At 38.7% G+C, this 72,089-nt stretch overlaps 1 protein-coding gene and 1 pseudogene across 1 annotated transcript; one reads left to right on the top strand and one right to left on the bottom strand.

The window, feature by feature from the left end:
• Positions 1-37,309: 37,309 nt before the first annotated feature.
• On the top strand, positions 37,310-71,511 carry CHST15 (carbohydrate sulfotransferase 15). Its single transcript, XM_078391194.1, is given in 8 exon segments — positions 37,310-37,561; positions 37,564-37,991; positions 39,450-39,789; positions 49,777-49,923; positions 57,430-57,586; positions 69,141-69,297; positions 69,842-69,989; positions 70,958-71,511. Coding segments are annotated over 8 exon segments (1,680 nt in total). The 5' UTR covers positions 37,310-37,449; the 3' UTR covers positions 71,149-71,511.
• LOC140706173 (U1 spliceosomal RNA) lies at positions 52,318-52,470 on the bottom strand (annotated as a pseudogene).
• Positions 71,512-72,089: the final 578 nt, after the last annotated feature.

Genomic DNA, 72,089 nt, shown 5'->3' with positions numbered 1-72,089 from the left:
ACATATGTATCATCAACATTATTAAATAAAATTATTGATATCTAAATATTGATATCAATAATTTAACAAGTACTTGTGTTTCAAGTTTCATATTCTTTCTGTGTCCTTGGATCAGCCTTATGAGAATAGTATTTATAATTCTCAGTTTAGAGAAATGGCTTTGTTAGATACCTTTGGACACAACTTGCTTATTTCTCCTTTTACCAACTGCCACCAGTGGATCTTATTCACACTTTATCAATAATGTTGCATAGACACGTGTTATCAAATATAACTGATTATTTATTATTTGGTTGTTGAATCACAAAAGTAGGTTCATAGATGTTTTGTTATGTTGCACTTATTCAACGGATATTAAATACGTTTCTTTATTTGTATTACTTCACATTAATCACTGGAATAAGATCTGATGACTATTTTATTATACTTTTATCCTTTAATATTTATTTATTTATTTATTTAACTGTTCTTTAACACATCAACCAACTGCACCAACTTTCCAATCTCTCTCATCAACCTTCAAAACCTCCTCTCTCCTTCTCTCTCTGTCTCTAACTCTCTCTGACTCCGCCCTCCTGTCCTCTCATAGGCTCCAGCTCTAGAGCTCCACATGACAGACAGGTGGGACATGGGCCCACATACCTTGCCCCTTGGAAAGTTTGTTTCATGGGGTAAAACTTATGGTAGTTTACCCTCATGAACAACATATGATTTTACTTACCAATATTTCTAACAATTTTTTCAATGCAATTTCCGTTTACACTTTTACATTATATATTTACTCTATACTTACTCTTTTACTTAGTTTAAAGCATATTATTCTTATTACTTTACATTTAAATGACATTAATCAACATGGTGTCAACATTCAGGCTGCCCTTTGCTGTGTAAAGCTTGACATCCTTTTTCTTGCTAGCAGCGCAGACAAGGTATTGTGCAGTAATATTGGGCCATTTCCTGCCTTTTTGAATCATGGGTATGGAAGCACAATAGTCCATATTCATAAATGGGATGTTTTGAATAATTGAATTGTTTATATATCTTTGATCTTGTTGGCTATAGATCTGAGTTCCTGTTTTACTCTCCTATAGCAAACTATTTCTACATCATAATTTGAAACACACTTCCATTCTCAGGATGCTTTTTCCATACCGCTTCCATTTCTCCAACATTTCACTACACAAAATTTCCAAACCCTGACATGTGCCTCAGTGGTAGGACTTGTAGAGCAACCCTTTTATTTACCTGAGTAATCACAAAAAGAAGCACTACTAAATGTAAGATATAAAGGCCAGGAGAATGTGCTTAGATAAACAGACATATTTTGTCACCTGAAGAAGCAGCACTTCCAATATGTGCTAAGGGTATTGTCTAATTTGACCCTCAGATACCATTTATTTCAATTTGTAAGTATGTGTGTTTACGTCTATAGTGTAAACAGACATTGTTCATATCTCCATATTTTATATATTTGTATAATCCTTTCCTTTGGAGGACTTTTACTGGATGACTAAGCAAAAGTCATCCCTCTCTCTAACAGTTAGCATTCAGTGACAGAAATAATGAAATCTATAGAATGTGTATACAGATGTTGTGTGCAGAATTCATCCATGCACAGATGAAACACAGCGTGTTTAAAAATGTTATAGACTAAGTAGTGGCTTGTGAGTTGTGGCAGCAAATAGTAAGTGCTTGTTATCCCTAAATGACTGACACATGGCGGGGGGACCCTTGGACTCATTCCAGTGAGTATTTGTTGAAAACTGCTGATTCAGAAGAAAGGGCTTGTGCAGCATTGAACAAGAGCACTGGTAGTTAATTGTCAGCTGTACTCTGAATAGATATGGGCCAGTGACCTTGATTATAGGGATACTCAAGGATTTTGTTCAGTCTGCATTTTTCCAGACTAATGTCCCGGTCAGAATATATGTGTTTATCCTTTTGATTATGCATTCTCTAAATTTTATGATACAATTTTCAGCTCAAAATGTCTATGAAAAATCCATATTATAGGTGAAAATGGATATGAAATATGTAGTCAGTGAAAATGTTGTGTTTAAATGCATATTTTCATGCAGGTTTTTTTAAATGAATGGGGCAGTGCAGAAATTAGATGGAACTGATTTATGAATGAATAGCAAGAAGTCAGTTGACCCATCCCTACTTTGTCAGCAGTATGGCTGAAAGGATGCTGCAGGAGCAGTTACTTGCTGTGGCAACTTTCAAAATATGTCTGTCCTGTACTAAGATTGTAGTTGTAGTTGTCATTTTCTCTCAGTTACACTCAGAAGTGATTGCTGTTTACCACTTCCTGGCCTGCCATGCTGGCTGATGCTACATAAACGTAATTTTCAACTTTACCAGCAAAGTAATAAAAACATTAGAACAGTCTCTTGTAACTGTCTAGTACTTTTTAGGGTTCTTGATTTTTATGAGTAGCTTTTAGCTTAATATTACTGCAATTCAGTTTTGTTAAATCAAATTTCAGTAATTTTGTGATTAAATTACTCTCCATAAATGTCTCTTTTGTACCTACCAACTACTCAACCCAGTTTTAGCACATCAAAGTGTTCTTGCTAAATAATGAATACAGTGGACCCTCTACTTAAGGAATTAATCCGTATTGGAACGGTGGCTGTAAGTCGAAAAGTCTGTAGGTCGAATCTCCATTGACCTACAATGCATTGAAAACTGATTAATCCCACAACTAGCAGTTTTTATTCTGTTTTTGTTCCATTTTGGTTTTTTTCTGGTCTGTAAGTCGATTCTCCGGCTGCAAGTCGAATCTAAATTTTGCAGCCAGAGAAGTCTGTAACTCGAAAAGTCTGTAAGTTGAGCCGTCTGTAAGTCGAGGGTCCACTGTACTGGTTTTTTGGGGAGCAGAATATCTGAAGTCACAATTTTGTACATCACACTTTGATACTGTACAATCCCATGCATAAAAAGTTTCTGCTAGGCTTTAATAGTTATTTAATGGTACTCTTTTAGTGTGCATAATAATATCTCCAATCTTTTGAGCTGTTATCCTCTTGTGCTGGAATGCTGTAGTATAAATGACAATAATATTTTGTGTTCTTTATGTGTGCTCCGGCTCAAAGAGGTTTGATTTTATCCTTTGTATTTTAAAGATTTTTATAGAGGGAGGAGGGTAAATGCAAGGCACAGACATGGCAGGTCATTGTATGCATCACCTGGAGGTATCTTCATAATATGCAATCAATACTATGTGTTTCTGTTAAGTAGACAACATTATTTTTAAAATACAGATAGTTATATCATTAAAATATATATATTTAAAAACAGCCATATCTCTATAATCAGGTAATATTAATATCCTTTGCCTACATGTTAACACATTAACATGAAACTGAATGTGGCATTTCCAATCTCTGATACCAACATGAATTGCAACCACATAAACCTCACACAGAAGAAATAAGACTAAATCAAATCCTTCCCTTTTCAAGGATTTTCTTTCTCTCTATCTAGCAACCAGTTCAATACAATAAACACTTTGCTTTAGTGCTTTATCACTACATATCTCCTTGAAGAAGATGCAGTCTTCTTTTTGTGGTGCGAGATTTATCCTACCTAACCTTAGTTTACCGTTGAGATTTCTTCTTGAGTTCTGTTAAACTTTCAGCTAGATCAGTTTTTTCAGATTCACCATGTTGGGTCATTTTGGTCTAAGGTACCTTTTTAGATGGATGGTGTTTAGAGTCAAAAGACATTGCAATATATTTTATTCTCTGTGTGGTTCACACAATTATATATCTATGGTCTACTATCTTACAAAAGTTACCATTTTGTGAATACTACAGTTTAGCTACGTGCTGTGTGATGAACTACTGTTCTGAATCTTCTGCCCTCTATTGGCCATTCAGTGAGTTCATGAGAAGGAAGTCACAAATCTCTTGTTCATCGTAGCCTAATGTCTTCACCACTAGGAAGCAGTAGTTTCCAACTTTTGCTGTACTATTACTTGGGGCTAGCTTTGGTTTTTACATCTAGTGCAGTTCTTTTCATCCTAGCAGTGAGCAAAGGAAAGAATTACGTATGTTCCATTGTTTAATTTCAGATGGAAAGATGTTGTCTTTTCTTCAGGAAGCAGTAACATCAGGAATATTGTATGGTGCTGCTGTTCTGTGTATTTTTATTGAAGCTGTTTTTGCACAGTATGCATAATATTTTCATCAGTGTTGCAGGCAATAAGCTGTAGAAGGAGAATGTGTAATGTTCTCATTTACCCAGGAATCTGAACTCAAAATTGGACTCAAACCATGTAAAACCAGAACATGTATTTAGAAACCATAAATATATTTGCGCTTTTAAAACCTTTCTTGAAAACATTGGCTGAAATCCAATAGTAAGTCACAGCTGGAGTAGACCTACTGAATCAGTGGAACTTATGGAGGAAGTAACTCACCATATCTCCACTGATTCAGTGAGCCTATTCTAGTTTCAAGTTACTTTAATATTTTATTTAAAAAACTCTATCTCTGTTTTATAATATTTTAAAAGTTATATTTGTAATCATTATATCTGTACATCCAAATTCTCATTGATTTGATATTTAGGTGGTAATACTCTTGTATTTCTTACTAGAAAGAGTATTTTTGTAGTACTTTTTATAAACAGCAACTTATTTATTGGTAAAATCTTGGAATTACAATGTTTAAAAAACTCTGATAATTAAAAATATTTTACTTTAGCTCCTGGTTTTAATTTGTTATTTCATAGGGTTAGTTTGCTTTCAAGAGTGGAATTAATGGGCAAAGAAATTCCCAAAATGTTCACATGTTGTTTGTAAAATATTGCGCTAATGATATCAGCATTAAACGTACAGCTTCTCTGCCCATAGAAAGGTTTTCATTTCCTAAGTAGCTGCCCTAAGAATAAGCGAGGGAGCAGCAAACTTTGGGTTGGGAACTGGAGTCATGGGACAGCGGCGGGACATGGGGCTGGGCCCTGCTCTTGCTTTGAATGGCATGGTTGAGCCGTCCTGAGTTCTCAGAGATCTGATGCAGTGTTTTGGAACACATCACAGATCTGGTGCACCTCCTTCCTGTAGTTCTACAATAGTTGTTAGTGGTGCAACTCAGCATCTGACTTCCTTGAGTTGCTGCATAGTTGCCTCACGTTTCTGGATTCTTTTCCTCCTCGTCATGGTATGCCTCATCCCAAATATCTCTCAAATCCCAAATATGGGAGATGCTGTGATGGTCATGGGATATGGCTGCATCTATCAGATGCTGCTCTGCATGAAGCTGATCCAGTTTCTTCTTAATGACAAAGGTAGTCATAAGTATTACTACTTCACCATTGAATGGCGAACACAGTCACCTGCCATGTTTATGGTCATATAAGCTCAGCATTAGGGTTCTACTTCTCCTCATCCCAGCTCAGCTACCATTGCTGAGCTCCACCACTCGGCCCTAGACATTGTCATTGTCATTGACCTGCTCGATCTGCATGGTAAGGATGAGAGAGAGAATAAAGCATAGCAGGGCACTGGAAGCCATCTCAACATCATCTGGACATTCATTCACTCACACATACATGCATACATACACACAGCAGGTTGGCCATCCCAACCTGTGGACAGCCTTACTAAGAATAGATGTTCTAAATGAAGCCCACCTCTGACCAGCATTTCTGAGTTGTTTATTAGCTCAGCTGCATGAAAGTCCTGGGTACTTAGGCCCAGTTGTACCAGTGAGACACAACTGGCTGTTACAAAATGTGACCTTACAGCACTTCTTGTATTTTGCCATCACTCTGAACATTGGTTTCTCATTCTCCAGCTGGTCCGAAGAGTTGATAAAGCAGTAGCTGCTCTCTCCCAAAATGCACTGCATGCATAAACAGCCTCCTGAACTGTGTTTCCAGATTGGGCACAACCAATCCTGATGGAGCATTATATTTAACTATGTATCTTACCTCCCAAACTGTAGGCAGTTTCCCAATTTATGGACTCCTATCAAATTGCACAATTTAGACAATGGTACAACAGTACATTCTTACGTTTGCATTGTTTTCCAATGGATGTACCATTAACGTCTCCCAGTGCATGGTGTTTAAGAGCAAATCTGTCCCATCAAGCCAAAGTAACTCAGGGGTAAAATTGTGTTGTTGTAAGTGAGTTAGAATCTTGACAGTGGTAGCTTGCAAAAAAGTTTAGGGGGCTGTCTGCTTAAATAAATGCAATGACCTGCATTACCTTAAAATCCTGTGGAGCACTATAGTTACTTTCAAATCTTGTGGAGCACTTATGTCATTCATAAGAACCCATTACAGCCCCATAAACTTAATAATAATAATAATAATAATAATAATAATAATAATAATAATAATAATAATAATAATAATAATAATAATAATAATAATAATAATAATAATAATAATAGTCGTCGTCGTCGTAGTAGTAGTAGTAGTAGTTGTCGTCATTGTGAAAGGAGCACAGGGGTGAATGTACTATTCAGTAGATGTGCTAACGTAAATGTATTAAAATGTTTAGTGATTTTATTATATTCTATAATGTCCCATTGTGTTGGCTATATATACTATGGTGTTTCTTTTTTTAATATACAGTGGGGTCTCTACTTAAGAACTTAATCCGTATTGGAAGGTGGTTCTCAAGTTGAAAAGTTCTTATGTTGAATCTGCATTTTCCATAGGAATGCATTGAAAACCATTTAATCCGTATCTGCTCTTTTCCGTCCATAGAAACTACAGTGGAACCTCTACTTAAGAACTTAATCCGTTTTGGAATGGCGTTCTTAAGTTGAAACGTTCTTAAATTGAAGCAAAATTTCCCATAGGAATGGACTGAAAACCAATTAATCCATTCTGGCTGTTTTTTTTGTTATGTAGAGGTGTATTCGTACATTGAAGCATTAGTTCCCATAGGAACTAATGCAAAGCTGGTTAATACATACTCTACCACTAGGGGGAGAATTTTTTTTTTAACCTAAGATGACCTAAGGTTAAAAAAAGAGCAGGAAAGGTTTTTTTTCCTGTTCTTATCTTGGATTTCTGTTCTCAAGTAGAAGCGAAATTTAGCAAATGGAGCTGTTCTTAAGTTGGATTGTTCTTAAGTAGAGACGTTCTTAAGTAGAGACCCCACTGTAGGAACAAAACAGTAACTTTGGAATTTGTGTTCTTCCACTCCTCGTGTCAACTTGCTGATAATAGGCAAAATCCTGTTGTTTACTAGAGTAGGCCCATTAATGAGAAATTGATGAATAATTTTTTCTGTAAGTTCCATTGATTCAAACTCTGACTGCATCTTACTATTTATTTATTTATTTATTTATTTATTTATTTATTTATTTATTTATTTATTTATTTATTTATTGGACTTATATACCGCCCCATAGTGCTACAAGCACTCTCCAGGCGGTTTACAATTTTTAATTATACAGGCTACACAGTGCCCCCCCCAACAAGCTGGGTACTCATTTTACCGACCTCGGAAGGATGGAAGGCTGAGTCAACCTTGAGCCGGCTACCTGGGATTTGAACCCCAGGTCGTGAGCACAGTTTTAGCTGCAGTACAGCGTTTTAACCACTGCGCCACGAGGCTCCTTTACAAAGGAGTTGAGTGACTAAATCCTCATTGATCTAATGGGCCTACTTTTGTGTGATTTACTACACTACCCAACAGGATTTTGACCTATGCATTGCAGCAATGAATTGGCCCCTGAATAAGATACCAGAGTGGTACACAGTAGCTAAACCCATTAGTACGTTGTAACTAGTGTAAGCCCATTGAATCAGTGGTGGTTTGGTAAGTCAGTTCCTCTGTAAGTTCTATTGATTCAGTGGGCCTACTCTAGCTAAGATTGACTACTGAATTTCAGCTAGTGTTTTCTGCCCAGAGGGCTGTATCTGAGGCACATACGCACAAAACTATTTTACAGTCTACAACATTAATCAAACAATTCAGTAATGGTCTATGTATGGCAAATTGACATACACTAATGATCTTTTAAATACATATGGGAAAGAAGTCATTGAAAGATAACATACTTGTTTACTGGTTTGGAGCCGATTTCTCCGATTATCTTTACATTTTTTTTTACACATTTGGGGCTGTTGGTCACCCTTGGTTGAAGTTACTGTTTTATAAATCAGATTTTCAGAATGCTTCATTCCAGGTTTCCTAACTTATCACTTTTGATTTTTCAGTGTTGTCCAGATATCATTTTGCCTTTAATAATTTTCCTTGTCAGCCTCTAACCTTTTGTGTCCTGATGTGGCAACCGTGTACGGTAGAAAATGTGCACATAATTTAGACCTAGCTATGACAGTGTCAAGGAATGATGCATGAATTTATAGACACTACTTCATAAATTGGTAAAATATTTTTCATATTTAGGGTATGGGGAAAAATCCTCATCAATCCACTTTAGCTAAGACTGGGAGAAGAGTGGGAAATTGTTGGAAGAGATTAGATGACTTGAAACAAAGATTTGTGTGTGCTAATCACAAAAAAGCATGGTCGAATGCAACATACGGAGGTGAGAAAAAACATGTGCTATGATAAACAGTTTTCTTTCAACACTTGAGGGAGTGCCATTTTTAAAGAAATACTTAGCGTACCACTTGGTTTGCTACTGAGGTCTGAAACAGTAAAAACTGAAGGAGCACCTCTCCCCAGAAAAAAAACTGAACTCAAATGGAAATGAATGTTTCTGCCACATGCACATTCCTACCTGCCTATCAGGAGGCCTATCTGAAGAAATAATCTACTAATGTAACCATAGACTAGGTGCATGTTTAGGCTGGGACGAGGAATATATTACTGTCTGGAGGTTGTTCAGTTGCAACTCCCAGCTGATTTAAGTCAGTTTTAAGTCCTGCGGAAGTCTTTTTCCAAAGTAAATTTGTTGTTTAAAATGTCTTTGCTTTTGCCTGAGCATCCTGATGCCTTTGATATAGTGGGATTACACTCAAAGGTACCTTTCATTTTAAGAAGTACTCCTAATGTGATTTTCTGATTCTTGCTCAGCTTTGAACAATTTTGCCTGGTTTTGAAATGGTGTTTAAAGGAAAGAACAGGGAATACAACTGTGATACATTACTTAGATTACTTTGATACCATCTCGTTGATGATCAGGGAGGGACTTCGGTGTACGAAACTACTCCTACATATTTTGGCAGTTAGATGAGAGATTTTGAGGGATGTGGTTTATGTTGTGAAGGTCTGGCCTGATAAACAGAGTTGCACTTTCAATGGGTATAGTCTCCCTTTTCATCCTAAAGGTTTTAAGGTAATCTGAGTTGCACCAGTGGGATATCCTAGGTATTTATATCTGTTAAGTAGAGATGGGCATGAACTGCTGAACCTGAAGTTTGCACTGGTTCATCTTTCAGCCAGATGGTTGTTAGGCGCTTCCCAGCTGTGCTTCCTTCAGCAGGTGTCCACTCAAAGGCAGTGCCTCGGCTACCCTGCCCTGCTCCTCCATGCACTGCCTCTGAGTGAGTGCTCGCCAGAGGGGTCAAGGCTGGGAAGCGCCGAACACTTGTTCAGTTAAAAACCGAACTGGCCCAATCTGCCCTTTCAGTTGCTTGTGCCCATCTCTAGTATTAAGTCTTCTTGGCATGTTCAACTTGGATAGATTATAATTACTCATTCACGTACTATACTGCCTTTGGTAGCTAATATGTTATGCTGTGTTTGCTTGTTAAAGTTGTGCTTTCTTTCATACCAGCTCTTTGTGTCTATGCCTTCATTCTTTTCTCCTGGCAAAGTGATTTCTAAGGAGTTATAATCATGATAGGAGTCCTTTTTTCTTCATGCTGTTGCCATTGTCCTATCTCTCCATATAATCAGCACTATCAGTCTTTTGAATATAGCCATGCATCCTTGTCGCTCTAGCATTCAAATATTTCAATAGATAACTGATACAAAACAAGCTATAAACGGCAAAACATTTTGATGAAGATATCTCTCAAAAGGGTAATGTTTGCAGGGTCCTGAAGGGTGTGTATAGGATCAACACAACACATATTTCTAGATGTCCAAATGAATATGACTTTTTGTTTTTGTTTTGTTAGGAAGTGATTGGTAGAATGAACTACCTGGTTATTGACCCTTCTATTTCATTGCACCAGTCCAAGTCACATCTGGAATCTTTCACCCCCCCCCCCCCCGCCCATTATCAGTATTTAGTGGCTAAACATAATTTGTTGTTCTAGGCCTCAGGAATGGAACCAATGAGAAAGTGGAGTGGTGATTCTTTGTCCTTTTGTCTGTAGTGAAGATTAGTGGAGATTTCTTCCAGTACACAGAGAAGTATCAGCAGAAGAATTTTCTTTAGCAATAGAGAAGAAATGGCATAAACTCCTCATGTCTACTTGCTGATAATAATCACTCCTCTCTGGCTGTTACTCTGAACTACAAGCACACTGAACATCACATCTTCTTTGGGTCTTGCCAGTTCTGTTCCAAAAAAAGTACACTATTTGGCCCTAAATTTCTGATATACAGGCCAAAATCCTGTTATGTAGCTATGCAAATAGCACATGTTTTGGCAGTGAATTGCACCAAATAAGAAATTTCTATAGACGTTACTTGCTGTATGCTGAGTTACACAACTCAGCATGCAACTCATAATGTCTATGGATATTTCTTAATGAGGCAATTTACTTCCACAGATTACATGGTTTGTGTTATACCAGCATAACTAAACAAGAAATTTGGGCTACAATCTATAGTTATGTCCACTATTTGAAAAAGTATCCTTCTCAGAAGATGGTAACTATCAACATACTTCATTGACCTGTTGAGCAGTGCAATAGACTGTATCAGAAGGGGGTAGATTCTCCTTCATTGGAGGCTCTTAAAGAGAAATTGAATGGCCATCTGTCAGGTACATGCTGGCACAGATTTTCTGCCACAGCAGGAGGCTGGACTAGGTGATCCTTGAGTATATTCCCAATTTTATAATTCTGTTACTGAGACTTTTACTCCGGAGAAATGATTCAATTAATTCTTCAGCAGTGGTTCCATTACAGTTGATTTGTTTCCATCACCACCACCACATTCTGATTTTTGCCTAAACCAGATGCCAGAATTGCTGCACTGTAATCATAGTGGCCAGTCCTTGTAAGAAAATCAATTATAGTCTCAAACAACAATTTGGAAGCAGGAAAACTAAAATTAAATTCCCCTCCTGAACTGTTCATCATCCTATAAATAATTATCTGACAAGCTATGTTTGTGGAGCCAGATGGAGGCAATAAGTGCTAATTAATTCCCCAGGAAAAACTGATGACAATTCAGGATGGCACTGTCAATCACTTGTTTTCCTTTTCTTTTTCCTTTTAATTTTGGATTGTTTTTCCATTTCAGCAACTGGTCATTTGATTCGGTGATTATGCTGGTGATCCTGTTTTGGAAGAACTGCCCTGTAATTTTGCCTTTGATATACAGTACGTACATTTCAAATTGGAGAACTGAGGAGTGTGAATAGGTTTTCAGTTGGCAAGTGTAAATAAAATGGGCATGGGAATTATTTGATGAATTAGATTTTTACTTGATAAATAGTTTGGCAAATGAAATAAACATGGCAACCCATGCAAGATAACCATCTACATACAAAGGATAGCTTGAGAATATTTGGGCTATTTCTTCTGTAATCACTGGTATGTGATCAATGTCAGCATGGAGGGTCAATGCACATAGATCACCAGATATTGTTACCTATATTCTCTGTCTAGGGTTTAGTAACCTGCCCTTAAAATCTGATGAGTAAACATTAAGAGGCATAGGAATTCTATGAAATTGCCAAATCTACATCTGGCATCAGCAGATATATAATGGTAAAGACTAGCATTTGTGCTTCAAATCACACACGATGAGGGTGTGATTTAAAGCACAAGAGAAGTGCAAAAATTAAGGTACTGAATCACTCCCCTACACCTATTGCTTAGATGTATAAACATACAGGTTGAAATCCTGTTGTATAGCTCCACATGCAGAGTGGGGATTATGTCAAATTGTCATTGATTTAAGGTTTCCTTTGGAGATTTTGATGCAAGTGTGACTTTATCCCATTGTGTTGGAGTTGCATTAGGAGTGATTCGCCACTGCTGATGACATCATCCACATTGCACGTCTGGAGCTACAAAACATGATTTCAGCCAGTGTATTTTCTAATCTGCACAACCAAATCAACCTGGCTTCTAATGCTAGAAGTGGATATGGTCAACAGAAGTATGGTTGAAGGGGAAGCTCCTTTCTTCTCTTCCCCCTCTCTTTTTGTTTATTTATAGAGTATCACAACCTCCCTCAAAATACAATTTCAGAAGCAAACAGTTTTCTGATATGAGCCTTTAGAAGAAGCAACACTGGAGGTTTTTCTTTTAAAGGGTAGCAACCAATGTATATACATTTCAGTTGTCTTGTAAATTCCTGGAAGAAGATGGATTAGAAAAAAAAAACAATCACTTGTGTATCCCATTTAAAATAAGTCTTTATGAATAGAGCAGTATGTGGGTGTAAGGTTTTATAGAGAAAGATATCTAAATTCATTTCCTCTCAAAAGTGAAGGAATCATAAAATGTGTCAAACCCATCATTCCATATTCTTTCTTAGTGACAAATGGAAAAAAAACCTTTAGAGGCTCAAGAAATGTAGTTATAGGAATTTTTTCAAAAATTGTACTTTTGATGAGGTTTTAAAGATAATCTGCGTCAGGTTACAAGAATTCATTTTGTATAAAGCAGCATTACAGAGCAAGCTTGCTTACTTCACCCATCTTCACCCTGTCTCACCAGATCGTCTCAATGGTGGAGACTGTGGGGAGAAATGTAATGTGGTAGTTCATGAGCAGTTCACAAAATGCAAGCAATCTCTCTTGTACTTTTGGGGAATAATACTTAATGGACACTTATGTGTGTTTGTGTAGTTAGGAGGCATTGCATGGGGAAAATGGACATGTGTACACATATTAATCATCCTGTAACATGAAACAAAACGTCGATATCTTTTTCTTAAAGGGCACTTATGTTCACAGGAATTTCTGAACAAGCAGTGCTGTCATCTTTAGCATGCCTGCCTTAATATTTGCAGTTTTAGTTCATTGTTGTGTTACAACTGCAGAATCTTTTTGCATACTGTTGCAAAATGTGCCAGATTAACCACAGGACTTCTTTTGTTTTTGTTTAGTGAAGACATTACTGTATTTTTCCATTTATAAGATAACCAATGTATAAAACAACCCCCCCCCTTTCCTAATCCCAAATTAGAAAAAGCAGGGATCAAAGGGATCCCTTTTTGCTAAGCCCCATGCCTTGGCAAAAGGCAAGGAAAGTGACTGTCAAAATGACTGCTGCTTTTCCTTGTCTTTTGACAAGGTATGGAGCTTAGCAAAAAGGATGAGAACAACGCCTCCCATTCCTGTTTGCTAAGCCCTGTGCCTTCGCAAAAGGCAGTGGTAAAGTGATCACTTCCGTGTATAAAACGACCCTCATTTTTTCCTGAAATTATTTAAAGAAAAAGTGAAGTTTTATACACACAAAAATACAGTACTTTCAAAGAGAGATGGTATTGGTGTAGTAAATTCTGCAAGTTAAAGGTAGCATTGAAAATTTTTGATTTGTCATCAGTGGGCAGTGGGCAGCAGTGATTCATGGATGTCTCTTCATAGATGAAATCCTATGTTTTAAAACACATAACCCTTCCCTACTAGGGACTATTAACCCTATAAACCCTTCCCTGAGCTTAGATGTTTTCAGAGATGTTAGGTCTAGTCACTCTAGTGAACATTACTGGATTTGTTTATTTATTCCAGGATTTGTGGTCTATTTAGAAGAAAGTGCCTACTAAAACAAGCAATTTAAAATAAACAAAAAGAGCATTTCAGACCAAGCTAATAGCAAGTTTGTCATTAAGAGGTCAACAGTGATAGAGGCCTGTGAATTCCATTGGTTATTGTAAAACTAGCAATTCTAGTGCGTTATGGTGGAACTTGTCTTTTCATCCAAAAGAGGAAACCAGATGCTTTCTAGCTCATCAAAAACTGTATAGAAATAGTTGAGCTTTCCCTCAGTTTTCTTTTCGACTCTACTAAATGTGGAGAGCTCATAGGTGTTTACTGTTGTTATTTTTAATTTAATACTCAGTGTTCATTTATATCATTTTGTTTATGTTTTGTATCATGGTATGTTTATACTTAATTTGTAGTATTCTGTATGGGAAAATGCATTTAATTACATACATGAATATAACATAACTTAGGCAGAGGATTTACATATATTAGATAGAACAGTGAGTCTTAAAAGAGCTTTGTTGAGAGGCCTTCTCAGTGTTCTGAGAATTGCATTAACTGATATTTTGGGCTATAATTACATTAGCAAATTACATTGTTTGATCGGCCTCTTGAGAACTGGTATTTGTTGCATCAGGATAACACTGGTTGTCAAACTTGGGAACAAACAAAAACAGAATTATATCCTGAATGTGTATAAAACTTTTTACAATAATATGGCAGCATCCAAAGCATGTACCATAATATACAAATGTTGTGTGTTTTGTGTCCTTGCCTTTTAAACCTTCCCTGACTGGGTAAGTATGTTATGGAGAATTATGTCATAAATATAATACCGTATTTTACTGTGACACATCAGTCTTTAAACATGATTTTGCTTTGTTCAGATTCCTACATATTCCCTGTCTTTGTTTAAAATGGAAGTATGGCCGCTTTTTCATATTTGACAAGGTGTGATGACCTGGAACTGGATTCATTCTAATGTCTTAGTGTACAGAGGATATGCTGCATAGGTTAGTTTGGAAAGCCCTGTGCAGCAATTGGTCAAACGTCTGACAAAAAATTATCCCTCTTGGACCTTGCAGGTGCAGTGCAAAGATGTAAGGCTTAAGACTGAGTACAGTGGGGTCTTGACTTAAGAACGGCTCGAGTTAAGAACATTTTGACTTAAGAACCGCTCTCATAGGAAAATATTGACTTGACTTACATACTTAGATTTGAGTTAAGAACTGAAAAAAACCCACGTGGAAGGCAGGGAAAGTGCAAAAAGTGAACTTTCAGTTAACTGTTGGCCAGTGAAAAGGGTGCCTGTCTGCTTCCTCACTCCTCCCAGCGTTTAGAGAGTGGATTGGGAGACAGTCTTCGGACTGCCTGGTACTGTACTGCCTGGACTGTATTTTCCCTGCCTTCCCTGAACCTTTCTTGACCTAAGAAAAAAAGAAACAAAATATCTACCTCTAGTGGTCGAAGGCAGAATAGCAGCTTCCCATTAGTTTCTATGGACGGAAAAGAGCAGATACGGATTAAATGGTTTTCAATGCATTCCTATGGGAAATGCAGATTTGACCTGAGAACATTTTGACTTGAGAACCGCCTTCCAATACGGATTAAGTTCTCAAGTCAAGACCCCACTGTATAGAATTGGCCTGGAGCTATAGATCAGTGGTAGGCTACATGATTTACACATTGGCAGCTTGTGGTCTTATCTGACCGTTTCAGATTGGACCAAGAGCTGCTCCTGGCTTTATGTGCAGAAGGTAAGGTTGAGGAAGAACTCAGCTTAAATTTTTAGAGAACTGCTGCTAGTCAGGGTAGTAGTGCTAAGGTAAATGGTAACTCAGTACAAGGGATGCTTCATGCATTGCAGTTGACTTCTGATCATTTCCAGCTTTGTTTTTTAAGAACTGGGAGATCAAAAATTGTGTACTGGGCGGTTGGAGCTTGCTGACCCTAATCTACAATATTAAATTAACCTATTGATGTACCTTTTTTGATCACTGAAAAGATTTTGTAGCAGATTTATAAATTCAAGAAGATCTCTAAGTGGGTCCTATCCTTAGAGATGCATGCATTAAATAAATAATAGCATTAACAACAACGACAATGACAAGGACAAACAGCAGCAGCAGCAGAGGACCACATATGTTTCCTTTAATCCCCAACAGTACTGATCCATAAAAGCAGTCTCAAAGGGCCTGCCCAGACTGGCTGAGTTGAGTGTGGGGTGGATCAGGCTACAAAGGGGATCTGTTGAGCTCAGGTGGAGAAGCTATGTGCCTTTTTGTGTGTTCCACACATCTGAAGAGTGAACAATCAATTGTAGCCCAATCAGCTGTCAATTAAGAGCTTCCCCTTATCAATTGCAGAGGGTCAGGGGAAGTGAACATTAATTTTTTACATTGCTTCTCTCTCCCTCTGTCAGTGTAATTCTGTTTTTTTCCCTTTTCCCACTCTCTGCTTCCTTCCCTTGTTTTCCCCATTCATTCTCCCTTCAATTATAGCTATGATTGCAGTTGAAAGCTGAGGCTGCTATCTCCTGGCTAAACAATGAATGTGCCAAAAAGAATACATGCCCTACCACTGGGCCATAAAGATGTGTGACAGCTCTTAAAGAAGGATGGATCATTCTAAGTAGAAACACTTGTGGAAGAGGTCTTTTGAAAGATCCAAACCATGCCATCAGCTATACAGTGGAGTCTCGACTTACGGTCAGCTCCACTTACGACCTTTTTGAGATTATTTATTTTATTTATTTATTTTAGTTATATCCCACCTATCTGGTCGGGTCAGGACCACTCTAGGCGACTTCTCCGGCCACAAATTTTCACTTCGACTTGTGGCTGGAGAATCAACCTATGGACCAGAAGAATTCAAATTTGGCGCTTTCTCCGCCTCCCCCTTCCAGTCCATAGGCCACGGATCTGCCTCCGGATGCCTTCCAGGGATTCGCCGCCATGGGAGGCATCTCGGAGGTTCCCCACCACCACCGATAGAAGCACTGTCGGTGGTGGGAAGGACCTCTGAGATGCCTCCCATGGCGGCGGAGAAGCCCTGGAAGGCATCCGGAGGTCTCCCTCAGCCACCGCTGCTGGGAGCCGTGCCACGCCGGGCGATCTCCAGATGCCTTCCATGGTGGCGGAGAAGCCCTGGAAGGCATCCAGAGTTTCCCCACCACCACCGCTGCTGGGAGCCTTACCTCGCCGGGCGATCCCAGCCATGCTCGGACTCCCAAGGCGGAGAAGCACTGGAAGGCATCCGGAGGTCCCCCCCAGCCTCCGCCACTGCTGGGAGCCTTCGGAGGTCTCAAAGGGCTTTCCCCCCCCCCCGACATTGGAGGAAGCTGTTTGAGACCTCTGAAGGCAAAAAGGCAGGGAGAAAGGGCAGGAAATTCGACTATGAGGGCTACTCCATTTCTTCTACGGGTTTCTTGCCCACAATAGTAGATATGATAATCATCTGAACTGAATTTGCTCATTCCCGTCCATTTTAGTTCACTGATGCCCAGGATGTTGATATTTATTCTTGCCATCTCCTGTTTGACCACATCCAGTTTACCAAGGTTCATAGGTCTTGCATTCCAGGTTCCTATGCAGTATTTTTCTTTGCAGCATCAGACTTTCCTTTCACTTCCACACATGTCCACGGCTGAGCGTCCTTTCGGCTTTGGCCCAAACACTTAATTAGCTCTGGAGCTACTTGTACTTGTCCTCCGCTCTTCCTCAGTAGCGTGTTGGACACCTTCCGACCTGAGGGGCTCATCTTCCAGTGTCATACATATCTTTTAGCCTTTTGTTTCTGTCCATGGGTTTTTCTTGGCAAAGATACTGGAGTGGCTTGCCAGTTCCTGCTCCAGGTGGATCGCGTTTAGTCAGAACTGTCCACTATGACCTGTCCGTCTTGGGTGTCCCTGTACGGCATAGCCCATAGCTTCTCTGAATTACTCAAGCCTCTTCGCCATGACAAGGCAGCAATCTGTGAAGGGATCAATGCTACTGTCAAGCAATTGATAATCAGAAATCATTGGCAATCTACTGCAAATTATCCAGAGATCTACTCATAAATTCTCTTAAACCTGCTGATCATCTGTAATCTAAAATCAGCAAGGAATGAAAGGTGAATTCTCAGGAGACTCTTATCCGAATAGTGACAGTACTGTACTAACCAATCCAAGAAAATCTGAGATTAGAACTAATTTGTGAAAATTGTAAAATGAGTTTACATTGCAACAAAGTGTTTTTAATACATTTTAAAAAATCTACTGCAGTTTTTCTTCAAATTATATCGACATAGCTAGAGGTTGAACCTTATCTGGATTACTCTTATCGTACAGACGGTGGCACGTCAAATTGAGTTCTCTGGTTTTGTGTATTTATCTTTTTCAAGACAGTTTGACTGTGACCAAGATCCAACAGGATCTGCTGATGCAACTACTTCTGTCAGTGTAGTTCAGGAGGGGGCAGTCTCACCAATCCCATATTGCACCCCCAAATTCTTCTCTGGAGAGCTGAGAATATCTCAGGTACCAATTTTTGAAGGGAGCAGGAGGATAAGTTTTGCTGCAGTGGCATTGCAGTGTCAGTATGTTCCTGGATTCCTGCCCATGCACTTCACCCTAAATCACTGAAGTCAGTGCAGGTTTAGTATTGAGTTTTAGTATATATGGAGTTAGGTCCAAAGAATATTTGCTCTCAGACATGTTTATAGAAATGCAAGCAAAGGATCCTTCATGGAGTTGTTAAACTGAAAGAAGATTGAATTAGTATCAGGTCTGCTGACTTATGACTGTGACTTTTAAACTTTCATGGCTGGTGATATGGAAGTTACTTTTGCCACAAGAATGCAAATTCTAAATGATAAATGCATCTGAGTAATCCATTAGAGTTTTTATTTTAGACTAATCAGTGGTGTTGGCTTTGAGGCACTAAAAGAGTCTGCCATTATTCATTGTCTCCCTTCTGTCAGTAGCAGCATGAGGAAAATGAGGCATTTCCTTTAACTTTATATCCAAAGGCAGCATATCAGGGAGACACTGCTATAGTTTGCTGTCGTATGCATAGGATCAACTCAAAAAGAAATTGGGTATGACACAGAAAACAACAGGCCTTTTATTTTGTTACAGGATAACTGTGGCACTTTGCATTTATTTACCTTAGTTAAAGGTATGGAAGTGCTTAATGTTTTCCTTGTGTGCTGCTTGTACACTAAAAGTACAATGGAGGGCTTAATACTAGGGAAGTACACTGTTTTTGGATAAAATGTGCAAAATGAACCAAATCCAGAGTATTTGTAACTTTTTAAGTTAATGACAAGATGGAAGAAAACACCCTCAATCGCTTTTCAGACAGGCTGGGCTCCCTGACTGATCATGGAAATATGTTCTGGCAGAAGTGGGACTAAAGCAGTAGTACAAGCACGAAACAATATAGGATAGTGAAGCGGATAGCTGAACCATCGTTAAAGCCCTAGAACTCTCCAAAACATTCCAATTACTGAGATCCTGGGGATGGCTTAGACTGATGTCACCAATGTCTATGCTTGCCCCTACTTGGAAAAGTGTGTGACTTCTGAAATGTTCTGGAATGTTTTGCTGCTCCATAGCTCTGATGATGCTTTCTATTTCTCAGGCACTGTGGTTGTGCAAATGTGTCTCATGTTACAACCCCCCCCCCAAATCTCCACATTTTACCAGGAATAAAAAAATATTTATGACACCCACTTTGTATCTCATGTTGACAATATGTCTATGATGTAACCTCTCAACTTTTTTTGGAATTTTTTAGTTGGCTAGAAATGTCAAGAACATTGGGTTTTTTTCCTGGCCCAAATTCAGCTATAGATCAAATGGAAGGACTCTTTGTTCGCATAAAAGGCTGAGAATAAGCACATAATCTTTCATACCAAGTGAGTGAAGTAAGGAAAAAAGTTGGATATCTTTTATGCTGGATTTCATAAAATATTTCTTTTAAAATATCTTTAGGAATACCGTGCAGGGATTTGAGAAGTGAATAGAAAATGGAAGATTTGTCACTACAAAAAGGAGCAGTAATACTTAAAATGCATAATGGATTATTATGTAAGTGGTGGGAATGTATAACCAAATTTGGTTTTTCTTATTTGGGGATGTTATGAATAATTTTGTTCAGACCAAGAATTGGGGACATAAGGCAGGCATATTTAGATATTTTGTTTAAAAAGAAAGAAACTGAAAAAATAGGGAATCGTGGATTTGGTTGCCCTTTGAAACACAGGCCTGATCATGCCTAGGATGAGCAGGCCAGAAGAAAGAAGAGAAAATGGCCATTAATAATTGCCTTATCTGTATAAGAAAGGAAGCTCCAAGCCAGAGCTTACTCCTTGGAACCAAGTTAATTAGCTGAAGAGAAATGAGATGGAGAAAAGTTACTCATTTCTTTGAGAAACTTCAGGGTGATTTGACACCTCACTGGTGAATCCCCTAGAACAGCAGTCCCCAACCTTTTTGGAACCGCGGACCGGTTGGGATGTGTGGGCTCTGTTTGTGGGGGGACGGAGGCACCCTTGTGCACATGGGTGGGCATGTCGCGCTCGTAGGTGGGTGTGTTGCACGCGGGCGCATGCACGCAAGCATGTTATGCCCTCCAACACATGCACGCAAGTGCGACATGTCCACTGAGTGTAACACACCCATCTGCAAGCACGACAGCGCCCGCTGTGCGTGCGTGGGGGGCAGAGATCTGTCTCCACAGCCCAGTCCTGGGAAGCCCATGGATCAGCACCAGGCCACGGACCGGGGGTTGGGGACCCCTGCCCTAGAAGAGTCTAGGAAGTGAAATGATGTGTTGAAAAGTGAGAGGGAAGTTACTTAGTATCTCTAAGCCTAGTATATATTAAGAAGACTGCTATGCTCATCTGCTACCCTTTTAATCTGATTTATACTCTGTGTGCTGTGGAACTATGCTGAAGTTCCATCAATATGTATTAACTTAGGATAGCTAGCTTTCTTGTTTTCTTGTGGACTTTTTTTTAGAAGTGTTCTTGCCTCAAACTTTTTTGAATGCTTATTTGTTTCACAGCTTTTTGACTGTTTCTGAGACATTTGAAACTGTTTGGAAACATTACTCTTTTTGAATTTTTCTGTCTGCATCTTTAGTAAAAAAAATAAAATTTTACAGCAGTTTGGTTATTTTGGGAATAAGAACATGGTTGGTACTAAAGGTAGACCTTGACTTGATCACCTACTGGTTGCCTGTTTATTTTGTGGGTATTTTGATATTCCTAACTTCCAGGGTTGATGTGAGAGCCAAAAACGCCTTATGGATTTTTGGTGACTTCCTAGAACACTGAGCACTCAGAGTGACTGAAAGTGTTGGGGAAAGTACTGGACAGGAAGATTTCTCCCACCCATCAACCCATCTGGCCCTCTGGGAACTTACTCACACCAGGAAAGTATGGACAGTGTGGCTGAGTGGTTAGTGTGGACCTCTGACTGGGTATCATTGTGTACTTTTTTTGAATAATATTAAACAACATCCAGAAGTACTTTACACTTAGGCAATTACTTTATCATACTTTAACATCATTAGGTTTTCAGACTTCGAGAACTTTAAAAAAATCATGGTGGAATTTGCTGAAATTTGTAAATAGTTGCCTTGTAAGTTTCAGAAGAACATAGGCAGAGAGTTTTATATAACACCAGTGTTATAGTTTGGAAAAGGTGACAAAATGCGTAGCATATCCCACCTTTTTGTGGATAATTGCTGTGAAAATGAGAGAAAATAAAGATCACTTCATTGTGAAACTGCAAAACCTTGGAAGGATAAGTGCAGTGTCTTTGTGTAAAAAGGAACTATTCAGAATATGTGTGAGGGGAAATAATGTATGGATTTTAATTTTAATTTTTTTGGCATTTCTATGAAATTGAAGGTAGCACAGTAGTGTCCGTATGTGACCTCCTTCTCTCATAGCATCTCAGAAAGATGTTGGCATTAGGAGACCATAGTGAATGCAAAATAATTAAGTTAATTAGTTTTACTAGTTGGCACTAATACTGTAGGTTAGAAAGTGCAGAGGACAGGGTGGATAGTGGATTTTGAGCATGCAGTGGTAGGTTGAATATCAAGCAATTCTGAAGCAAGCATCCAGTGTTACACCCTGCCAGGTCTTATCAACTCCACCATCTTTTGCATTTCTGATTGGTGGGGGGGTAGCTCAGTGAAAGTTTGGTGGTTAGTGAGACTACCCTCTCCATTGTGCACTAGGGTGATTTCCAGCAATGGGTCTGAGAGATCATTCTCTTCTCTCTAAACAATCCATATGGAATTAAGCGGACAATGGTAGTAGAGAGACATCTTTTTTTTGCCTTCTTCCTTTTCCCAGTCCAAGCAGTATCCCCATGGGATTTTAAGCCACTTCTGTGATAGGAAATGCTAGTATTCTCAAAATTCTATTCCTAGCTACAGCCTTCTCCTCATATACATAGCAGATGTCAGTGACTTTTAATAAAATATTGCACTTTTAAGTTGTTGTTGTTGCAATGGATCAGTTGTGTCATTTTTACCCATTTCAGTTTAATTTGGGTTTTGATACATTCAGTTATGTTACAGAGGAATAATAAGATAGCTTTGCCTAAAGAACCCTCAGCTGTAACAAAACTATGAATATTAAAGTCACCGTGGTATAATTTGTATTATAATTTGTTTACAGTTGGTATCCAGACATTTTCTGTCTGTTGTTCACAGTCAGCTGAATAGTTCAACAAATAGGGAATGAAAATTAATTGCCATAAACAGCATATTAAAACATCTAAGTCTGTGGTGAATTTCATCCTGATTGATGAGGTACTCAAATGTCACAAGCTTTCAGTACTGTATAAACAGACACAAAGTTTGTCTTCTGAAAATTATAATTTGTTATGGATATGATTTTATTTATTAGATTCGAATGTGATTTAATCCTTCTTAGCTGTTTTCTTAGGTTCACTGTAGGATGTTTTGGAAGTTAATGTGCATACAAGGTTAGGTAAACTATAGATGTATGTTCAAAGAAATCTTTTTGAGCAGTTTCATACATACATACCATTCTTGTATGTATCATTGCTCTTAGTAAAATACTGTATATGTTGAAATAGGTTGTGTAAAAGATTAATATTCACTGCAAGTATGTTTAAAATGTTTTTTAAAAAAACAGACAACTGTATCTTTGATTTTAAAAATAGTATTGTTGTGTTACGCTTTGGTATTGTGTAATGGCTTCATAATTTGTCACCCTATTGTGAGAAACACATGTTACATGAATTCACCCTTACTCGGAAACAGATCTGGCAGCAGCAGAAGGTTGTGTCATTGATGCTCTGGGGGTATAGTATTCTGTAGTAAAAGTAGCTCTATAATCATATGGAGGGCTCTGAACAATGCTTTCTAAAAGGGTCTTGTTCTGTTACTCACTATTTTGGATCATTGGAAGATTTTGGTTATTTTTAATCTATCTGAAAAAGTGAGTTGCTCTGTTGCTCTTTACCAATGTTTTATTGTTCTTCTGGCTTCTGCCAATTTTAATTTAGTAGTGAAAAACATTCCTCTGGAAGCCAACGATGGCTATAGCCATTTCTCAGCTCTGTTTCCCTCCATGCTTCCTCTTCTTTTCTTTCTTGAAACGCAACCTCTTTTTTTCCTTCTGGTTTAAACCCAAACCCAAGCCTTGTGGTTCCCCCAACAAGCTGGGGAAGCCTCCTGATTTCATAATGTTCTGAGAAAGCCTAGATCTATAAAATTTGATTCTGTAAATGTTGTCTTAGAGTTATAATATACAGTGCTCCAAAGTGGAATTATAACAGCCAGTGTGGTATAATGAATAAAATGTTAGGCTGGGACTGAAAAGATTTGAATTTAAATCCCTGCTTGGCCATGGAAGTTTAAGAGGATCGGGAGGTGATTTTCACATTGAAAATAGATGTAGAGGAACAGGTAGGAATAAAATGAGGAAAGAAAATGTGCCAGAGTTCTCAGTAGGGAAAATGGACATTGTGCAAGTTGCTCTCCAAGAGAAGAACTTAGAAACAGGCATCCAGAGAAGCTCATTTAAAGAGCTGTATCTCCCACTGATATCTTTGAAGCTAGGCTGGCTTACCTTTTCCCTCTAAATGTAGCAGTGATGAATTAGAATCAAATCTTTCAGGAAAAATACAACAGCTTGCAGAACAATCCATAGAAGTCATTTTAAAGTAAAAACTGCTGTCAGCAGCGAAAAAGGTTTTTTGGCTTTTCTAGAATCTTGACTGTGGGGGCAAGCTTATATCTGAACAACTGTTAGGCATGTTGTGTATATATTTTCTGACTGTTACCAAATGTTCTCTCCTTTTAAAACACTTTAAAAAAATCTAACATGCTGTTTGCTTTTGCCTTTGGGGAAATTGTTTGACAGATATGTTTAAACATTGTGTGGAGTTTTTTCCCCTGTAAACTTTGTTTTGCGAATTTTTATATTGGACAAAAGGAAGCAGTATTCTAGCCAGAGAAGGTTGCTGACCTGCATAGCACCATCATGTTGGCTTTCAAAACCATTACTCAAGTCTTCTAATGTTGGAGGTCACAGAGGGTAACAATTGCTCAGATAATTGATTTTCTTCTTTGGCAGACACTTTATTACTCAAAAGTAGATAGCTGCAAGTTCATGCAAAGTTTATTAACAAAACATTAATGAGAGAAATCCTGTGTTCTGCTAGATCTTATCCCATATGCAGCACTCTTTTTCTTCTTCATTGTACAGTGGTGCCTCACACAACGGGCACCTCGTAGAGTGATGAATTCGCTCTACAAGGCCGGTTTTGCGATTGCAAATGCGATCGCAAAACGGTGCCTGCATAGGGCGAAAATCGCAGAGTGAAGGTCGGCAAGCGGTTCGCTTACCGACCTTCGCTTTGCGACCCACCGATCAGCTGTTAGGTGGCTTCAAAATGGCCGCCGGAAGCCACAAAATGGCCACTCACAGTGTTTTCGCACCCTCGTTAAGCGAGGGGAGGGCGCGAAAATGGCTGCTGGCCATCGGAGAAACATCGCTGTACGGTGAGTAAAGCTGCTATTGGAACGCATTAAACTAAGTTTAATGCGTTCCAATGGCTTTTTTTGATCCGTACAGCGATGTTTTCACACAGCGAGGGTTAATCCAGAACTTATTAACCTTGTTGTGCAAGGCACCACTGTACATTTGTTATTGTTCAAGCAGTTTTCAAGTTACACAGAGCCTGGCAGACAAACTGTTTCAGACTAGGGTTCCTGCTTATAGCCTAGTAGGCACAGTACTGGAGAAAAAACCAGGTGTATCACTTTAAGCAGATTGACCAGGACTTGAGCATTTGTCATGGGATATAATAGATGTACCTTAGCTGGATCGGTATCTTGGAAGCTTTCTCAAATATTTAATTTCCATTATATGGAAATAATGAATTATAGCAGAATATGATGGTAGGTCTGTAAGCTTACAAGATCTCTATCATCATCTCATTCCTTGAGAATTTAGGGCCAATAACTGAAGGTTATTAACTGAAGAGGGTAAGTCCTTGTGATGCCAACATATTCTTTCAGGAGTTATCTGCCAAGAGTTATGTACCTTTGGTGGATGAGTTCAGAGCCAGAGCAGGTAAGCCCAGGTGTTTCCTGCTTGTTTCCATTATATTTGTTTTTCTGCTCTCACTACTGCTTCTGTTTCTTTTTCTTCCCTGCAAGCTACTATGGGAGGGAGAGATTGCTCTTGCCTGCATTGTCCACCTGCAGAGGGCTTTTGTAATTAGGCAGAAGGTTCCATGAAATCATGTTTAGGGTTACATAACTGTTGCCCACTCATGCTTTAATGCGTGTCTTTACATCTGCAAAGAAAAGACATACATTGAAGCATGAGTGATTAACCTTCAGGTGCAGATATTTTCCCCTCTTTACGCTATAAAACTTCATGCTACCATTTACAAGTGAAGAAGAAGAATGTCTCAATTTCAGGTCTCACCATCTCCCAATGTATAATATAGTTTGGTGATGAAAATTACACTAATGAAGCATACTTACATATTGGCATAATTGACATAATTTATTCTGATCACACAGTTCAAACTTTCTAGATTACAATTTATTATTCATATTCTAATATAGCTGTGAGAAGTCATTTGGCTTAGATGCTCACATTCTTTTTGTACATGCATTATTGCACTGAATTCACAGTAACGCTTGAGGATAAAATATTAATAAACAGGGAACAGTTGCTTCTCCAAGAGAGCAATTGATGTCTACAGTGTTACTTAAGAGACCTCTACACAGCAATCTGTGGCATTAACACTACAGACTGGAATCTTTAATTGCATAAAATTTTTCTCATTTGACATGCTAGGCAGCTAGGTAAGAATAAATTTTGCTTTCCTTGCATAACCGAGTTACAAAACTATTGATGAACATAGCACTTGAAATCAGGAGAAGTAAATCATTTGAGCTAAATTTGGAATGATAATATTTTTCTGAGAGCTGTTGGGAAGAAAGAGGAGTACAGGATCATCTCAGTATATGACATATTCATATAGTACATGTGTGGATAAGGGTTGTAGAAGTTATGTATTTCCCTTCCACAGTTAGCCAGGAAGGTTCTCATAGAGTAACTAATCAAACAGTAACATTATATTTTGAAGAGTGGTCAATATTTCTCCAATGTTCCCAATCAGGACATGAACAATGTTACACATTTCTTGTATCCGGTTCTCAAGGGTTATTTTTCCCCCCTGTTGCATAGAATTTATTTAGGTCTACAGCTAATAGTTATCAATAAAATCTATACATTCAATGAATTTTTTGATTCCTGGTTTTAAAAGGATTGGGCCATTTGTGTATCTTGTGATATAAAATCAGTTCTCTAAGATTATATGAACTATTATTTTCTGACTTGATGAGATTACTAATCTACTTCTTTAAATGACTGAAGCCTTGTTCAGGCATTCCTGAAAGGCTTTATGTAAAGCCATGAGCAGGGTGCCCCTGACACTGTATATGTGACGCCCTCTTCCCCAGAGCTCACATAGAGTTCAAATGTTTGAAGGGAAAATTATGTTGCAGATATGGTTGTATACATGTAGGTCTTAATATCAGTAAGAATCCCAGTAACACAATAATGATAATCCTTTGTTCCATGCAGTAATTCAGCAACATCCAAGTAAATTGCACATCACTTTAATCAAGTGCTCTCTGGTAAAGAGCTAAGACAAAATCACTAGCAGAAAAAATAATAATATTATAAATGATGTATATATTTTGGTCTGTCTTCTCATTTAATTTAATCCTGCCCCCCCTTCATACTTGTATGACATTTCAGATTTGGAAGAATGTGTGTAATATGGCCCTGTGTGGTAGTTCTAAGTGAAAGACATGACATGTGAGGTGTTTAATTCTAGGTTGGTTAGCCTGCTAAGTCAAAAGATATAGTATTGTGTATAATGACTAAGCCATAGAAATTGTTACATAAAACCAATTAAGTACTGCAGGATTTTGGAATGAACTACCTTAGATAATCTGCTGTCCTACTTTTAATATACTGGGAAATTTCCCAGTATGAGTGCCCTCGTGTACTCAGGTATATCTGGTGCTCAGATTGACCACTTACAGGACATCTGTAAGAAAAATTTATTTAGTAAATATTAGTAAAAATTGTTCGTTGCACAGTATGAACAACATCACACATAATTTAAGAATAATTGTCCAGTATTAAAAACTTAATCTTCTCTTGCTTCTGTGCCAACATGGCCATTACTGTATTCGCAAAGGCTTTCGCGGCCGGGATCTTAAGGTTGTTGTGGGTTTTTCGGGCTATTTGGCCATGAAGATGCTGGCCACAGAGACTGGCGAAACGTTAGGAAGAACAACCTTCAGAACATGGCCAAAGAGCCCGAAAAACCCACAACAACCATGGCCATTACTGTTTTTATTGTTAAATGATTCTGTTATGGCACATTTAGTTTCTGCTTGGCTTAAAGTACTTTTTTTTCTTTCATCAACAGGGATTTTCACCTGGACCTTTGAGAGTCATAAAATTATTACCTACTGATTAATATTTTTCCCCACACATTATGTTTAGAGATAGTATATTCTTTGGACAATATTGTGCTGCTAAATTAAATGCATAGCCAATCATGAAAATAATAGATCTGCAGTTGCTCATCTCACCATTAAGTCTCATTTCATCAGTGTATGCATTCAGATAGGATAATTCTTGCAACATTAACATGGTTGCAATCTTTTGTAGCAAAATATGAATATTGTTGGATGCATTATTTGGATCCGATTGATTGATTGAGTGATTGATTTGATTTGATTTTTATACCACTCAATGTGGCTGCCAAGGACACTCTGGACAGTTCACATCTAAATAAACAGATAAACTACAGTATGAAACAATGAAATACAATAATCAAAATTAAACATCAAATAAACACAAACTAGCAACATAACTAAAAACTAAAAATAATTAGGATAATTTAAAGGCAAGATAGCAGAATAGATAGTATAAAACACTGTGTTAGGATGTTAAATACTCCGGGAAAGGCTGCCTGAAAAGCCGTGTTTTCAGTGACTGTTTAAAAGTTCCCAGTGAAGGTGAATTCCAGACAAAAATCAGAGGATAATATATTTATTTGATCACTAAAATAGATGTTAAATATTCCTATATCAAGCAGAGTATTATAAAATTCCAAGTCCATTCAAAAGTTCTGAAGGATTCCAAAGATTCCTTTTTATAATATTTATAGTGGCCACTATTTCTGTTTATTGCTTTTCCATCTGCCATGGCTCCCAAATCAGTGTATAATGGATGTGTTAAAGTCACTAACAACGAATTAAAGGCAGATTTAAAAGATTCTTTAAAAGAAAATTTGAAACATTCCTTAACAGCCAATGTTAAAATTATTCTTAAAGATCCGATTCTTTTGTAATAATACTGTTCGGCTGCTGAGATGGAGCTAGCCTGACATTGGTGAGGAGGTTTTTATGCAGACAGGGTTTTGCTACAGTGAAATACCTGGCTTGGTGCTCACAAAACTACCCTGTCAGGGTGGTGGGACTTACACAAGTGCCTCTGTCAAGGGTCTCAATTTTTAGGCAGGCACATACAGGAGGAATGAATATTTTAAGCATCCTGGACCCAAGCCATGGAGGTCTTTGTAGATCAAAACTGGAAGCCTGAAATGAGTCTGGAAGTGAATTGAAAGTCAGTTGATTCAAGACTGATGTTACATGGTGTCTACAGCATATACTGTACAGCAGCCTGGCTGCCACTTTTGCATTAGCTGTAGTTTCTGAATATTTTTCAAGGACAGCAATATGTACAGACGATTACAGCAATCAGGAGGTAATTTTGGCAGGAATTGGTGCAGCTAAATCTACATTCTTAGGAAGGAGCAAAAGTGATGCACTAAGTGAAGCCGAATAAGGGCATCCTTGGCCAAGGCAGTTCTTGTGATTTTATCTAGCTCTCCAGGAGCAATGATGAGTCCAAAGGCATTCCCAAGCTACGAACCTAATCTTTCAGGAAAAGTACAGACCCGTCTTGAGCAGATTATTGTCCAAACCCCATCTTGGCTTTTATGTTGATCAAGAGAACCAGATAAGCTTTAATTTCTTTAGCTATATATCCAATCTCTCAGGGCATCCATACATTGATTCTTAACTTCCACAGCCTCCTAGCACCAGCAGAGAAAGAAAAATAAGAGTCCGGTAACATCAGTGGGATGTAGTGATGCTGCAGGCTAAACTGCAGAAGCCTGTGCTGCAGGGTCAGAAGACCAGCAGTCGTAAGATTGAATCCACGCAACAGAGTGAGTTCCTGTCGCTTTGTCCCAGCTCCTCGCCTTAGAAAACCTTTTAACAAGTTTTTAACAGCTGTGGGAGTCAACAGACTCATCCAGCAACTTTGTTCACAAGCTCTCTCAGAAAGTATGTGCCCGGTGGGAAGCTGTGGAACAAACCTCATGCTGCTTTGCACTGACTACGCCTCCCAGAATGCTGTGGATCTGATGCAAATATGACATGACAAGGTATGATTACCAGTTTCAAGACATAAAGCTGGAGAGAAGGCAGGAAGAGGGCTTATGCCACCACGTGTAAGGCAAAGGTTTTACATTTTATATTTTAACTGAAAATCTAATAGGGAAAAGCAAGGGGACATGGTGCTGCTGCAGGCTAAACCGCAAAAACCTTTGTGTGCTGCATGGTCAGAAGACCAGCAGTCGTAAGATCGAATCCACGCAATGGAGTGAGCTCCCGTTGCTTTGTCCCAGCTCCTTGCCAACCTAGCAGTTCGAAAGCATGTAAATGCAAGTAGATAAATAGGTAGTGCCTCGGTGAGAAGGTAAAATGGTGTTCCCTAGTCATGCTGGCCATGTGACAACGGAAACTGTCTTCGGACAAAATGCTGGCTCTATGGCTTGAAAAATGGGATGAGCACTGCCCCCTAGAGTCGGACATGACTGGACTAAAAATGTCAAGGGGAACCTTTACCTTTACCTTTAACATCAGCATATTGGTGGAATCCAAGCCCCAATTCATGTTATGTTTCTTTCTTTGCATACAAACAAGCTACAGAATGCAGATATCATCCATCATTGCTGCATTCCTTGCACATTCAAATGGCACAACTAGTCACACTTAAATACCTTTCAAAGCAATCCAATAAATTCTAATAGTGTTCTATAAATTTCTGTTCTTCTTATTTCCATATGAAATGTCCTAATAAATTTGGTTGTAGAGAGAGGGTTGTTGGAAGGACTTGGATGCCTTTGGCAATGTTTATAGCTCTACATTCGGTAATAAAGTTTTGACACCGCATTTTTGGAAAAATGAGAATTAATGTCAGCCACACAAGCTTTGTCAGGTTTCAGTACTATCACAATAATTCTCCTTTGTCTAAGCAAGGCTGTGAGCAGGTGGAAATATCAGGTCCTAATTCTTACATAGTCTTAACTCTAGTGTAAGACTAGTGTTGCTTAAATTCCAAAAACTGGTAGTAAGATTACTAACTGTAGGTGGTCATTGGATCACAATCCATTAGAAAATACACAGAACATACATGGTCTATTTCAGAGTGGGGGTCCTTAGTTTGTAAAGCCTTACATGGTCAGTTGGTTGGTTCTTTCCTTCCTATAATTTTCATCCTGCCTTTCCACTAATGGCTTCATGGATAACTACATGGCTCTCCATGTAATGAGCTCATGGCTCTCTTTCTCCCCACTGTAAGTGGCCCAGAATCACTCAGTGAGTTTCATGGCTAGGTTTAAACCCTGTACTTTGTCCTAACCCAGCACTACCTGAGGCTTCTGTATTCCAGTACCTTTGGAAGTAAGTTGAGGGCTGACAAAGAGCAAGGACTTTCTGTATTGGCATCCCCGTTATGGAAGACTATCCCTGAGATGCTATCCTGCATAGCCCCTGAGATCTTTTTGTTGCCAGATAAAGACTTCTTTGCCTGTCTAATGCTTTTACTGCAATTGTTTAGTTTTTCATGATCTTTATACAGTATTTTATGTGTTGTTATGCAACTGGACTGCTACTATATATAAATTCTGGTCTTTTAAAAACATATATATAAAACTAAAGCTTTCCCACAAATTCTCAGAGTGACAAAACAAAATACAAGCATTAGAAATAGTTAATACATATATATCTAGCAAAATCCAAAGAAACAAACCAAACCAAAAAAAAAAGACAAAAACGTGGCACCTTAAAGTCTAACTATTATATTTCAGTGTGAACTTTCGTGGCCAAGTGCACTTTGTCAGACACATGGAACAAAATGAAATGCTGGATGCAATACCAATATGCATGCAAAACATACTAAATATTCATTAGCTGTAAGAGTATTTTTTTCTGAATTGGGTATTTACATCTTGCATGCAGTGATTTATGGCCTGTGTTTGGTGTTAAATTGTAAACATTCCTTCAGGAGACAGAAAACAGATGACACTCATGAGCAAAAGGGAAGGGGGAGAAGAGGTTGGGGGTAAGGGCTGTTAAAAACTCAAGATGGGGGGAGAATATGTAAAAGTGAAATAAGATAGTAGAGGAACTACGTCTGTATTCATGACTTATCCACAAAAGCTCACATTAAAATATAATAGTCTTTAAAGTGCCACATGTTTTTGGCTTTTTTGTTTTATTTTGTTTCTTTTGATTTTGCCTGATATGCTTGCACAGACTAACGTGGTTACCAAGAGGTAAACATATATATCTATTTTAGAGAAAACACAGGTATGGGAACTAGGTTAACAACAAATGCCTGTGTGTTTGTAGTCCCTTATTTATTGAAGTCAATGGAAAGGCATGCTTTCACACATGGGGGGGGGGAGTCGAATAGCTGAAGCAAAACTTAAAACAACATGCAGTTCTGCTTGAATATACATTCCGTGCCCTTGCTGGTTGTATTGTTGGGATTGCTAATGAAGAAAGTTTCACAGCATTAGAAAGCAATCTGTCATAGTCGGAGGATTTCTATGACATTTCACATTTTCTCTGCAATCTACATTTGAACCTATAAGCAAGTTAAAGCATGTTTATATCTGGCCTCTCTCACCAGATTACTCATAAAGAAGTTCAAACATAGATTGCAGGAAAAAAATGACGTGTCATAGAAATCCTTCCCCTAGAACATAACCAACAGTAGAGGTTACAATTTGGATTTAAACTGTAGCAAAGCAGCTTGGGCATCTACTGACTAAAACCTTACTATTCTCAACGTACAGATGCCTACACCTTAAGGTAGTATGTAAGAGGTGGGGGATAGTAAGGTCTATGAGAAAAAAAGTTTCTATCAAGTACATACATCAACTATGTATGTACTTGATACATACATAGTAGTGTATGTATCAATTTAGTGGAGGAGGTGGGAGAAAATCATACTTGTATAGATATGTGGTTTTCTTAGAGCTTCAGTTTATTATTACAGTGGGTAGGTTAATATAGTCCATGCAGTTTTGTACAGTACTTGTTTGGCATTGGATAAATACAATTGAATTGTGTTCATTCATGCATTGTTAATGAAATTTCATGAAGAGCCATGCAGTGAGAAGTTATCAATCTAGCAGTAACCCAATGACATGTAACATAGCAAATTGGATTTCAAGATGTATTTCTTTACACTATTTGTATATAAAAATCCTGTTCTAATCTTTTAGACACGTAATTTTGTCAGCACTGGGATATTGGTTCTTTGAAGTTCACCCTGCTTCAGGAGTCAGTTTTTGAAGAGGTTCCATTTGTAGAATCGGTGCAATATTGATTGAAATCCTATCCTCTCTGGCATTATATTGCAGTCACATATTTCATTCATTGGCTGGATCTGGAAGAAATGGAAGGAAAGGAAATGGAATTGGTGGTAAAATTTTGATAGGTCACTTTCTCTGTCAGCAGCCCCGCAAACATCTTGTCAGGGTTTGAAGGACCTTCCTGAAAGAGTTTACCATTCTAGTCTATTTCAGTTTGTTGACAAATAAAAAGAAAACAGCAACTTAACTTTGATTTCTCTTTTCATTTCCTGCCATATAACTTCAATTCCTTGTAATTTCCTTTGTGTAACAGTTCTCTTTTCTACTTATTTGTGTCTGAAAAAGTGGATTTTGATTCACAAAAGGTCTTTAATGTGGCACATTATGCCACCATCCCCTTTAATTTTGTTATCTACCTGAATGATTGGACTTTTGTACAGGGTCTGAGCAGAAGAAAGATCACAAGGTATATCCTCTTGATTTTTTCAGTATTCAGTTTTGGGCATAATACTACTGAAACAGTTACTTTCGGGGCTTTATTTATTATTTGTATTTCATGTTTGTATAGTAGCACGTATAATTATAATTCTTTTTATCCTTATCCAGAATCTCATTTTAAAAGAAGAGAGAGAGAGAATATTTCCAACATTCCCTTTGCGATGTGCTAATTTTGTCTAGTGCAAATTTAGAAAACATTACTTTCTGTTATCTTCTGATTTAATAGCGGACTTTTTGTGAGCATACAAATACTGTGGCATAGACCTATTAAATATTGGCTAGTTTTATAAAGACTCTACATGTTGTAAGCTTGACAGTGCATTTAGTAAATGGGACATATTGTCTGTTATCTTCTAAATCAACTTTGCTAACTCAAAGTTCATATTTTATATCTCCGTTCCTTTTAGCATAGTAGATTTACAAACTTGCATCTGAAATGTGAGCATCAGTGCATTATGAATCTGGGTTATTTTTGTGTACCCTTTATCATCTTTGTTGAATTGCATGCTGATCCTTTTAAATAACTTTGAAATATGTATAAATAGTTGCTTTAATAAAAGGCAGTACCTGAATAATTTTGCATCTTATGGTTTCAGAAGGCAGTCAAAGCAATGTAGTCTCGATAAGATTTGCAAAAAGAAGCATGTAAAAGGGCTCTGCTAATGCATGGACTGGAAATGTCACTGTACTTTGTCAGATGAGCTAAGGAACTGAACAGTTTCTTTGGTCTCAAGACTTAGGAACTTCTCTGAGCTGTACTTAAGGAATCAGCTCTGCAAAGCTCTCCCAAGGAAAGATTAGTTTCTAAGATTTGGACAAAACATAGATGCATAAATCTGATTTTTCTACAGGTTCCTTCAACAAAAGGTTTTCTATCATCAAGCATATAATTTGGACAGAAAAAAAATGAAATTCAGAAAACAAAATATGTTTTTGATATAAAGAAAAATGTATTTTGTTCTTACCCAGCTGCATTGCCAGAAGTGGAGGCTTTATCTGTAGGCATAGTTCTTCTTACACATTTATATTTTTGCTGCAGAATCAGTGCCAGTGTTGTGCTGGTTTCTTAGTTTTTTGTTTTGTTGTTTTGTTTTGTTTGCTCCTTGCTATATAGGTACCATTTTGTGTATTGCATATATGACATGCAGCTATGCTTATGTACGGTTCATACACACACATGTGCGTGCACACACGCTCTATACAGACATATACAGGAGTGGCCCATGGACTGAAGAGGATGCTTCAGACCAGAATTTCACCTCTTCCACTCTGGTCACAAGCTCAGCTCACATTATGATGCAGGTTTGAATGTAAGCCACCTTGTATCCTATTTCGTAGCCGCCTTGTGAATCTGGGGGAAAGGCAGAATATAGTAAATCAAATAAATGTTTATATTTATTCTGTTGCTGGAAAGAATAGCTTGTCTCCACAGGCCCTTAGCATTTCTCCTACCTCCCCTTCTCCCATCAGAGAGAGTGAATGAGTGACTGACAGGTTAAAGGGGTTTATTTTTCAATGACATTTTGAAGATATTTTGCAATCCTTTCATAATTGAAAGAGAAATTGAGGTGTTAGGTTAAATGTTTACAAATGTCAAAATGGAACCAGTGGCTTCCCTGTCCCACTGAAAGCTATTTGTTGTAAACATAGTCAATTAATATAATCTAGGCTGCAATCCTATGATTATCAAACTATTATTTCAGGGAAGAGAAGAATCTCCCTTGTAAGGTAATTGATTATGCTTACTCCTGACGCCTTCCATTCATTGTTTCTCCAGGATGAAACTTGGATCTTGGGAGAGTGCATATTGAGATTTTGTAGATGGAGGGAGGGGGCAAAATCCTTCGAATTAACCGCTGTATACTCTCAATACGGGGGTGAAACAGACTAAATTAGGAAGCCAAAAGGCTAAATGCCCTCCCATGGCTTTCAGTGGGATAGGACTTTGTTTCAAAGTAAAATAAAAGTCCTGTGGAGGAAGGGAGATCTGATAAATAGCTTCCTTTGCACTTCTATCCACCCTGCAAGAGCTAGGCAGGGACTTTAGAAACATTGTCACCTCCTTTGTTAGAGTGTTCTGTTGTTAAGGTTTCTGGTCTTTAAGATTGCAGCCATAATTTGTTGAAATTCTAACCCCAAATCTATGCTGTATGAACACAGTAGAATTTCTTGGTTTTGTCACAACGGATGCGGCCAGGGCAAGGTGAGAGGAAATGGAGTAATTGTGTATCCCTGAAAGCGCTTATGTTTCCTCTGGCATACCACATTAGACAAGATAATGTACTACTCAGTACTCTGATAAAGCCTTATTCCTATCTCGTCTTGAAAAATATTATGTCTTTCTTAGGTTTTATCTACAGTCATATAATGTATTTCAAGGGGAGAATGAATACGTCTTACTGATCATGAAAAGAGTGGACATTAAGTTAATGCTTCCCTTGAGGTATTTATATTTTACAAAATGGCTACTAATTTCCCCTGTGCTGTTAAAATCAGTGATATGTATGCTCAAGCAAGTACTGTATATAAAAATAGAAGCTAATTATACCAACAATAAACTTTAAACTACCACATACCCATATATCTGTGAGCTTAATATTTTTAAGAATAGCCAGTTCATGAATCCTTAACTGCTTTTACTTCTGGACACACACATTTGTTGGGTTTTGCTTAAACACTCCCGCTATGGTACTACTTTGTTTTCACTGTGAATTTGTTTGTATAATCTTCACATAGACCACTTATGCTTTTATGTTCCAAGAAAGCTACTTTCTTGTCCTATAGACTTAGCAGTTCACAAAAAATGGCCTATTATATAATCTTGGCCCAGATAGTTACTCAGTTGTACTTCCTGCAGTTTGCACCACAGTCCTAGAAGAATCCCCTAGCATAAGCTTACCAGTTGGGAGACCCACACCCATTTCTTTTCTCCCTCATTGTCTCTATGTATCTTAACTTCAAATATTTATATCCCACCCCTCACCCCATAATCACAGCGGTCCCTCAGATATCTGATAATAAGGTAGTCATTTGCAGAAGATAAAACAGATAAAAGCATACTAAAACCCTTTCAGTTTATGATCAGAGCCCATTTCAAACCAAATGATTCCCCAAATACATTTAGCTGTTTTTAAAAAATTATCCTTAGAAGTTAAAGACAATTGTGAACCCATTTACCAGAAGAGTACTGTACATCAATATTTGAGCAAGTACAGGCCTTCAAGCAGTCCATCCAAGATGGCTCATATTATCAAAGCGTTCTTATATTCTTTCTCTAACTCACAATTTCTTTCCTCCTTGCCTTAACAAAGATGGGTTAACAAATGTTTAAGTTTCATTAAATTGGTAGGCTCTTGCTTAATTTATCCATAACTTCTATATCAATTTCTTAATCTACCTTCTTTGCCTGTTTTCTTTCAGTTTATTCAACAGAATCTTCCAAAGCGATGTTATCAAGATGAAGCCTTCCAAAGAATTCGTCCATCTTGGAATCTGCATTTTAAAGGAACACAGTTAAACCTCAATGCCATTTTCTCACATGCCTAAATTTGTTTGAATTTTGATGAAATTCAAGGACAATGAACTCGTTTTGTTTCTTGTTTTTTTTCACTCAGAACAGTGAAATCCTATTTTCTTCATTTTGTTCAATGGGAAAAACCTGAGCTTTAGGGTTTTTTAAAATTCTCCCCACCGCGATCCAAATTCAGTAAGTATCATGTGCCTCTAACATATTGCCATATTTGTTTCAGTAGGTCCCTATTTTGGTTAGTCTGATTTTTTCTTCTTCTAAAATTTTGTTATCATCAACTGATTACATAAAGATTTTAGATGGCTGGGAAAAATTGACTTCCATCCATTTAACCCTTCTACCTGACTGCTGTAAATGGCTCCTTAAACCAATATTTTAATTGTACTAATATGAGTCATTGCATTCATTGTTGCATAGCATTGTTACCAAATGACTTGCACAAACAATGTTTCAGGTGTTGGAGTCCAAGTCACAGTAGCCAAAAATATCCTCTATGCCGAGGAAGAGTAAAGTACTGTTGCACGTGGATAGCAAACAGATGAACTTGCTTGCAGTTTTGGAAGTAAGGACTGATCACAATGAAAGCTGGACTGGACTGTTTTGTCTGAAGAAAGGGAAGTTATGCAGCTTAATGTTTGGGTTATTGATAATGATGCTTGTGATGGCATCATATGTACTGACTGGAGCTAAACATGGCCTCCTGCTGATGCAGCCAGCACTCCATTATGGTACTTTTACCAGCAATTCAAACGTAATGGACAATGAGAGCATCTGTGACATGAACGACCATTACCAAACATCTAAAATGAATATTTCATATGCAAAGGATTATCCAAGCATTAAAGCAGTTATTGACACCATTACTGAAAACATAGAGTTTGTAACCAGACATCTTCCAGATATAGAAGAGCTGAAGAAACAAGAAATGCATGTGAGTAGAAAAGATAAAGACATATTTGCTTGTTAGGAAACAGTGGCCTTCACTTTTTTGTTTTATTTCTTTCCAATGACTACATCTTAAGTCAGAATACTGATAGTTAGTGACTAGACCCAATGGAGATATATCTTATTTTAGTTGAACATTGCCATTTAACAATTGATCATTACCTTTTTGGCAATAAGTTGTTTTGTTGCCTTTTTTCTTTATGCTGATTCCAGGTATTGTTCAGTAAATACTGTTAGTAAGAGCAGTAGTAATTTTGGAAGTTCCTTCAATGCCCTTTTGCTCTTTCTACCAATATGTCAGCTTAAGCAGATGTATTGTAGTCTGTGCAATACCCTTTTGATGCCTACTGGCTCTCTTAAAATATCTGGACATGGGGATCTAAGGTATCTTAGAGCAATGACGTATGAGCTTAATCTGATTGCTAGTCTCAGCAGCAGAGGCTGACTGAATTGAATCAGTCTTGTTAACAGTTACACTAAATTCCATGGATCTACTGTATGTTCCATTGATGGATCCTTAATGATATCAGTGCACTGGATTGCCCTAGTATATGAGGAAATTGCTATTCAATCTGACTGTTTGATGGGGGGGGGGAAATAGAATGAGCAGAGAACACGTTGCGTAACCATTAAGTGTACTGGCTAGAGTACACAAGAATTAACATCAGGTGATCTTCCACATTCTTGAATTTTATAAGACACATGTGATAATGTACACCATTATTAGTCAGATTTGGCTCTGAGAAAAAGTAGCTTTTGAGCTCTGTTGATCGTGTACATAAAGAGTAATAAAAATGGAAGTATGAATTGAAACTGGTTGATCAGTCTATATTTTCTTGTAACTTAGTAGGTATACAAGACAGAGAGATTGTTGCTGCAGTTGTGATATTTGAGCACACAAAGATTCCTCTTTGAGGCAAAGGGATTATTATTTTATTTATTTATTTATTTATTTATTTATTGCATTTATATGCCGCCCATCTAGACATAGTCTACTCTTATTATCGAGTAAGCTGTCAGGAGAGGTGGTGGTATCTATTGTAGAGAATGAATGGATGCTCATGACTGTGTGGGAAGCTAGCCATGGCTGTAAATATTATAACCTCTTTGTAGAGTAATTCCCATGCAGAAGAGTTTACAGAGCTGTGCATGATTGTATAGATTTTTTAAAAAGTACATTTACTTTAAGAATATATGAAAATATAGTTCTTTCCTGAAACATTGTGTAATTGTAGGATTCCTGTTAGATAATTATATTTGGGTTTAAAAGCTGAACTAATATGTCCCTCTTCATTGTCTGCGTATTTTCCTGGTCCTGTATCTCTGCACCAGCTAAGCATCAAAATTATTGAAATGTGAAAATACATTAGAATTATTACTGGAAATGCAATTGTAGTGTTGACTTACTGGTTTAATTAGAGGTTTTATTTTTTTGTGTTAACAGATGTTCTCAGTAATTCCTAACAAGTTTCTTCCAAACAGCAAGAATCCTTGTTGGTATGAAGAATACAAAGGAAACACTACCAGAAATCCTTACGCTACAAATTCTTATGCGTTGTATTCCAAACGTTTTCGAACAATATTTGATTACCTCCGAAAGGTATTCTGGAATCATTTGTATCATTACAAAGACAAGCACTATCGACTGCGCTGTCTTCCACATTTTTACATCATAGGACAGCCAAAGTGTGGAACAACAGACCTTTATGACAGACTCAGGTTACATCCTGATGTGAGATTCTCAGCAATTAAAGAGCCTCATTGGTGGACAAGGAAACGGTTTGGTGAGTAAAATGTCTGCTTGACATTTCAGATTTGTATTTGATGAAATGAATGTTTAGCCTTCCTTAGGAGGCTGTATATCTTTGGATATGAAGTCTCCAAGTCCTCAGAAAATGAGGAAATCAAGATATCTATTTTCTTGATCTGTTGGACATTTTCTGGGATGTACACAGGGCTGAATTTTTACATTCTACAACATCCTCTAAATTAACAGTCTTAATTGGAGAAGATCACCAGCTGGTCATTATCTGGGAAAATGTGTGCATGTTGATTCATAACCTTCCAAGACTTTCCTGCCAAGTTCATTGCTATGAAGGTTTTTTTGGTTCACTGCAAAAAAAGCTGGTAATAAAAAGCCTTAGAATTGGTTTATTTATGAAAATGCACTGTCTTTCAGCTAAGGCTTTCAAAGCTGTGTGGAGAACAATGCCATTAAACCTCTTAAAACTGTACTGTATGTTAAAATGTATAGTAATACTAATAAAGCCGGTGCAACCATCAACTAGACTTGCAGAAAACATCCTTGTGGCAAACCCAGACCTACTGGGATATGTCACACAGTTACACTAAGCTGCCACCAACCATTCCCTATAAGAAGTCACACAGACCAGGGATGGATTTTTAAACAATAAAAAGAATAAGGTTTATTTTAAATACACACAGGGAAAAATAAACAATCAGGTGAATAGGATAAAGTAACGTGGCTTCTTCTCACTCATACAAGCATACAGTTTGGTTCACCCAGAACCCTTAACTTGAAGCACAGACCCTGAACCTATCAGTTCTGGCTAACCAACAGACACCTGAACCTATCAGGTTGGTACTCTGACACACAGAAGTACCCTGTCTGACACACAGACTCCCACAACAGCTTCTTCTTCCCAGCTGCTGCTTCGTCACATCCCAGTGTCTCCCAGTGTCTCATAAACTCTCCACACACGCTTCACATATTTATACAGTACAGCCCCTCCTCCTGATGTCCCGCCTTCCACTCCCCATAGGATGGAACTTTCCCTCCAAACCCATGACAGACAGGTAACATCAGTGCTGTATGTAACACCTCCCCTCTTTATAAGTTGTTTTGTAGGGGGAAAGCTAAGGTGCTTTTCACCAAAAAACAACCTGTATAAAATACACAACAACAGTTATACATACCATATTATACTTACTTATACTTACACTCTAAGTTAACCATAGCAATTAGGCATTTAAACATTTACCATATACATTACATCAATTTACCTTTATTCATACAAACCAAATTCAAAAAACCAGGTACATTTTACTTTTTGTTCACAATATATACACATAGTCCATGTTCTTTCGCCGTCTTCATTCTTCAGGTCTTCTTGATAAGGCGTCAGCAACACAGTTCACTGACCCTCTGACCACCTTCACTTCAAAGTCATAGTCCTGTAGGTTTAAAGCCCACCTCATAAGTTTGCTATTGTGGGTTTTCATTGTCTTTAACCATTGCAATGGTGAATGGTCAGTACACAGAATAAAATGTCTTCCCCAGATGTAAGGCTTGGCCTTCTGGATCGCGTAGACTATGGCCAAACACTCCTTCTCCACGGTTGCCAAATGTCTCTCACCTTTTTGAAGCTTCCTACTCAGGTAGGACACTGGATGTTGGTCACCATTCTCATCCTCCTGGCACAGAACTGCTCCTACCCCGCTGTTAGACGCATCGGTGTAGATGATGAACTCCCGGTCGAAGTCTGGAGCCCGCAGGACTGGATAGTTGATTAACGCCTCCTTCAACCTCTGGAACGCCGCCTCACAGTCGCTGGTCCACGGGATGCGGTCATCAGTCTTCTTCCTCGTCAGATCGGTCAGCGGAGCCGCAATCTCGCTAAACCTCGGGATGAACTTTCTGTAGTAGCCCACCAACCCAAGAAATGATTTGACTTTTTTCTTGGTGTTGGGTCTAGGCCAATCACGAACAGCTTCTATTTTGGCCTCCAGGGGTTTTATCATTCCTCCCCCTACCATGTGACCCAAGTATTTTATTTCTGGGCTACCCAGCTGACACTTGCTGGCCTTTACTGTTAGCCCTGCTGCACTTAACCTCTGCAGCACTAACTCCAGGTGTATCAGGTGATCTTCCCAGGTATTACTGAAGATCCCTATGTCGTCAATGTAGGCCACTGTAAAGTCACTGAGCCCTGCCAAGGTCTGGTCCATCAGCCTTTGGAATGTGGCTGGTGCATTTCTGAGACCAAAGCTCAGGACTCGAAACTCATAGAGACCAAAAGGGCTGCAAAAGGCAGTCTTTTCTTGATCCCTGGGATCAATTCTTAATTGCCAATATCCCTTTACCAGGTCCAATGATGAGATGAACCGACAACCCCCTATGGTTTCAATCAGGTTGTCTAGCCTGGGCATTGGGTAGGCATCAGGAGTGGTTACACGGTTTAATTTCCTGTAATCGACACAAAACCTAATGCTCCCATCAGGCTTGTCCACAAGGACTATCGGAGAGGACCAAGGACTAGAAGAGGGGACGATTATGTTCTCCCTCAGCATCTCGTCCAGCTCCTTCCGCACCTTGTCCCTATAGGGTCCCGTTACTCGGTATGGGGATACTGCCTGCGGGGGTGCATCCCCTGTGTGGATCCGATGCATCACTCCCTTCACTATCCCCGGCTTGTTGGAAAACACCTGTTGATATTTACTAAGCAGCATTTTTAGTTCTTGCTGCTGGTCTTGGGTGAGTGCAGGACTGATCTTTACCTCCTCTGGGTTGTATTTTACTTCCCCTCTACCCTCCCAGAAGGGTAATTCAGCTTCCTCACTCTCAGCTGCTTTTATCGCGAATAAAACCCTCTGTTCCCCTCTGTAGTAGGGTTTTAGGGCATTCACATGAACCACCCTCCTTGCTTGGTTCTCCTCCTGCTCTATTAGGTAGTTCAGGTCTGACATCTTGGAAATGACCCTATATGGTCCTGCCCATTTGAGCTGCAGTTTATTCTCTCTGCAGGGCCTAAGCCAAAGCACTTCCTCCCCTGGGTCAAAGTGCCTCTCTCTAGCTTTGTGGTCATACCATGTTTTCTGTCTGACCTTCTGAGCTTGCAGGTTTTCTGCTGCCAGCTCTAGATTTCTCTTTAGGTCATTCATCAGGGTGTCTATGTAAGTCACAACGTCTTGTGGGTCATCCTGGGTGATCTGCTCCCAATTTTGTTTGATCAAATCAAGGGGCCCTTTCACCCCTAAGTGTGCAGCAAACATGTCAGAGTGCCCCTTTTGTAAGATCATGGGGCGATACTTTTCAGGTACCACCAGCTGACTTCTGATCCCATCTCCCCCTTTTGAGATATTCCTCAGGGTTTCTCTATATAAAATCCCCTTTTTCTCCAGAAATCTCACTGGGGTTTCAGGTGTTAGCTGGGCGTCAGTCACCTGTTCAAAACACTTTTGGAGAGTGGCGTCTGCCTTTTGCTCCTGTCCAAATCTGCTGTCTGTGGTTAAGGTTTCCACCACAGCTTCTGAACTCCCCTCTGCTTCCGTCTCTGGCTCATCATTACCCCCCTGAACTGTCCCTGTGGTGGCTTGTGAGCGTGTAATCACTAGCACCCGTTTCACATGTTCAGCCAGGTCATTTCCCACGAGCACGGCTGCTGGCAGAGTCGATGAAATCGCTAGCCGCCAATCTCCCCTCCAGCCTTGAAAGTTGACAGGTACCTCTGCTACTGGCAGAGAGATTACCTGCCCCTCAATCCCTGCTACCTTCATGCTCTCATTTGGGATTATAAACTCCCTAGGAATAATATCTGGATGGCACAGGGTTACCTGGGAGCAAGTGTCCCGCAGCCCCCTATACTGACGGTCAAGTATTCCTACGTCCACCCCTGCTGTCTCAAACAACTGAGAATCTGTTTTTATCAGCAAGCAGCGCTTTACCTCTATAAGAGGACCATTTTCCTCAGCCTGATCAGCAGAGGTAGCTGTTCCAGACTGAGTAGCCATGGCAACCGGCTCCCTCAGTGACACTGAGCTTTGCTCCTTCTGGACACAGAACACAGCTTTTGGCTTGGTCCCACTAGAATTCTGAGGCACCATTCCTTTTAGCTGCTTTAATTTCTCACACTCTGAGATTAGATGACCCTTTCCCTGACAGAAATAACATTTTCTGGTGTATTTTGATTCTCTCTCATCTTGTTTTGGTTTTCCCTCCAAAATCTGAGGTCTTAGTTTCATGTCTGAGGGCTTCCCTTCACCATGGGCCCCTCCCCCTTGCTGGCTTTTCCCTGGTCCCTGAGAGTACTTGCTGTAGGTTTCTTTGGGTTTACCTACAGATTTCCCCTCACCCAAGGGCTTTCTTATTTGGGAAATAAAATCTGCGATCTCTGCGGCTGCTGCCACAGATTTCGGTTTCCTTTCCCTCACCTGGAATTTCAATTCCCCATGCAGGACTGAATAGAACTGTTCCAGTGCTATCAAGTCTTTAAGCTGCTCATAGGTCTCTGTTCCCTCCTGCGATAGCCATTTCTCAAGCAGCCTCACCAATTGGGCCCCCACTTGGGTAAAAGTCTGTTCTGGTTTCTTGGTTAGGGACCTGAATCTTTGTCTCAGCTGCTCCGCATTTATCCCATGTCTGGCAAACACCAGTTTTTTAAACTCTGCAAAATCTTTCATCAGTTCCTCAGGCATCTCGGCATAGACCTCAGCCAGGCTACCACTGATTAAAGATCGCATAATGGTCATCTTCTCAGTTTCTCTCACTGAGAAGTCCACAAACGCTCTTTCCACTAAGGAAAAGAACACCTCGGGACAATCTCCCTTGTGGTACACAGGGAATTTCTTCAGGTCAGCCTTAGACAATTGGCCTCCCTCAGAATCCCTATTGTTATTATTGTTCTGGTTCATCAGTTCCAGTTTTCTTAATTCAAACGCCATTTTCTCTCTCTCCAATGTCAATTCAAATTGCCTTTGTTTCTCCCTTTCCCTTTCTTCTCTTTCCCTTTCCTCCATTTCAAATTGCCTCATCCTCAGTTCATGCTGTTGGGCTATGAGCAATTTTCTGAGTTCTGGGTTCTGCTCTCCTGTGCTGTCACCCTGCACTGAGCCAAATTCATCCTCAGAACCTTGGTCAATCTGGGGGTCTTTCACTTCACTCATGTCTGCTACTTGGCTTCGAGTCAAGGGCATAATCCCCCCTCAGCACAGGCTGCTTTAAAAGTCAAGCCTCAAAATAAAACGACCACTTTTTTCCCTCCTTCTTGCCTCAGAACCAGCTCTCCCTAGAGATTGCTGCTGTTCTTCAGCACTAAACTTGCAACAGTATCGAGTCAGAGCCTACCCCCCTCTGCTGGGCCTCTCAGCTGGCAAGCTAGATCACTGTTACTACGCAGTTTTGCCTCAGCTTTTTCCCGCCAAAACTAGGCTGCCTCAGAGCACCTTAATCTAAGTCTCCCCAGTTGGCACGTTCTTCTACTAGCGCACCTCCCCGTGAGGTACACCTAGAAGATTACCTACGCGCCTCAGACTGTCCCTGACTAGACCCCCCTTGCTCTGGGCACACTTGCCAAGGCTTTGCTGGACCACTGGACAACTGGACCAGTCGTATCCCACACGCTGGACACCAATCAATGTGGCAAACCCAGACCTACTGGGATATGTCACACAGTTACACTAAGCTGCCACCAACCATTCCCTATAAGAAGTCACACAGACCAGGGATGGATTTTTAAACAATAAAAAGAATAAGGTTTATTTTAAATACACACAGGGAAAAATAAACAATCAGGTGAATAGGATAAAGTAACGTGGCTTCTTCTCACTCATACAAGCATACAGTTTGGTTCACCCAGAACCCTTAACTTGAAGCACAGACCCTGAACCTATCAGTTCTGGCTAACCAACAGACACCTGAACCTATCAGGTTGGTACTCTGACACACAGAAGTACCCTGTCTGACACACAGACTCCCACAACAGCTTCTTCTTCCCAGCTGCTGCTTCGTCACATCCCAGTGTCTCCCAGTGTCTCATAAACTCTCCACACACGCTTCACATATTTATACAGTACAGCCCCTCCTCCTGATGTCCCGCCTTCCACTCCCCATAGGATGGAACTTTCCCTCCAAACCCATGACAGACAGGTAACATCAGTGCTGTATGTAACAATCCTAATTAGTAATTACATCATATCAAGTCAATTACAACTAATGGCAGTCCTTTCCTGGGTTTTCTAGGTAGAGAATACTCAGAAATGGTTTACCATTTGCTTCTTCTGCAGGGCTGTGGGATTCTGCAGCTGACCAACACTATATAAGCTGACTCTTCTAGAAGACACAGTGAGGAATCAGACCCCTGATTCCACAGCTAGGTAACCAAATCACTGAGCTATCTAGCCAGTCAGGAAACTGCCTAGCAGGCTCTAAAATGATTAGTGTTGTTTATTTATTGCTTTGAATAGAGAAGGTTATCCATACAAAGGAGCTTTTTATATAACTCTTTCATTATACTACTTTAACTTAGGAAGAAGTGTCTGTTCAAACACTGTGACAAATTTTCGTACAGCACCTCATAACAGACTAGTACCTCGTGGACAACAGGTGCTTTGCCCCAATTTTAAAGTTACGTTTACTGCCTACTATTTCTCCAAGAAGTTCAAAGTGGTGTACGTTCTTCTGATTATGTAAAGCAAGGCTGCAACATAGGCTAAGCTGAAAAATAATGGCTTGCCCAAAATTGCCCAGCACGTTTGCATTACTTATAAACATGTTCAAAATAATAATTGGAATGTGATTATATTGAAACTGTCTGTAAATAATTACATACTTTACATATTTTTATCTGACACAGTTCCATTTGAGTGCCCAAGATCATAGCCAGACTTGATAGGATTCTTGATATGCCTCTACCAGTGAATATCCCTCTATTGGTTATCTTTGGTAGTGGTGGGAACAGCCCCAGCAGAGAAACCACTAATGGATATTTAGGCTCCTTCTGTTTATATCCCTCACTGTGCCAAAAAATATATGGATACAGTTGATCCAGTAGATGTTGTGCATTTGGACATGGACTTTCAAAAGGCTTCGACAAAGTTTCTGAGAAAAACCTGAGAAAACAGCACTCCTGGAATGTGATAATAGGTTGTCTTATACATTGGTGGCTGATTTAAAAAAATAAATTAGCAAACAAACAGAAACCAACTAATTTCTCATATACACTTATAGTGTCTGGGCCTGTATCCATAACTGATATGACAGAGATACTCGATTAGTCTGGCCAGATAGCTCTAACTCATGGAGCTTGGCTCCACAGTCTGTTTTGGGCCAGTTTGAAAGACCTGCAGAGTTTGTGCTAGTTTTCATCTGCTAGTGATCTCATTCAAGGACATGACCACAACAGTATCTTATTTCTGTCTTGCCTGAGTGCCAGTTTGGCAGGAACAAGCGTTGGAAGCAATTACAATAGTTGTCTAAAACTAGGTCCAGTGTCAGCACCTGGCAGTCTGACTCAGCTGCCTAAGGATTCCAGGCGTTGACACTGTCCTGGCTATCTTTCTACAGATGATATTCCATAGAATATTTGGAGACTAGGAAAGAAGTTCTTATTATTTCCTTTCAGTATGGACAGGCCTTAAAGTCTTGAAATTTTGTAGTAGTTGCAAATACAGTTTAATTAGTAGATATTTTATAGCAGTGAACTTGCTTATCTTCCTTCCTAATGTGCTGGTATCTCTGTCTGTTTCTACTCAGTATGCTGATAGAGGCAGAGAGATAGCTGAGTCCCTCTGGCTTTAATGTTTTGGCTATTAGGTCTAAATAGAAAGCCCAAGTTTTCTGACTCATTTCATTTGTAGTACTGCTGTCTAATCGTGAGTCAACTAAAGGAGACTGATCTGCTCTAATTCAGTGCAGCTGGCTTCTTTTTCTGAGGAGCAACACTCAGAAGACTTAGCTGAACTAACTTCATTAGGATTTGAGTTAGATGTGTTATTTCTTTATGTATTTGTACGTTAAGTACATTATGTGTTTCTTGTATGTGCTGGAGTTCTGAGCTTTGCTCCACAAATATGAAATTCTGAATTCATGTGAATACAGTACAAATTTTCGGTGGTATACATTACCCTGGCTTGATTCAGATCCAAAGAATTGATGCCTTATAGATGCATATGTGAGATTGAGGAAGTCTAAGCTTGACCAGTAACTTGCTGAGAAGTTGCATGGGAACATGCTATATGCTATGGCCTGGAATATGGGCATGGCCACTCATTAGTATCAATATGTAAGGATCTACACAAACCAGTTTTATCCATGTTTTATCCTGGAGGATAATAAGACATACTTAAACAAAGATCTGTGATATAGATGGTAGCCCTCATTTTCTGTTCACAGACAGTAGGATATTTATACCAGCGCAGCATATTTAAAATACTTCAGTTTGTGCAATTTTAGGTGTATGCCTTTTATAGAACCAAGCAACAGCTTCCTATAGAATGGCATAGAGGTCTGAAGACCATGTGCACTCTCTTTTGGGCTCACAACAGACAGCACCATCTGCTTCCAGAAAAAACTGAGTTGATATTCTCTTCTGCCTTGCGTTAGAAGAAATCTATGCTCCACTGAAAGCTACTGGAGGGATCAGTTTGTGTCCAAACTGATAGTGATGGAAGAGATGGGGAGGCTGCCGAGAAGTTGCAAAATGGTTGTATAATACAGAATTGTGTGCTTTAAATGGAACACAGATTAATATCAAAGTACAGCTCACTTACTGCAGTATTTATACTTAGTTATAGATGCATTGAGATACCTGGTGTAAAACATAAATCTTGCATCTGCACCTCTGTATGTTTATATTCAGTTGCTCTTATGTTATCATGTTAACTCCTACTTTTTTGAGAATTTTATTTCTTTTGTAGTAGGAAGCGATCATACAACTAGGGCCGGTAAACCTTTGGCATTCCAGATGTTTTGGAGCACAATCCCCACAATTGGCAGTAGAGGCTAGAGATTCTGGAAGCTGTAGCCCAAAACATCTGGAGTGCCAAATGTCTGCCAGCCCTTCATGGCCTTATCTTGAAAGTTTGCATTTATCTGCAAAGTAGCTATTGAATTGTCGTTCTGATGTGACAAGGCATGCTCTGAGACTGGGAATTACAGTCCAAGTCATGCTCTGTCTTGATTCAGCTTGAGATGGCTATGCCTCACCCTGTGTATCTAGGGGCCTCTAAACCACTTTGTGCCCTATTGATGACATCATTGCCATACTTCAAGCACCACCATGTTCCTCAGCATTTTCAGCATAAATCAGTTCCTCAGGCTCATCCTTGCACTGTCTTGTAAAAAGAAGGGAGTGGAGACAAATCAATCCAAAGCATAACTTGGAAAAAAAAATTGGTGAGAGACTACAAATCCAAGAATTTCCAGTGAGCATGGAGAGTTGCCATGCTACTTGAAGGATCCCAGAGCTATGGGCCTAATAGTAGCTTTTACAGTATCCAATCTGAAACATGGCCTGCTGGCATAGGTGGCTGGCCCAATTACTACCCACCCACCCCCAGAACCCACTGGACTACTTGTAGCCCAGATGCCACATTCCCATCTCCTGCTCGCCCGGCCACATTCATCCTCACATCCCCTTGCCAGAGAGGCTGGGTGAGCAGGAAGGCGGGGCTGCAGCAGTTGGGCTACTGTCACAGTTAGGGCACAGGTCATGCTGTGTGCTGTATGCTACGTGGTCCAGTGTATGCCAATGCCAAAAAAAGTTTATATTTTCATGTGAAACAAATAGTTATTTACATCACCATTCATACAGACATGTACATGGTAACACATGATGATAGCCTTGTCAATTAAACTGATTTTCCCTTGATGAATTTCCCTGGGGCCTTTCATTTATGTTCTTAATCAACATACTGCGGTCATTATTACTGTATTATTTGAACAAGGTCTTCTGGTGTCCTACTGTTAAACCTATTTCAGCATAGCTGTTGAGTTTTTAAAGAGACAGGCTTTTCTTTTTCATTGCTGTTTTCAGGAATAATTCGTCTGAGAGATGGATTTCATGACCGCTACCCAGTGGAAGATTACCTGGATTTGTTTGACTTGGCTGCCCATCAGATTCAGAATGTGCTGCAAGAAGACACTGAAAAAGGCTTTAACAAATTGAACAACATCATCATTGGTAAAGAAATTGCTGATTATGAGATAAATACACCAATAGCATTAGTCTTGCTGTAACAATATGTCTAGTTACCTATGTCAAGATAACAATTCATTCATGTCTCCTGAGCAATGTAAGATAAACACAAAATAACAGAAATATAGGTGTGATAGGGAAATTTGGAACAATTTCTGTTGGTAAAATAGAGGCCAAGTTTCTCAGCTTCATAAAGCAGAACTTGGGAAAGTCCGTTTTAAGAAAAAAGAACACAGTGACCTGCTGAAGCAATCCATAACGGAACCTGTTAGTGATCTGGCTGCCAGAACATCATCCTACCACTGTGCTAATAGGGTGTTTTTATTTCATTTGAAAAGAAGAGCATTGCAAATTTTCAAATGTTGTACTATATGCTATGTTATTTTAGGGAACCTAGATACATTACAGAGATTCACCTGATTTATACAGTATATTAGCCGCTTCTCTTGATCATACAATCTGTGAAAAGACTTGGGAAATAAAAATCTCTCAACTTATTGGGAAAAAAAATCAGTGATACATCCTGAGTGAATGACAGATTGCCAAGCAATTCCCCCTTCCCCAAGATATGTGGAAGCACAAATGGGACACAGTGGTTCCCTTAACATCTGTTGTTGTTGTTTAGTCATGTCTGACTCTTCGTGACCCCATGGACCACAGTACGCCAGACCCTCCTGTCTTCCACTGCCTCCTGGAGTTGTGTCAAATTCATGTTGGTTGCTTCGCAGACACTGTCCAACCATCTCATCCTCTGTCGTCCCCTTCTCCTCTTGCCTTCACACTTTCCTAACATCAGGGTCTTTTCCAGGGAGTCTTCTTTTCTCATGAGATGGCCAAAGTATTGGAGCCTCAACTTCAGGATCTGTCCTTCCAGTGAGCACTCAGGGTTGATTTCTTTCAGAATGGATAGGTTTGTTCTCCTTGCAGTCCGTGGGACTCTCAAGAGCCTCCTCCAACACCACAATTCAAAAACATCAATTCTTCGGCGGTCAGCTTTCCTTATGGTCCAGGTCTCACTTCTGTACATCACTACAGATTAACACTTACTCTGCTGCAACACGTAGGGCTTATTTAGCAGCAGCTCTTTCTTGTTTTGAGGTTAGCCTTTGCTTGTTGCAGATGTTGGGTCAACAGACCAGAAACTAGGTTCACTCAGTGTCTCCACATGCCCTTGGACACTTTAGAACTTTCTTTGGCACAGAAACGCAGCAACAGGGATATTGTCCTCAGTTTAATGTCTTACTGCCGTGTGAATACAGGGAACCCTGAAATGCCACAATTGTAGGCATGGCTATCTTTTTGTTTGCCTAGGATGGTGTTAAAATTTTTGATGGAAAACTGTTTTATTCTCAGTTACTTACATCACAGTGGGGATAAGTAGGGATGGTATGTGCAAGAGACAGTTATGCTGCCTTGGGTTTATTGGAGGAAAGGCAATTTATAAATGTAATAAAGAAATTTTAAAAAATGAAATACTTTTCATAGCCCAACAGGTTGCATCTGATACTATCTGACTTTTTAAATCCAGAAGCAACCAAGTGAATAGTTTTGATTTAGCTAGCTAATTGCTTTTTGCATGTACAGATAATTGCAAACTAGGTATTTTGTGTAGATACATATATGTTACATTCAGAAATGTATTCCAGAGATTGCCAGTGTACATTTTAGAGGGAGCTGTTCACTTGTGTAGTAACTTTGCGGGGAGATGAATTTCTGTTAAGGGAAATGTTTACACTGGCTCTTCTTTATCAAGTTTCCAGGGAATTAATATGCTCATTATATTAAACTTTTTATTACATTGTTAAAAATGTAATTTAGTGTAGGATACAAGAAAATCAGAGATTCACTTAGTGGAAAGTTTTTTTATTAAACTTCAGATGATTAAAAAAGAAATATATAATTAAAACTATAAACATCCCTCTAACTTTATCAGGCAGTGTAGCTTTACAGTCAATAACATCTCTGAATCACATTATTTCTGGTTTATAATTATATTGCTAGATGAAACCATGGATGTTTTGGAATTGCTACCCCAAGACTCTGCACTTATAGCTCCAGGCATGCTAGGCAGGATTTACCGTATTTTTCGCTCCATAAGACGCACTTTTTCTCTCCAAAAAGGTGGGAGGGAAAGTACATGCGTCTTATGGAGTGAATGCAGTAACCCAGGGTTCAGCCACCACCACCAAAAAGCCTCCCACTGCCATGCTGGGAGGCCTCTGAACTGGCAGCAGAGACTGCTTGCTGTTTAGACCTCACCATTCTGCACTGCTAGCTTTCCAGGACCTGCTTCCTGCAGCCCACCTGGAAAACCAGCAAGGCCTATGGCAGCAAACAGTGAAAATAGCCAAGGACCAAAGGGTGGTTCTAGAAACACCAGGGGAAACCATAAACACAGTCTCCCACTTAGGCAGTTGATTTTCCCATGTTTAGGGAAATCATAGGGGTCAGCTCATCCAAAGTGCAATAGATGAGCCTTACCCTAGGAAAACCACTTTTACAACAATGGTATCTCCCCTGCCAGGTCTGAGTTTGAATGGCCCCTAAGCCTCCTGGCCCTTTGTGTGCCCTACCCTCCAAAGGCATGGTGACCCCTGGCTGCACCTCCTGATCAGAACAGGGCTGCACAGCCCCAATCCCAAAAGAGGCCAGGAGAGCTCTTCAGTGTTTTGGGGTGCCCTGCAGGACCCCCATCAGGGGCTGGATGTTCCTCCCACAATTCTTCAGTGCACAGATATTAGCATATCTGCCTGCTTGCATCACCCAATTGGCTATTGGAGAAGCAAAGCAGGAAGGAGGAGTCTCTTTCCCTTCACCTTCTGCAGAGAAGTTAGACCATGTGACCAACCAGACATGTGGAGAACCAGAGAGAGAGAGAGAGAGAGAGAGGACAGAAACAAAAGCTTCTAAAATTGCCAGTAAGTTTAATATTTTTTTATTTATTTTATTTATTTTATTTATTTTATAGGCCTGAGAATGGCGAGGGGAAGATAAAATTATTACTGAGAGCCTGCTGGATGGGGAAAAGGTGGCTAGATATAGCTGTCTGTAGTTCAGAGCTTGGTAGTAAGCTGCATCACTTCCCCATAAATTAAGCCTAAATAGAAGTAATTTTGCAGATATTTAAAACATTAAGGGACCTGGGGGGGAGGCTAATGTGTATTGTTAGCCAAATTTCATTCTGAAGCACAGAATGATTAAAAAGGCACTGAGCACATGCAGAATAAAGTTCAAAAGGGAAACTAAAAGGGACCTAATACTCCTTTCCTTAATATATTACCACTAGGGCTACAGGTTTTATTTGGTGTATTAGCTTGCCACAGTTTTTATGGACTCATCAGGAGTAAGGCAATTTGAATTGCAGAGGGCAGATCTGAATCACAGATCTGAATATGTCCAAGTAAAGCTTTGAAATCTTGAAAATTGGTTTAAGAACCCAACATTTCATAAATAGCATTTCACACGTACACACACACAACTGGAAACAGAAATTTTAGTAGTATTTTTGTGTTAACAAAAGCTGCATGGTGTCGCTCCCCCTGTTTTTATTGGTTTTTCTTAATCATTGTTGTTCTACAATATTGCTGGTAGATTTTATCTTTTCAATGTGATTCCCAGCTACTGTATTTTATCCTATTGTAGTCTCTAAAATTGGACAACCATCTGTCAGATCTGCTCTGATTTAGATTCCTGCATTGAACCAGGGGTTGGAATTGATGGCCTTATAGGCCTCTTCCAACTCCATTATTCTATGATTCTGTGCTGCTTTGAGATTATATTTGTAAAAGCAAGCAGGCAGTAGATGTCGTGATGTATAAGGGGCACATTTTTCTTGCAGAGTATGGGAACTCATTCTACCAGTGCAGGGATGATAAAGCAGAAAAGGCTAGCATATAACATTCCTTTTAAACTAGAGGTAGTAAAATATGCTAAGGAGTATGGAAACAGTGAACAGTGCAGAGACATTTTGGGCCTCTTCATCTGAAAAAATGATTAGAGAGTGGAGGAAACAGGAGGATCAGCTACAAAAAGCTGATAAAAGTAAGCACACTTTCTGTGGACATGCTGCAAAGTAAAGAACTGAATGATGGAGAGAGAGAAAACTTTATTGCTGTAAAGAAGGAAGGGAGGAAGGGAGGGAGTGGAAGTGAGGCATGTTTTGCTGTTTGCTTACACCTGTGCTGGTGGTGATTTCTTCATCATAGCTCTTATTGACTACCTAGCAACAATCTGTTTATTCATCTCTTTCAGTGCAATAACAATTCATTATAAGTGTTAAAACTTGAGATGGTACTGTAATTCCCACTCATTGTGTGTCATCTTGGTGTAGAAGTCTGCTTCATGATTCTCCACTTCTGGTACATGTATGACTTGTGAAATGACATGCTTGAGAATACACCAGTCCCAAAACTGTACTGTTAGTAGCAAGAAAGACATGGATTTTGTTCCTCCTTGGTGGTTGATATAAAGCATTGTAGTGTTGTTGTCTGTGGCTATTGGAATAACTTTGCCAACTACAAATTGTTCAAAAGCTCTCACTGTGTTGTACACTGCAAGAAGTTTGAGGTAATTGATGTGACAACATCTATCTATTGCTACTGCCTTATGAATTTGCCAGAATATTTTTTTCCTGTTTTCCTCTCCTAAAAATGAGGTGCGTCTTACGGAGAGGTGCGTCTTATGGAGCGAAAAATACGGTATTTATTTATGAGCATTATTATGGTGAATTTGCCAGAATGTTTTATGAAATCACAAAACAACTTTATTCCTATAATCTCTGGATAAGGACATTCTACAGCCACTCTCTAATGAAAGTAAGCAGTTTATTCATGTGTCATGTTGTTTTAGTTTCTTTTTTTTAAGCTATATTTTTGAAGTGTGTTGTTGAGATTTGATACTTAAATGCAGCAGTAGTTAATTTGTCATGCATTGGATGTGGCTTGCTTCTCACAAACATAGGAAGTTTTCCTGACCCATTACGTTTAAATTTTATTTTCATTTAGCTGTCATCTGAGGGTTCTTCTGTGAATATTATTTGTTTGTTTTGGTTTTGGTGGGTGAGCGTGGTGTATTAATTGTTATAAACCGCCCATAGTAATGATTTGCCACTACTGTAGATGGCTGGTAAACAACAAACAAACATTCCCTATGGAGATTCCTACTGTAGTTAAACAAGCAAGCAAGCTGACTACTCTAAGCAAGCTGGGATAGATTAAGAAAACATATCAGCATATAACATGTGGAGATAATACTAGAAAGTGTTATTCATTTAAGGGTGTAGAGAATCTGAAATAAAAAAGGTAAGAGTACACAAAATACACCATATATTCATTTTCTAATAATTCAGCAACAGCATTCCCATCTCCCACTGGTCATTCTTCTCCAACATGCATTTTGGACAACTCACCCATCACCACATTTTCACAGTTCTTGATTTGCGGGACCTCAAAGATGAAATCCTGGAGACGAGACTGCATCTCAGTAAACATTGATTATGGTTGTGCATGCAGTTGACCCAAACCAGAGGTGTGTGGTCTGTTGGCAGTAAGGTTACAACTTGGCCATAGGTCAAATAACAGTTAGACACTCCTTTTCAATCACAGAGTAATTTCTCTCTCTTGGCAGGAGATTCCTGCTGACGAAGGAAACAGTGAAGGTTCCTATCTGGCCCTTTCTGTGGTAACACTGCACCTAGGCCAAACTCACTAGCATTTTTCTGCAAAACAAAATCAAAATCTGAAGCCATCAAAATAAGTGCTTCCACCAACTTAGCCTTTAAGGTCTCAAAGGCCTGTTGGCAAGTCTTTGTCCATTGAACCTTCACTGGCATATGCTTTTTGCACAAATATGTTAGATGTCTTTCAATGGATGGAAATGTAGAAGAAGCTTCCAATCGTATCCAGCAGACCCAAAAAGGATGTGACTTTTTTGTTTTGTTTTGGGGCACAGGTCATTCTTTAACACTTCACATGTTGGCTTCAGGGGGTTGGACTTGTCCGCCCCCCCCACACACCATGACACCCCCCCCCAAAAAAAACATATTCATACTCACTGACATTTTGAGGCCTTGACAGTCAGTCCTTCCTCCTGCAAGTGATTCAACATAATTTCTAAATGCTGCAAAATGAGCTTCAAAGTTCTGGCTAAAAATTGCCAAGTCATCCATGTATGTGCATACAAATAGCAGCCCTGCTGACAAGTTATTAATTCGCCTCTGGAATATAGGAGTTATGCAAGCCAAACAGAAGCATGGTGAATTAGTACAACCCCATATGAGTAATAAACACTGACTTTGCATTGACCTTGCTTTCCCTGTGTTAGCTTAAGATGGACAGTTAGCTGCTTGTCTTGCTGTGACCTCTTGAATACCACTGTTCAAACTTCATTTCTTTAAGCAGCAGAGTGTACATTTTCTGGGTTGCATTTTTTATAGTTCCCTTCATTATTTTAGTACTCTTTGCATAATAAATATCCAATCTTGACAGTTCTGTAGGGTTTACTCCTGAATAAGTGTATTTAGAATTGGAAGCATGTCTTGAAAATGTTGTTTCCTTTATGCCCATACCCCAGTGAAACACAAAAAATAGCCATATGATTCATTTATAGAAGCAAAGTTCTGGGTTCAGCATACCTTTATTGGATCATTAAAATTACAGGTAAGGTTAGAATTTGGGTTGTATAGAACTCATCATCAGGTGAAGATGGTGTAAAAGCTGAGGTTTGAGCAGAAGATCCAAAATTGGGCCATATGTGATTAACTCTCTAAAGAGGCCTGAGGCTTTGCACACAACAACTAGAAGATCTGCAAGGGACCAGGCCAAGGTTTTATCTTTAGGTAGGAGCCTGTTATTGCCTCCTACTAAAGTAGAACCTGAAACTTTTGCCTCCCTGGCAGTCTTAACTGCATGAGCCACGGCCTACTTTTCTAACTTTGTGCTTGAACCCCATGTTTTATACCATATGTGCTAGAGGATGAGTTCTGTAGAACTCAAAAGCTTGCCTTGTAACTGTTTAATGATCCAGTAAAATATTGCTTAATCCAGAACTGCACCCAGTGGAAGGTAGACTTGATGCTACAAAGGATATCCTCAAACCCATTATTTGGGAGTCTTTATCTTAAAAAGGGGAGAAGGGGATGTAAGAGGATGAGATGGTTGGACAGTGTCATTGAAGCTACCATCATGAATTTGACCCAACTCCAGGAGGCAATGGAAAACAGGAGGGCCTGGCATGCTCTGGTCCATGGGGTCACGTAGAGTCAGACATGAATTAATGACTAAACAACAACAACAATCTAAAAAGGCACCAGTATAAAGTAGGACAGGTACAATTTTGCCCATGAACCAATCCAAACTCTTTTAACGTTACTTAGAATTTTGCTTTTAATGTACTGGTTGCCCTTAATGTTCAGGTCTCCAAAGCTTTAATACCAGTGTTTAGATCTAGTTCTTCAGAATGAAGAATAACAGTATGCACTTCCTGTCTTTCTAGGAGAGGCAAGTGCTTCAACCATGTGGGACAATAATGCTTGGATTTTCTTCTATGACAATAGTACAGATGGAGAGCCACCATTTTTAATTCAGGACTTTATCCATGCCTTCCAGCCAAATGCAAAGCTGATTGTTATGCTCAGAGATCCTGTTGAAAGGTTAGTACCAAGTTTTTACAAATTTTAATAAAATGTTGATTCTTGGGCTGGTTTCAAATGAAGAGAAGTGAAAATTGATGGAAGAAACATCAGTAACTTAATATATGCAGAAGACGCTATCTTACTAGCAGAAAGCAGCAATGACTTGAAATGAGTTTTAGTGAAAGAAGAAAGTGCCAAAGCAGGATTGCAGTTGAACATTAAGAAGATCAAAACCATGACTACAGAAAAACTACAAAGCTTTAATGTTGACAGTGAAAAAATTAAAATAATGAAAACTTTTGTATACCTTCATAAATTCCAATGGAGACTGAAGTGAAGGAATAAGAAGACTCAGATGTGGAATGACAGCAGTCAAGGAACTAGAAAAGATAATCAAGTGTAAGGATGTGTCAGTGGAGTCCAAGACCAAAATCATCCACACTCTTGTAATTCTAATCACCATTTACAGAATACCTGGGCAAAGTGCAGCCCGAGGGCCACGTACAGCCCGCGAGCCACTCCTGTCTGGCTGGCCAGAGATCAAAACCATTTATAGCTTTTTGTCTACAGTTGATCAGTTGCTTATCTTTAACATACCACAAAAAAAGTCTTTGGTATTTGTGAAGATTAAGAAGTTTAAAATAAAAACAATCATAACATCAGTGTTTCATTTTATTTTTAAGTAAAATTGGTTTAGCCCCTGAACACAGTTCAGATTTTTTATGTGGCCCCCCTATAGAAATTAATTGCCCACCCTTGATGTACAGTATGAAAGCTGGACAATAAAGAAAGCTGACAGGAAAAAAATGATTCATTTGAAATGTGGAGGAGATACCCTGGACTGCCAGGAAGGTGAACAAATGAGACCTAGATCCATTCAAAGCTGAACTGTCTTGGAGACACATATATGTTGAAACTGAGGCTGTCCTATGTCATGAGAAGGCAGGTTTCTCTTAAAAATACAAAAATGCTTGGAAAGGTTGAAGTCAGAAGGAAAAGGAAGACAAAATATCAGATGGATTAACTCCTAAAGGAAGCCAGGGCTTGAGTTTACAAGAGTTGAGCAAGACTGTTGAGGGCAGGATATTTTGGAGATTGCTCATTTATAGGGTTGCCATAATTCAGATCAACTTGATGGTATATGACAAGAACAATTTTTATTTTTATTTTATGAATAGTTTCTGCCCTGGGAATTTTGCTGCTCAATTGTAACCAATAAGCAAAAACTATACCTCTAAGAACTTAATGGCTTGGAACAATGATTCCCAACTTTGGATAACCCAGGTGTTCTTGGACTGCAGCTCCCAGAAACCTCAAGCAGCAGAATTGATGGTGAAGGCTTCTGGGAATTGCAGTCTAAGAACATCTGGGTTGTCCAAGTTTGAGAACCGCTGGCTTAAAAGATAGTGTCTAAAATATCTGGCAAATATGGTGTAAATCAAAATTTATACTTGCATGAGGGAAGTCATGTAAGTCTTAGAAGCAAATGGCTACTCCTTCACAAGGTGCTCTTTGCAGTCCTGAGTATGTGCCCAGTCAAGCATGTACAAAGAAATGTATCCAGCACCTTGATAATGAGTGGCAATTTGCTCCCAAGACTTAAACTATTGCCTTTACAGCAGTGTAAATCAGCAACAAGATGCAGGTCAATAATCAGCAAGTAAACCCTTTTTTCAAATATTGCTAATACAAGAGAAATACTAGCATATTTTGACATATGTATGGATTCTTTAATACAGTGGTGCCTCGCTTAGCGACGTTAATCTGTTCCGGAAAAACTGTCGCTATGCGATTTTTAAAAGCCCATAGAAACACATTAAAACGTGTTTAATGCATTGCTATGGGCTTAAAAACTTACCTTTCAGTGAAAATCCTCCATAGCGCTGCCATTTTCGCTGCCTCTTAAGCGAGGCAAAACATTTTGTTTTTCTGGTGGCCATTTTGAAACTACCGATCAGCTGTTAAAAAAGGGTCGCTTTGCCATGATCACTTCCCCGCGATCATTGCAAAGCGAATTTTCCCCGTAGGGACCATCGCTAAGCAATCGCTTTTGCAATGGCAAAAAGTCCATCGCTAAGCAATTTCATCGCTCACCGGAGCGATTGCTAAGCGAGGCACCACTGTATAAGGCTTTATTACAAGTTCTTAAAATTTCAAATTCTGTTGACAGCAGTATTCCCTCTAAACTGCATAGGTGCAAAGCTACGTAGCACTGCATCGATGCCACTCACCCACAGTCAGTGTTTCTCCCATTTTGGTTCTGATCACAGCTGCAACCTGGCACACATAGGGCGGGGCCCCCACATAGCAGTGGCGGAAAATTAGAGGGAATGTTGATTGCCAGTATATAGAAAATGTAGTGATTTTGATTAGTTTTTAGAGTTAAAAAAATTAAAGTTCCAATAGTTTTTAATATGACTTTCTAAAATTAATTATGCATATTTTATTTGCAGTTCCCATAATCCTAATGCCCTGTAATCCATGGACTGATAAAATGTGGAGTGCTTTTCTTTCTTTTCTGTAATCCTGTACAGTTACCGTATAATAGTGAATCTGAGCCGACAGTGGTTTTTAAGAGTAAGCAGCTAATAGCCCTTTAAGAGATAACCTTTTATCATGTTTTTATTAATAAAAATGCAGGGGAGTGTGGAAACTAGTAGACCTTACAGGAGTCCCATAGTAAATAAGACTAAAATATTTCAATAGGGTTTCTCATGCTTGTGGTCACACCATAGTTTCCTATAAGATATGAAAATAAGCATCAGTAGCGGGTTTCACACTTGTGATACACACTTTGACATGGATCCACTTCCAGTTACATCAGAAGAAGAGTAAAAGAGTGAGTGAAAACAGTGCTTAAAGTTTAACACTGGTTGAATCCACATACTAGAAAATGCAAATTAATAAGCTTCTGAATAGACACCACCTAGCACATAGCTATGCCTTCCTTCTTGCTCTGAAGTTAGCAACAAATATTAAAAAGTTAGTTTAGTTTTGCTGTAGAGGAACCTCCCTCCAAACAGAGACCATTTTATATTGTACTCTGGTGTGGTCAAATTCTATGGGGTGTTTAATGGTGTAAGGTTGTTTTAATGGTGTACGGAAAACAATAAGGTTGTTTTCCTTAAAACCATCATTCTGGCATGATGTACAATTTTGTGGCACTGCATAGTGTGGTCTTTTTAGGAGGTTGTAACTCAGAGTACACAAGGAGTATGTGGTCAAAATCAATTTTCTTTATGCTGAATTATAGCCAAATGAGATCTTACTATGGATTTCTTCACAGGTGTTAGTAATTGTGTTTTAGCGTCATCTTGTCCAGGCCCAACTTCATCCCACAGCATTCTTGGTTAGTTACCAGATTCCCCAATACCTTGAGAAATACCGTCCTGCTCACCCCCCCCCCCATACTGGGCAGCTGTGTCCGAGAGCCACGGTTTAAAATTTTCTGAAGAGCCCATGATACATTTATCTGGAGGAGTGTGGGGAATTATTATGGAAACTCCATCCAATAGGGATTACTATTTAAATTCTCTATGATTTCCCACAATGACATCATCAAGTGCATTATGAGAACATTTAAATGGTGGTTTGTTCCCATTTGCAGTTGCCACTGAGTAAGTCTGTGATGAGATCCCATCAGAGTGTTCTTTCTATGGACCCACTCAGACCAACCCCACCCATATCAGACATCACTGTTAAAACCTAGTCTGTGAAGAAATGAGGTATATATAGGCAACAAAGTCCAAAGAAATTAGCATTTATTTAAGGAGCATATCGAAAAGGATGGATAAGGCAAATGTCACACTGAAGCAGTAAACCCAGACAAAATGCCAAATGGGGATTAAGATCATTTCTTACTATTCTCACAATACTAAGCCCTAATATTCCCAGTTGATAAATGATTCATAAGGTAATGATAATCGAGGTATGTATGTGACAGTTTTCCTTGAGTCTATTTATGGTTACTTTGCGACAAATTAAAGCACAGCTTAACATTCCACAGAAATGGTCCGGTGTGCATTTGTTATCAGGATCAGCTGTATTTGTGGCAGCGGTTTCCGAATCTTAACCTCCCTCATTTGTTGTTAGAACAGAAAGAAGTGAAACTATAAATAACGTCTGACATTGCAAGACATCCAGGGCAATTGAATTGATTACTTTTTGCCTCTTTTCCCAGTGTTTTTGACTTAAGTATTATTCACTCTTACCTTGAAGGCATATTAGGGATCTAGATGTTGCACTGTTTCCTCAGTTTCGAATATATCTATTTTCCATGTATTGTTGTTTTGTGCCAGTTATAGACTATGGCTGGCAATATATCTTGGAAGACAGTATGAACCTTCTGAAACTCTGCAGTCCTGAGGCAAGGATAATGGGAAAAAGTATCCTACTTGATGATCTGCAGTCACAGGTGTTGATGCTGGCTGGTACACTTTAACACAGGACTGGGGAGTCTTTGTTCCTCCCAAAAATGGCAACAGATTTTATTCATCAGTTTTCATAGATATAGTCTACTTCTGGAAATACCGCTCTCTGAGGACCTGTGTTCCTAAGCTACTAGAAGACAAAAATCCTCATTTTACCAACACAATTGCTACATTTGTTTCAGCTATTGACTGCTTCAAAATAATTGAATCACTTTATGGTGTCCAAATACTTTGTTTTATGCTATTCAAGAATATTTTTCATGATCTTCTAAGAGAGCAATGAAAAAGGAAGGAAAGGCAAGCTGGAAGTATATAAATATGAGTAGTTGTCCTTTGTGTAGTGCTTGTTATCTGTCCTTTCTGTAGTTTAAAGTGGTGCCTAGAAAGTGGACCCATTGCATAGACTGGCCTAGGCTGAGACTGGTGGTAAAATTAAAGTTAAGAAATCCTTGGAGGAACTTCATTAGTCCCTTTCTTCTATGAGTCCACAAAATAAAGATGTGATTGATAACTTTCAGATAGAAATAAGACTTCTGGGAACAAGAGCTGGGGAAGTGTTGTTCTAAGTCAGCCTGAAAGTTTTGGTGTAATGTGGGCCCTTTGTGTTCCCATGACAATGCCTTTGGGCTGGAGATACTATATATGTTTGCACAAAACCTAAAGTGATAGTTGCAGATAGTGGTGGCTAAATATGCTTATAGCACCCCACTCAAACAGAGCTAAGGTGAGCATTTCTTCTACTGCATTTCCCTCTTTGCCAAGGCTGCACTATCTTGATCATCTTCTGCAGCCCAAGATATAGTGTGCTGACATGGCTGCAAATGATCCTTACTTCAGGCTACAAAGGTCCGATGATTGCTGATGGTGGGAAGAGAGGGCAAGAAAGCAATTCACCTCTAAAAACCCCTTTGTTCCAAGAGGTTTTCAGTTAGTTTGTCCTCTATTGTAGCCAAAATGACAGAGCCTTCAGGCAGCCCCTTAAAAACTAAAGTTCTGTTTGGCATAAGGTTTTCTGGGTTACATCCACAAAATTAGGTGTATCTGAAGAAATGGGCTGCACTCTATGAAAACTGAGGCAAATACAATTTGTTAATCTGTTACTAGACTCTTTCATGGTTATCAAGCATTGGGGGCAGGATTTTAATAATTCCAGGACTTTTCATAATTCCAGGACTTAGAGCTCACCTAGAATCCCCTAGGCCAGTGGAGGCAAACCTTTTTTAGCTTGAGTGCCGCCCGGAGAGTGCTTGTAGCGCTATGGGGCGGTATATAAGTCCAATAAATAAATAAAATAAATAAATAAAATGAGGGGGTGGGGAAGAAATCAGTGGCTGCTGTGCTGCCTGGAAGACCAGAACCGGAACAGGAAGTGGAAGTTTCAGGGGGAATCATGGGGACGGAAAGGAAGTTAAATGAGGAATCATGGGGATGGACAGGAAGTTAAAGGGGGAATGGAAAGGAAGTTAAAGGACCCAGAACAGGAAGAGAAAGGGGGAATCCTAGCTGCAGCCACTTCAAAAGGTTTGTCGCTTGCCAGAAGAAAGGGCTTCACGTGCCAGCTGTGGCACGCGTGCCATAGGTTCACCATCCCTGCCCTAGGCAGATTTCTGGAACTGATAGAGATAAAACCAGAAGGCAAAAAATATCCTACTTCCATTTGTGTCAGCTGGGAAGCAGAAGGAAATACCCTTTCAGTTGCACTGCTTCCAGGGAGTTGTCCCTGTGGTATGTGAGTAAACTTTAATGGAGAGCCTCTCACTAAACTAACCTATGGAGCAATGAGGCAACTCCCAGGAAACAGTGCAACTGAAAGGGCATTCCCTTCTTCCCAGTAGAATCACATGGAGTGAAGCAGACAATGGCAGTAGAAAGATCTATTTTGGGTTCTGGTTTCTCCTCCCCCAGTCTCAGAAGTCTGCCTCGGGGATTCTAGGTGACTTTTAGGACCAGAAAGCCTAAAAAATTGCATTCTACCAAACTTGTGAAGCTGCCTTATACTGTGCCAAACACATATGTTTGGATACATCTGCAGTAGTACCCTGTGGAATTCATGGATTAAATTATTTTGCTGATAACTAACATCCATAGAAAGATCAGATGTGGTCTCTGGTTTCATGAAACACCATGTGCTGTTTTTCTTACACAAAATCTTCAAACTCATCCTTTGCTTATTTATTTGAATGTGAAATCCCCTCTCTTGAAATTTAAATGGGTGAAATCAAATCTCTTTTAAGGAGTTTTAAACTTGCAAGGTCAAGGGAGAATGACATGTTCAAATAAATATGAGTTCCATCTTTCATTTTTCCTTGTGATGAGAGAATCAGAGTGGTAAGTGGTGATGGGAAGTAATACTGGGCTAGCTCCATAAACTGTTTGCCTCAAATGTTTTGATTCATATGTGATTTAAAGATTGTGTCTCCCTAAATCAACCACGTTAAAAAACAAATAGGGAAAATATATGATAGTGTGTTTTGTGGTACAGAATGTGGCAACTTTTCTCTCTCTTATCAACTTTCCTGCTTTCTAGCTGCATATATCTAAAAGTCAAGTATAAAAATCTTCTCTTCCCAACAAATTATCTTTATATTTTGTGAGTGGAAAGGATAAGCACACAAAATTCCTAAAGTGAATGTTTTCCTTATAATAATTTTCTTCTCATTAGAACTGTGTAGAATAAGAACTGTTAAAAGTATAACTTCCTCTTTCCACCCTTTGTGTCAAGGAGTGCCATGCTAAACTGATAAATACGTTTTGCAATGTCTGAGTGTTAACAGATGGCAATTGTATGCAGTAGAGGTGGATGAAGTGGTTTTCTTCTGGAAATGATTTGGAAATAACTGTGTAATGTAACTATGGTGTTCACCAGCTGTTGCCTTAGTGCCTGTATGCTTTTAAATATGCCTCTGAACTTGGGACACCATCTCTTGTCCATTTGCAATGGATTAAGTTTGCATTAAGCCAGATTATATTTTTTTTCTGTCATAGTAAATAAAACCAGTGCTATATTGATGAATTGTAAATAATGAACACCTGAGAATTATGTAAGGAGGCAAACCCTTGTTTTTTTGTTGCAATTTTTTTCTCCTTTTCAGTGAAATGATGAGATTCTTCCTGCTGGTATTAGTATGAACTCTCACAAATTTTGCATAAATTTCGTAATTGTGCAAAGTTGTGATTGCTGCTGCCTACTTGGAAAATTAGAAGCATAATTTGCATCTTTTTGATCAATTGGCCAGTCTTTCTGCACTGTTCTGAGTGTGTGTCTGTGTTTTCACAAAGGAAAAAGATAGCAGTTTTGTGCAGCAACATTTTGTACAAATTGCAGCAACTTCAGTGAAAAAATGTTATTTTGTTAGAAAGTGAGAAATCTCACAAGCGTGTATGTACATCAGTCATTTCTCAACAGACTGTCAGTGTGTGAAGATGCCTTGTCTCATCAAGAATAAGTTAATGTGAGGCATTTCCCCATTTTAAAGTATAACGGTGCTTTATCATACATGTTTAAAAAATGGCTGATGGGATAAAGGCCCACAGGTTGCATCCTACCAACATAGCAACATCACCATGTCCTTCTTTCCCACTCTTTCTTTTGTTTGTTCTAAAGGAAATCTGTCAGGAGGAAACAAAACCAGAAGTGTATAGAAAGATATGCCTATATGGTAAGAAGAAGAAGAAGAAGAAGCAAATCCTATGTTGTAGTTTGGAGTTGAGAATGAATGGGTTATGGATCTGAAAAAGTTGTGGGCTGAAATACAGCACCCCTTTCTCTGTAAACCAGTTGATTTTCAATCACTATGAAGCATAGTGTTCTATAACAATTGATCATTATACCTCAGCTGTGAAATGCCTGATGGATATTTTCCTTTGGAGAATGTTTTGGGTTATCTTGGCTCCAGGACAAGGGAAGTAGCCATTGTTAAGGACCAAGTCTTTATGGCATTGCAACTGAAATAATACATTGTAAATGTGAGCAATACATTTATTTCACTGGATTACAATGCTGGCGCTGCAGTAAGTCATTCAGTCTTCAAAGTATCTCAGTAGATAGTTTCTGGATTTTTTTTTGTTTTGTTTTGTTTTGTCATACATGCCTAAACCGACTAACATGGCTGCCTCTTTGAAAACTGTAAATGAGAGAAATTGCTTATGCTATTTTCGACACCATGTATTTTTCCCCCATAATTTTTCCTGATGAATATGAAATTAGATGCATTTTCATTAAGTATGATGAATTATGGTCAATGATAAAGACATGAAGGTTAGTCATGAGTAGCAAAAGCAACTGAAGTCTTTATCAGCAAAGATTGTGCACAGATGTCCATCAAAAGAAAAAGTGGAGAAAAAAATATCCTGCTAATTATATAGATTCCCCAGAAGGTGGTGAATTAGTGAAAAAGAATGAATATTTTTTATCATGTTACTCTTTTGAAGAATCTCCTAATCAAGAAATTCATGGGCACTCATCTGAGTATTTCTATGAAATTCCCATAGAAGTAGACTTTTCCACTTAATTCATTCTTGTTCAGAATGACTACAGTGTAACCCTTGAGAAAATCATTTTCATTGTACAGCAAGCCTTTTAGGAAATGAAGAGAATAAAAATGATCTATACTGGGAACTCAGTGTACAGAAGCAGAATATTTTGTAATATAACTTCGCTTTGAAATATAAATTTTGGCCCAAATCCTGTTTGGTAGTTATATGTGCAGAAGGCAAACAGCATAACTTTGCAGGGGTTTCCTGCTAGCTATTAATGGGTCTCTGCTTGGATCTTTGGGTGTACAACAATCCACTGGACTGGTGCACACCCAGAAATCCACAATTCCCAGTATTTCGGTCTACTAGGTAAGCCGTCTCAGTTTGCTGGTAGTTGCAGCCCAGCAGCTTCTGGAGGCTTACCTATGTCACACCTATGTCCAGAGGTATGTTAGATTTAGGAAGACATGCAGGATGAGCTCCACAGTGTGCACTAACAGAAGACTTTGGTTCAAATTAAATTTTAGCAGCCCCTCATAATCGGAACACCAACATTGTACCTTGTTTTGTGTAGAAATCTGGCCCTGCCTGAAAGACTGAAAATCTATTTTGAGTTAGAATAAGGCAGTATTAGGTTAGATGGATAATGTTTACCTTTCTTTGTGGCACCTTCCTCTCCTTTTGAGTCAGAAAGGCATACAGTTATGTATAACTCAGTGAATTTGGGTTCAGATCCCTACTTGGCACAGGGTGACCGTTGGCCACTCACGGTCCCTTAGTCTGACCTGCTTCATGGGCTTGTTGTGAGGATTAAGGGGAAGGGTGAGTAACATAGACAACTTTCAGCTCACTGGAGGAAAGGTAGGGGTATAAATGCAACAAACAAATAACAGATAAAACTAGAATTAAATCAGAGACTTGAGGAAGGATGTATTCCTTGTAAAAGACAATTTATCTTAACCAAGATATCAGCATGTATCACATATCAAGGAGACTGTTACATACAAAGGATATCTCTAGTTGATTATAAGCGTGAGTCTGAATTTCTGCTTCAGAATGTACATGTTAATAATGGTGAGTTTGGACCATTGATATGGAAAGATGTGGGACTAGACTAATCAAACAGTTTCTCCAATCATGTTCAGAATTTCTATTAATTGCAGTCAGAGAAATTCATTTGAAGTTGATCCTAGTCACAGTACAATTTATACTGATATATAACAAATCCTGATTGTTCAGTGTATGTCCATTGGTTTCAAGATAAGCAAGATATAGGATGTTGAGTGTTCAGCAATAAGAACTATGCAATGACAGTTGTGCACTTGTGGCTGCTTAGTCACAGTCTTAAATTAATTCTGTCCTCTATCCCAGAAAAGGTCTGGGTTAAGAATACAAAGAAACTGGCTGCTTTTCTATAAGATTAGACATTGACTCCAGAGTAGATTTTCATACAAAAGATACCGCATTTGATTTAGCATTTCATCTATAGGACAGATAGGATATTATTATTATTATTATTATTATTATTATTATTATTATTATTATTATTATTATTATTATTATTATTATTATTATTATTATTATTATTATTATTATTATTATTATTATTATTATTATTATTATTATTATTATTTTATTTTTTTTTATTTTTATTTTTATTTTTATTTTTATTTTTATTTTTATTTTTATTTTTATTTTTATTTTTATTTTTATTTTTATTTATTTATTTATTTATTTATTTATTTATTTATTTAATATCCCGCCTGTGGCTGCTTATAATCTGGAATGTTATAACTGTTTTTGGATTTTGGATTAGAGAGAGTGAGATTCTCATGGTGGATATCCCTATATAGTAACAAATTTTTAAAAGAATATTAGTATGGCTGAGACAAGCATAGCTGAGGAGAAACAGGATTGCACTGTAAAGAAAATATTTTTTTCAATCTTTTATTTATTTTTTGAATTTTCTTATATTCAAATTTGTTTTTGTGTTTATAAGCTGCTTTTCAATGGTCTGTTACTGATAAATAGGGTATCAATTTAAGATACTAACAGAATATCTACAGAGATTTGTACAATATAATATATTTTCACCACTGAGGAGAACAGGAACATTTTTGCTCACATGGGACCTCTGAATGTACCTTCATCCTAGTTATTCCTCACTGGTACCATTCCCAGGGGTGGTTCCTGAACTGAGCCCAAGGGAACTCACCCCAAGATTTTGGGAGTACCACCCTTCTCCATTCACAAGTTGCCTCTTAGGTTTGTATGTACACCCAAATCACCAGCAGATCGTGTTAAAACTGAGACTTTTAAAATCTATTGATTTAATGTTTGTTTAGCAGTTCTTGGTGCACCTGAAAAGTACTAACTAGTGCTACATTTCAAATTTGAGAGTTTTTAATTGTTAGTATGAAAGGAGGGAAAACTCATTTTCAAGATAAAAAGCTGTGTTCTATGTAATCTGAGCCATTTGACATTGTCTAGAAGAAAATAAATACAAAATTAACTTCAGTAGTCTCAGCAGGCCATTATTATCTACATCACATTCTTTTATTCTTTTTTTGGATAGTAATTGTTAGTTCATTATGTTTAAGTTAATTATGACAACATTGCTTGACTGTAATTACAATTCAGTTGTTTCTACATTGTTTCATTTGCAGATTGTATTCTGATTATCTCTACTTTGCAAGTGCTAACAAGTCTGTGGAAGACTTCCATGAAAAAGTGACCGAGTCACTGCAGCTCTTTGATGGATGTCTTGCAGACTACTCCTTGAGAGCTTGTGTGTACAACAACACCCTTAACAATGCCATGCCAGTATGTACATTTAAATTCATATTTGATCATGTACTTAAGCACAGAACATGAAACTATTATAGCATGTCAAAATATGAAAGAATTTTCTTACAAAATTAAGATTGCATTCAATAAAAATACTAATGCAGGGGAGCCTTAGTTAAATGTATACTTGTTAAATGTATACTCCACCTTTCCAATTATATATATCAAAAAAATGAGGTAACCAGGGTCAACCAGATTGCAGTTCCTTTAGCAAGGAATGTAGCTTAAAAGTGGAAATGTTATTTCAATCACATTTTTTCATCTGCTAGAGCAGTGATCCCCAACCTTGGGCCTCCAGATGTTCATGGACTTCAACTCCCAGAAATCCTGGCCAGCCGAGGTGGTGGTGAAGGCTTCCGGGAGCTGTAGTCCAAGAAAATCTGGAGGCCCAAGGTTGGGGACCACTGTGCTAGAGGAAAGGTGAAGGACATACACAAATTATGCAGTTAGTATGTACTTGGTTTATTTGTGTGTGTTTACAGATTTAGAAACCTTATTGTGTTTTGTTTCATTCTTTTAGGTAAGGCTCCAGGTTGGTTTGTATGTTGTTTTTCTTCTGGACTGGCTGACAGTTTTTAATAAAGATCAAATACTGGTTCTCCGCTTGGAAGATCATGCATCCAATGTTAAGTTTACTATGCACATGGTCTTCCAGTTCCTGGATTTAGGTAGGAAATTTTCTGACATTTCTCATTTAAGCATATCAGTCACATGATAAATGAAGTTGTCATATATTTTATACAGATTCTCCATCATTGTTATCCATAAGGAATAATTACAAAAAAGAAAGAATAGTTTTTATCCAAGAATGGCCACAGTCCTTTTGTTTAGCATAGTAAATCACACTAAAGTAGGCCCACTGAAACAGTGGAAATTTGTTAAGTCAACATATCCATATGTTCCATTGATTCAAGTGGGCGTAGTCAAACTGTGACTCTCTTTGCCAAAATAAATCACAGTTAGAGTAGGCCCATTTGAATCAATAGAACCTTTGGAAGAGTTGACTCACTAAATCCCAGTGATTCACTGGGCCTGTTCTAGTGCAATTTGCTATGCTGTACAACAAGATTTTGGCCGATGTGAATTTTCAGTTATTTTATACTATTGTAATTTGCTAAAACAGCCACGAGTAATCCTTCCAAGTGTTTATTATGCAAAGTTACTAAGAAATCCATTGATAAAATTACTTTTGTGTTTTAAAATGCAACTAACATTCAAATATTTAAGAACTACTGTATTTAAATATTGTGGAACATAATCATGAGGAGAGCAGTGGTACTCACCATGTAGTACCTGTGGGAAATAGGATGCCGAATTAGAAAGTCTTTATGTGCTTTCTTAATATTCATATTTATTTAGGAGGAGATATGCTGGAACAGATACAAGGGGTTTTAGATAGCATGAAGAATTTACAGGTTTTATATCACAGGTGGTTTTACTCCAAATAAACTGGGGAAGATGTAAGTTTTTCAGATTTTCCAATGAACAAGTCATCTGCTCCTGAACACAACAGAAGCCATATTGTTCAAAGCTACAAGTGTACATTTAATATTGTTTAACTTTGAAATTTTTGAGAAAAAGTATAAGAGAAATCATTGATATTTATGTTAATGATTTTGTTTTAAATTTACAACAGGTGCCCTAACAGAAAAACAAGAAGCTCTAATTACCAAGAGTCCTGCATCAAACACTAGAAGACCTGAAGATCGTAATCTAGGTCCTATGTTACCTCTCACAAAGGAAATTCTACGAGATTTCTATCAGCCTTTCAACATAAAACTGGCTCAAGTTCTTTCTGATGAAGCTTTTTTATGGAAAAAACCCTAATCTGCTGATTTCAATGCCACAAATAAAGTGCTTACAGAAAAAAATTAAACACTTTCCCCCCCCCTCCCGATTAACATACAGGATGTCAATGAAGTTCTAGATGAACATAAAGCACCACAATTATCAATCTTCTTTGCAACTTTTTTCTCTCTCAGCAAAAGAACAGTGTGCAAATAACTGATATGAAGCAATTTTACATCCTCTGGTTTATGGTTTTGCAATATAATTTGTAAACTATTACAGTCCAGTACTTTGCATTAGCCACGTAAAATGCACATTCACTCTCATTTTAAAGATATGTCTCGCATTCTTTGGAAGCTATTCAAAAGAGCCTTTTAACCATTAAAAGTTAATTGATTTTAATTCAGAAGTCTGCTTTTTATTTCAATAAACTCTATTATGCCATCTCTTCTCCCATTATAAATCTTTTAAATTTGCCTCAATTCTGCAAATTGAACAGAAAAGCAAGGGGACATCTCTTGTTAATAAATATATGTGTTTTTGCAGGCTTAAAGCTTAAAGGCTTTCATTGGAAGACCTGAGTAAAGACAAATTTTCTCAAGGATTGCTTTCTTTAAAATACATATTTGAAGATGCAGTGTAAGACTACCAAGCTAATATAGTAAGACAAGCAGATCAGGATAAGTTTACAGTAATCTATAATAAAAGAGAGAGTGTGGCTGTCTATATCTGAGCTTCAAGATTATGAAATCTAACACATGAAACGGTATGCATAATAAGGCAACATTTGCCCCATGCATCTTGAAATTATTTTTAAAATGCTGATTCTCATTAGTGTAAATGTGCTTGGTAGTGGAGGCCAGGCTCAGAGATAAAGGAGCTCCTCAAAAGCCAGAAATTTCTTCAAGAATGGGGGTTTCCATAACAGCAAGGTTTAAGGTTTAGTCTTGATGTTTCCAACTGATTTGACTTGGGACTTT

Source organism: Pogona vitticeps, chromosome 3 (genome assembly GCF_051106095.1).
Source record: "Pogona vitticeps strain Pit_001003342236 chromosome 3, PviZW2.1, whole genome shotgun sequence".
Lineage (NCBI taxonomy): Eukaryota > Metazoa > Chordata > Lepidosauria > Squamata > Agamidae > Pogona > Pogona vitticeps.
The sequence above is the reverse complement of the archived record's forward strand: the minus strand, read 5'-3'. Positions and strand labels throughout refer to the sequence as shown.